The sequence below is a fragment of the Oncorhynchus clarkii genome, chromosome 13 (assembly GCF_045791955.1).
Source record: "Oncorhynchus clarkii lewisi isolate Uvic-CL-2024 chromosome 13, UVic_Ocla_1.0, whole genome shotgun sequence".
In the NCBI taxonomy this organism is placed as follows: Eukaryota; Metazoa; Chordata; class Actinopteri; order Salmoniformes; family Salmonidae; genus Oncorhynchus; species Oncorhynchus clarkii.
In genome coordinates this window covers 9,244,806-9,316,894 of record NC_092159.1, presented here as the reverse complement: position 1 = coordinate 9,316,894, position 72,089 = coordinate 9,244,806, and the positions used below count along the sequence as shown (strand labels likewise).

The 72,089-nt window shown below is 41.1% G+C and overlaps 2 protein-coding genes, 1 long non-coding RNA gene and 1 pseudogene across 4 annotated transcripts; 3 read left to right on the top strand and 1 right to left on the bottom strand.

The window, feature by feature from the left end:
- Positions 1-7,649, top strand: part of LOC139424223 (sialoadhesin-like) — a 13,197-nt pseudogene extending 5,548 nt beyond the window's left edge.
- A 15,895-nt stretch (positions 7,650-23,544) lies between these two features.
- LOC139424359 (Fc receptor-like protein 5) lies at positions 23,545-32,340 on the top strand. Of its 2 annotated transcripts, XM_071176103.1 has the most exons (16): positions 23,545-23,809; positions 24,400-24,477; positions 24,762-25,106; positions 26,568-26,792; positions 26,970-27,302; positions 27,417-27,647; positions 27,878-28,093; positions 28,221-28,565; positions 28,676-28,891; positions 29,043-29,312; positions 29,550-29,813; positions 29,921-30,184; positions 30,351-30,441; positions 30,556-30,610; positions 30,692-30,927; positions 31,999-32,340. In XM_071176103.1, exons 2-16 carry the CDS (start codon positions 24,423-24,425, stop codon positions 32,057-32,059), a joined length of 3,207 nt encoding a protein of 1,068 aa, XP_071032204.1. In that variant the 5' UTR covers positions 23,545-23,809; positions 24,400-24,422; the 3' UTR covers positions 32,060-32,340. The 2 variants fall into 2 exon arrangements, with proteins under 2 accessions (XP_071032204.1, XP_071032205.1); XM_071176104.1 differs by lacking the exon at positions 31,999-32,340 and having other exon boundaries at positions 30,692-30,931.
- Positions 32,341-39,825: 7,485 nt separating this feature from the next.
- LOC139424360 (uncharacterized) lies at positions 39,826-49,048 on the bottom strand. The gene is made up of 3 exons (XR_011635931.1): positions 48,974-49,048; positions 42,665-42,727; positions 39,826-41,692 (listed from the first exon to the last, which is right to left on the bottom strand). It is a non-coding gene; the product is annotated as an uncharacterized lncRNA (long non-coding RNA).
- On the top strand, positions 46,135-59,970 carry LOC139424358 (uncharacterized). Its single transcript, XM_071176102.1, has 16 exons — positions 46,135-46,284; positions 47,469-47,546; positions 47,829-48,173; positions 48,569-48,787; positions 48,939-49,271; positions 49,387-49,617; positions 49,852-50,076; positions 50,217-50,561; positions 50,673-50,885; positions 51,037-51,306; positions 51,542-51,805; positions 51,912-52,175; positions 52,342-52,432; positions 52,542-52,596; positions 57,887-58,122; positions 59,142-59,970. The coding sequence occupies exons 2-16, from the start codon at positions 47,492-47,494 to the stop codon at positions 59,344-59,346; spliced, it is 3,351 nt and encodes a 1,116-aa protein (XP_071032203.1). The 5' UTR covers positions 46,135-46,284; positions 47,469-47,491; the 3' UTR covers positions 59,347-59,970.
- The last annotated feature ends 12,119 nt before the right edge of the window (positions 59,971-72,089 follow it).

Genomic DNA, 72,089 nt, shown 5'->3' with positions numbered 1-72,089 from the left:
GATTGCCTCGCCTGGTTCACCAACGACTTCTCTGATAGAGTTCAGTGTGTCAAATCGGAGGGTCTGCTGTCCGGACCTCTGGCAGTCTCTATGGGGGTGCCACAGGGTTCAATTCTTGGACCGACTCTCTTCTCTGTATACATCAATGAGGTCGCTCTTGCTGCTGGTGAGTCTCTGATCCACCTCTACGCAGACGACACCATTCTGTATACTTCTGGCCCTTCTTTGGACACTGTGTTAACAACCCTCCAGTAAAGCTTCAATGCCATACAACTCTCCTTCCGTGGCCTCCAATTGCTCTTAAATACAAGTAAAACTAAATGCATGCTCTTCAACCGATCAATACCTGCACATGTCCGCCTGTCCAACATCACTACTCTGGATGGCTCTGACTTAAAATACGTGGACAACAACAAATACTTAGGTGTCTGGTTAGACTGTAAACTCTCCTTCCAGACCCATATCAAACATCTCCAATCCAAAGTTAAATCTAGAATTGGCTTCCTATTTCGCAACAAAGCATCCTTCACTCATGCTGTCAAACATACCCTTGTAAAACTGACCATCCTACCAATCCTTGACTTTGGCGATGTCATTTACAAAATAGCCTCCAATACCCTACTCAACAAATTGGATGCAGTCTATCACAGTGCAATCCGTTTTGTCACCAAAGCCCCATATACTACCCACCATTGCGACCTGTACGCTCTCGTTGGCTGGCCCTCGCTTCATACTCGTCGCCAAACCCACTGACTCCATGTCATCTACAAGACCCTGCTAGGTAAAGTCCCCCCTTATCTCAGCTCGCTGGTCACCATAGCATCTCCCACCTGTAGCACACGCTCCAGCAGGTATATCTCTCTAGTCACCCCCAAAACCAATTCTTTCTTTGGCCGCCTCTCCTTCCAGTTCTCTGCTGCCAATGACTGGAACGAACTACAAAAATCTCTGAAACTGGAAATACTTATCTCCCTCACTAGCTTTAAGCACCAACTGTCAGAGCAGCTCACAGATTACTGCACCTGTACATAGCCCACCTATAATTTAGCCCAAACAACTACCTCTTTCCCTACTATATTTAATTTATTTATTTATTTTGCTCCTTTGCACCCCATTATTTTTATTTCTACTTTGCACATTCTTCCATTGCAAATCTACCATTCCAGTGTTTTACTTGCTATATTGTATCTACTTTGCCACCATGGCCTTTTTGCCTTTACCTCCCTCATCTCACCTCATTTGCTCACATCGTATATAGACTTGTTTATACTGTACTATTGACTGTATGTTTGTACTCCATGTGTAACTCTGTGTCGTTGTATGTGTCGAACTGCTTTGCTTTATATTGGCCAGGTCGCAATTGTAAATGAGAACTTGTTCTCAACTTGCCTACCTGGTTAAATGAAGGTGAAATATATATATTTTTTAAAAGGGTTAAGGTTAGGGTTAAGGATTGGTTTTGGGGTTAGGGTTAGGGTTAAGGATTGGTTTTGGGGTTAGCGTTAAAGTTAAGGTAAGGGAAAATAGGATTTTGAATGGGAATGAAATCTGTGTCCCCACAAGGTTAGTTGTACAATACTGTGTTAGTGCGTGTGCTTGTGTGTATATGTGTGTGTGTGTGTGTGTGTGAGTCACTTGCTGTTTAGCCTCACAGCTTGGGGATAGCAGCTATCATTCAACCTGGTGGTCAGTCTTTAGGCTGCTGTACAGCTTGACGGACCGTAGAGGATTGAACATTTATCCTCCTATATTTGGGGTTCTGAGAATAAAACAGCATCAGAATAATCAATGTAGAAATATGTGTTTACAGTTCTACAGATCTGTTCAATAAGTGATTGTTGTTGTTGTTGTTTATAATGTTGATGACTACTGTATATATTAGGAATTTATTTTTGCACCATGTCAGTTTAAGTAGACAAACGTAGACATAGTGCAATAGACTTACAGACAGACAGTATTCACATAGACAACCATTTAGCACAATACAACACAACACAATATGAGCCTGGTTCATTTTCAGTAATGAGGCCCTGTACCCCATTTACAGTTTCTACTTCAATGTATCAGGTGGAGTTATTCACCAGCTATAGAGTGAGTTGTTGTTTATGTTTCTAAGACTGCAGGGTGGGAGATGCAACAATGGCCTTGAGAACAGCAGGAAGTGTGTTGGTGGTCTTTCTCTGGTCTGTAGCAGGTATGGTGTCATTCATAACTTATATGGTTGTCAATCTACAGACATGTGTATTACATTTGCTTGTGTTCTGTTAGGCATCTCCACTTCACTTTAGTTATGTTTCAAACCTCACTGAGTGATGATTATCTGTGGTTTCTAATATGGCAACAAAGTGTGGACAAACCCTACCTTCAGTGTGAGCCATAATACCTTGTCCTAATTCTGATACCATTGTGTTGTGTGACTGTGTTTCAGTTGTACTGGGTCAGGATGGCTGGAGTGTTACATACACCACTCAGAGTATCTGTACCTTGAAGGGGTCATCAGTGGATCTGTTCTGCTCTTACACATATCCCAGTGGTACAGTCAAAACAACCCTCTGGTTCACTGAATGGGGGACTGGTGTAGAACCTGAAGATCTAGGTCAGGACCCAGAGTATGCAGGTCGTCTGGAGTATCATGGAGATAAGAAGAAAGACTGTACCCTGAGAATCACAGACCTGAGAGAGAGAGACTCAGCTACATACAGGTTCAGATTACTAACAGATCAGGAAGGAGGGAAATATTCTGGAAGTCCTGGAGTCACTCTGTCTGTCACAGGTACAGTAACATTCAATATAGTTAAACTGTTGAATTCCATTTAGTTCAGGAAAATTATCTTGGTTTGTATTTATATCTGTATAACATAGGATTTCTTCCATCTTTGTATTAGAGTGATAAGTCAGTGATAAAGGGATTTACAGTGATATTGTTTTTTCTCCAGGTCTTCAGTTGAAGGTGACTGGTGGACATCAGGATAAGACACTGACCTGTATCACCACCTGTATTCTGACTGACAACCCCACCTACATCTGGTACAAGAACGGACAACATCTAGATGAGAGCACCTCCCCCCAGTACAAATACTCAGTCTCCAGTAACTATGAAGACAGCTACTCCTGTGCTGTAAAAGGCCATGAGGATCTCCACTCTCCTGCAGTGTGTGAGTGTGAATCTAATATGGAATCTAATACAGCAAGTATACAGAATGATTGTACTACGTCCTTTTGGTCTCACTGTATAATTTGATGGGGCTTTTATGAAAATAACTGAACATACTGTATAATGTACTTATGTGATTCCATTATGTTTTAGGTGTCCAGGGTCAGGACTGCAACACAGTGACTTACACCAAGAGGACAATCTGTGTCTTGAAGGGGTCAACAGTGGACATATCCTGTACTAATTTCAGTCTTTATAATATCACATCATCACTCTGGTTTAGTCCTAAACAGAGATCTAGGTGGAGGGATGAGTTGATGCCTGAGGACCTAACCACAGACCCAGGGTATGGAGGTCGTGTGGAGTATGTTGGAGAGAAGGAGAGAGGTCAATCCACCCTGAGAATCACAGATCTGAGAGAGGAGGACTCTGCTGAGTACAAGTTCATATTCAACACACAGACATCAAGATGGGGACACAGCTTCCTTGGAACAACTCTGACTGTCACAGGTAACACTGGATCATGTTTATACATACATTTCTATTAGATGTTTAATTAATTATACATGTTTTTATCCATAATACACTATTGGTTTAATGATGTTATTGTCATTTACTCTGTATTCAGACCTGCAGGTGAAGGTGACTCCTGCCACAGGGGCAGGGAAGAGGACACTGACCTGTAGCACCACCTGTACTCTGACTGACAACCCCACCTACATCTGGTACATGAACGGACAACATCTAGATGAGAGCACATCCCCCCCAGTACAAAGACCCAGTCTCCAGTAACTATGAAGACAGTTACTCCTGTGCTGTAAAAGGCCATGAGGATCTCCTCTCTCCTGCAGTGTGTGAGTGTGAATCTAATATGTAATCTAATACAGCAAGTATACAGAATGATTGTACTACGTCCTGTTGGTCTCACTGTATAATTTGATGGGGCTTTTATGAAAATAACTGAAAATACTGTATAATGTACTTATGTGATTCCATTATGTTTTAGGTGTCCAGGGTCAGGACTGCAACACAGTGACTTACACCAAGAGGACAATCTGTGTCTTGAAGGGGTCATCAGTGGACATATCCTGTACTTATGGCAGTGGTTATGATACTGTCACATCATCACTCTGGTTTAGTCCTAAACAGAGTATCAGCTGGAGGGATGAGTTGATCCCTGAGGACCTAACCACAGACCCAGGGTATGCAGGTCGTGTGGTGTATGTTGGAGAGAAGGAGAGAGGTCACTCCACCCTGAGAATCACAGATCTGAGAGAGGAGGACTCTGCTGAGTACAAGTTCATATTCAACACACAAACCTCAGGATGGGGGTACAGTTTCCCTGGAACAACTCTGACTGTCACAGGTAACACTGGATCATGTTTATACATACATTTCTATTAGATGTTTAATTATACATGTTTTTATCCATAATACACTATTGGTTTAATGATGTTATTGTCATTTACTCTGTATTCAGACCTGCAGGTGAAGGTGACTCCTGCCACAGGGGCATGGAAGAGGACACTGACCTGTAGCACCACCTGTACTCTGACTGACAACCCCACCTACATCTGGTACAAGAACGGACACAAAGTGAAGGAGGACACCTCCAGCCTGTACTCAGACTCCTTTAGTGATGCAGACAGTTACTCCTGTGCTGTAAAAGGCCATGAGGATCTCCACTCTCCTGCAGTGTGTAAGTGTGGACTTTTACATACAACATTTGTTTCAGGTTGTCAGACGATCATTATTGAATTTTCTGTGAATGTGACGTCCACTTCTGCTTTAGTTCCGTATGCTTTGCCACACAGTGTTGAATGGGCTTCAAGATATATAATCACATTCATGAAAATGCAGTCAATGGATGAATTTACTTCTACCAGATACCTTTCAATATGTTGTTGTGCCTGTACACCATTGCACTACTTTCTTTGAGCACTGAAGACCCATGAAAAAAAAAATACAAAAGTTAAAAAACTACAAAGCTGAATGATAGTCACTTCTTGGTTACTTTTACAGCATATGATTTAAACATTGTTGTTTTGTTTTCTTCATTGATACTTGGAGGTGAGGTGCCCTGATTGGTGTCACTCGTTAGTCAGAATGTGTTACAACTGTGGGGTTTTATTTTGTTTGCCTCTTCTTGGGTAAATGTTGTGGCCTCTCATGTCTTTTTGTTCCAGTTGTTGTTGATAGTCCATTTTCAATGGACTCCCCCATGAGTGTCTTTCAGAACCCACTGGTCTCATTTTTTGTCTTTGTCAGTGACTCTTTTATTACTTCCCATTTCTGTTTTGTTTAAATTTGAGGTTTTCTTGCTGGGGAACATAACAGCATAAGTGTATACAGTAGATATTGTAATTAAGAATTTTATAAAGGTGTTATATTGTCTTGTATTTTAGGTCAGAAGTGTTGGAGTGTGACTTACACCCATCAGAAGATCTGTGCCTTGAAGGGGTCAACAGTGGACATATCCTGCTCTTACACATATCCCAGTTATCATGAGATCAAACAAGCTTTCTGGTTTACTAAATGGTCTGGTATGGAGGCTGAAGATCTGAGCTCAGTGCCAGGGTATGAGGGTCATATAGAGTACCTTTGGGATAAGGAGAGTGACTGTACCCTGAGAATCACAGACCTGAGATTGAGTGACTCTGCTGGGTTCAGGTTCAGATTCATAACATCTGGAGGAAAGTTTTCTGGCTCACCTGTCTCCCTGACTGTCACAGGTAATCTGTCACACATCTCACATCTATGACACATGTCTAGATAGCTGTAATGTGAGTGTTGTTTTGTATGTATGCTAATGAGAATGTTGTGTTTTAATCTGTTTTATTGATTCTATGGAACCAAGGACTTCCTGGAAAACAGTGGAAATTATTTGTTGACTGTCCTGTCTAAATATATCAAATGAATGACCGTAATTACCTTATTTAAGGGCAGTCATGCAGACACTGCAGTGTTATGTAACAGGGAAAAAAACAAATATAATATTTCACATAATAGGACATATATAAGAGGAGAATAATGATTTGGTTCCTTTTACTCTAGATGTTGTGTTGGAGATGGATCCTACATCTGTGTCAGAGGGGGAGAGAGTCACACTGAGATGTAGAACCAACTGTACACTGGACCCCATCACAGCCTACAGTTGGTATAAGAATGGACAGCCTATACCAAACAGCAACACCTACTCTCCTGTCTATATCATATTCTCAGTCAGCAGTGAGGATGCAGGCAGATACTCCTGTTCTGTAGAAGGCCATGAGGATCTCCCCTCTGCTGAAGAGACTCTCACTGTCACATGTAAGTACATTTGGGATTTTAATGTCCAGTTTGATTTACTGACAATGTTGATACTTGAATATAGAATAGATTGTTTTACACATAAATATATCTATCAATACATATTTTAGTGTGTAACATCCTGTCACTCCCTGACCATAGAGAGTCCTCGGTTCTCTATGTTGTTTAGGTCAGAGCGTGACTAAGGGGGGTGTTCTAGTCATTTATTTTCTATGTGGCTGGTTTGTGTGGCTCCCAATTAGAGGCAGCTGGTAATTGTTGCCTCTAATTGGGGATCATTTTTAGGAAGCCCTTTCTCCCATCTGCTTTGTGGGATATTGTTTTTGAGTGAGTTCATGTTGCACCTCAGTACTGTCGGGCGTTGTTAGTTTCTTGGTTTATTTTAAATTTCACTAAAAATAAAGATGTAGAACTCCAATCATGCTGTGCCTTGGTCCGTCTCTCCACACGATCGTGACTCATCCATTTCCCTGAATGTGCATTACCACAATGTCATCATTATTTTTAGTGATTCTGTATCACATTTTCTTTTGCTCTGAATTAATAATTTATAAATTATTTCAACTAAACACAAATGTTGCTATAAATAAATACAATGTATTTTACACCAGATGGTCCAAGGAACACCTCAGTGTCAGTCAGTCCCTCTGGTGAAATAGTGGAGGGCAGTTCAGTGACTCTGACCTGCAGCAGTGATGCCAACCCTCCTGTGGACAAATACACCTGGTACAAGAAGAACGTAACCTCACCAAAAGCATCAGGACAGAGTTACAGCATCACTAACATCAGCTCTGAGGACAGAGGAGAATATTACTGTGAGGCCCAGAATGGAAGAGGATCTATGAACTCTACAGCTCTGATGATCATTGTAGCAGGTAAAGTTACATCTTCAATACTTCAATACAAAATGATGTTCAATAAGAAATGATGTTTCAAGGTGATCTTCTTCTAGTTTGCCTCATTACACTTTGGTTTATAACCATACATAGGCTTCTATATACAAGTATTACATTAATGTCCTGTATTGCTGTATATTCATTTTCACTTCATAATAACATGTTCTCATATGATCTGTATTATATTACAGGGAAACAAACATCAGTTATGACTGCAGCTGTAGGAATCATAGTGGTTGTTCTGATTCTCATCCTCTGTTTCTCTGGATTCATGTGCTTCAGGTGAGTGAAAATTGTCACGATCGTCGTAGTAAGGAGACCAAAGCGCAACGTGCTGTGAATGCATACTTTAATGAAAGGACGAAAAAACACGAAGTACACTAAACAAAACAAACAAACTAACAAGACGACCGTGACCCCTATAGAAACACTGTGCTAACATGAAACATCACATAGACAATAACCCACAAACCACAATACAACACAGGCTACCTAAATATGGTTCCCAATCAGAGACAACGACAAACACCTGCCTCTGACTGAGAACCATATCAGGCCAAAACACATAGAAATAGACCAACTAGACATACAACATAGAATGCCCACTCCTATCACACCCTGACCAAACAAAACATAGAAACAAACAGCGCAAATCATGGTCAGAGTGTGACAGAAAATAGATATTTGTATTATTCTTTCACCTTAGCACACTGATTTGTTGTTAACTCATTAAGGTATAGGCCCAATGCCCTTAACCACTAGGCCACCTGGCGCGGCAGGTAACTTAGTGGTTAGAGTGTTGAACTTGTAACCAAGATTGAATCTTTGAGATGAAAATATAAAAATCTGTCGTTCTTCCTCTGAACAAGGCAGTTAACCCACTGTTCCTAGGCCGTCATTGTAAATAAGAGTTTGTTCTTAACTGACTTGCCTAGTTAAATAAAGGTAAAAAAAGACCTGTTAAAATGTATTTGTAATATAGCAACTTACTTACTTACAGAGCAGAACTCACTCTGTCCATCTTTACAGGAGATCCACAGGAGGAAGTGAAGCCACAGCAGACACACAGGTAATTATATTAGTTGCAACAGGGTTTCAGCTGTGTCGTGCTGGGCAAAAAACTAAATGTTCACCCAGGGGGTTACAACTCCATTTTCATTCATTTACGGTGACATGACAGTCTCTTTCATACTATTTTCATTGTTACCCCTCTCTCTCTGTCTCTGTCTCTGTCTCTGTCTCTGTCTCTCTCTCTCTCTCTACAGAGTGTCCGTCCTGACTGTAACAGTGACACGTACACAGCTCTGAACATGAGGACCATGTCCCCTGACTACGACACTCTGATAGTAAGTCTCTTTTAATGAATTTGGTTTGCTTATGAGTGTGTGTTTTATGCAGTACTTGAATGTGTTTAGAGTAAATTATGGAAAGACTGGTGTTTCAAAGGACTCATGCATTTCCTCTCTCCCTCCTTCTCCTTCTCTCCCTCCCTCTCCTTCTCTCCCTCCCTCTCCTTCTCTCCTTCTCTCTCTTTCTCGCTCTCTCTCTTTCTGTCCACAGAGTGTCCATCCTGACCCTAACAGTGATACGTACACACCTCTGAACATGAAGACCACGTCACCAGAGTATGAAACCCTGGCAGTAAGTGTGTGAGTGTGTGTGTGTGTGTGTGTGTGTGTGTGTGTCTGTGTCTGTGTCTGTGTCTGTCTGTGTGTGTGTGTATAAAATGTTTAGTGGGAGTGCTACTTCAGTATGTCTTTTTTCAGAATGTGAGGGGAATCTCCCACTGAAGAGAACAATCACAGATCCTGGACTGAAGAGAAGCACCACAGATCCCAGACTGAAGAGAACAACCAACATTGAACCTGGACTGAAAATGATCACCACACAACCTGGACTGAAGAGAACAACCACAGATCCTGGACTGAAGAGAGGCACAATAGATCCTGGACTGAAGAGAAGCACCATAGATCCTGGACTGAAGAGAACCACCAACATTGAACCTGGACTGAAGAGAACCACCAACATTGAACCTGGACTGAAGAGAAGCACCACAGATCCTGGACTGAAGAGAACCACCAACATTGAACCTGGACTGAAGAGAACCACCACAGTACCTGGACTGAAGAGAACCACCAACATTGAACCTGGACTGAAGAGAACCACCAACATTGAACCTGGACTGAAGAGAACCACCAACATTGAACCTGGACTGAAGAGAACCACCAACATTGAACCTGGACTGAAGAGAACCACCAACATTGAACCTGGACTGAAGAGAACCACCAACATTGAACCTGGACTGAAAATGATCACCACACAACCTGGACTGAAGGTTCCAATACAAAATGAGGCCTTACACCTCTATTCTATTGCTGCCATATCTAGAAGTTTTTACACAGCATGAACTTTAACTTTTCAGTAAATACTGGAATATATATTTTGGAATGGAATATATTGATGATAAATGAGATGGGTTATATTTTGGAATGGAATATATTGATGATAAATGAGATGGGTTATATTTTGATGTAAATCTGTTAACTATCTTTAGTTTTATTTCTGATCTTTTTCTATGGGATTTTGCCATATACAGATGTTTTATAACATCAACAGTCCTACTTTCCTCAGCAACTAATGTGGATCATATTGAAAACAGCTTTTTAATATTTTTAGCTCTTGGACCAGGTTTCTCCAGATGTTTTTCATGATGATTAACTTTGTATTGCTGTCAGATATTATTACTAATTTTATATTACGTAATACAATATTGTTCCGTCATGATATAATTTTTATTTTAAAATAAATGTAATCAGTCCGTTATTATCATTTCCAACATTTTGGTAGGCTATTTGTTAGTCAACTTGTCTATCATTTCTAAATACATGCAGTGGCGACACGTCATTCAAGGCAGCTGAGGCAGAGCTAAATCTGTTTTCAGCCCCATGGTTAGCTTTTTCTGTTGCTTGTTTTGCATATTTTGAAATTAATACATGACACATCAGTTTGCAAATCAAGTTAATAAATAAAGAAAGCATTTAGTTAATAAAGTCGCATACAAACATGGTCTCTTTTTTCCTTTCTTGAGTTAAGGCAGCTCCAAAATGCAGGTGTTGCAGCCTAGCTTAGTGCTTTCTGTGGTGGTGGGGCAGCCAGCATAAAATAGGGGTTGGTAATGTTCTCTAGTTGTGCTGTGATTGGCTAAGTGTTCTGTCACTCATGGGGACACTACATAACCACAAAATCTACGGGTAGAGCTCGAAATGTTAAACCCCTTGGGTGCTGCCATAGAATTACATTAGAAATGCCCATCCAACAAGGCTCAAGGTCATTTGCTTAGACAAAATTACGTCAAATCGCGTTAAATCTACCGTAGCTTTGATTGGACTGATTAGACAAACTTTCAAAATCTTAGCTGGCAAGCTAGACAAGCAGTCATCATCATGCATCAAGTCGACAATCTACTGACAAATCCTTATCAATACTTGTCATATGAAATTATAGATAAAACGTATCAGTGCTCATTGGCCATTGGACATAAACATTACAAAACAAGTTGGAACAAATCACAAATTCAACAATTAGTGCTAAGGCAGCACTGCAGGCCCGGGTTTGATCCCGGACTGTTACAACCGGCTGTGACCGGGAGACCTATGAGGCGGAGCACAATTGTCCCAGGGTCATCTGGGTTAGGGGAGGGTTTAGCCGGCCAGGATGTCCTTGTCTCATCATGCTCTAGTAACTCCTTGTGGCCTGGCGCCTGCAAGCTGACGTAGGTCGTCAGTTAAACAGTGTTTCCTGCGACACATTGGTGCCTGCTGTTTGTCCTCCTGTCCAAGGGGTGGAGCTGGAGAGCACCAGGCTGGTGATCAGGTACCCAGACCGCTGGATGCAGACAACCCCTCACTCTCCTCAGAAGACCAACCCTATAGGCCTCAACAACTCCTCAGCCTCCCAGTACGCCTCCACATGGTAAGGACATCTGTCGTTGAGGAGAATACTACTACGAGGCTGAGAATACAATTGCATCTATGAACTCTGCAGCTCTGATGATCATTGTAGCAAGTAAAGTTTCATCCTTAAAATATATAATAATATAATAATATAATATAATTTCAAGATAAATCTTAATAATTATACTTTGGATTAGTACACTTTTGTTAATAATTACAGGTTTGTTTATAAAATCCCCAAGTATTAACAAGTATTACATTGATATTCTATTTTCTTATCATAATAATATTCAGTTCATTAGAACATAATGTGTTCTCATATCATTCATATTTTATTTTAGGGAAACAGACCTCAGTTCTGACTGCAGCTGTAGGAACCATAGTGGTTCTGGTTCTCATCCTCTGTCACTCTGGCTTCAGGTGCGTTTTGAGGATGAGGATGTCCACTACGCTGCTGTGAAATTCAACCTCCCCAGTGCTGCCACCCAGTGAGCATATTCTGCATTAAGGTCATTGATATGCTGCTGTTTATTGTAGGAAATGTCATCAATAAGCAAAACAGTTGACCCTTTGAGACCACTATGAACCCAAACTATGAACCCAACAATGGACATCTCAGGACAGTTACTATGACATGTCTAAAATGGGGGAGTGACGTGATGACGGTTTTGAGGAACTGTTTTCTGTTCCAAATGGCACCCTATTCCCAATTTAGTGCACTACTTTAGACAGAGCCCTATAGGGTGCCACCATTTGGGACAATGTCTTTGATTCATTATTGCTTCTCTCTCTTCAGCAGCACAAGCAGCTGAGGAGGACTCCTCTGTTCTCTACAGTACAGTCAACAAACCCTGAACCAAGAGGACCCCAACACAACAAACCCAGAACCAAGAAGACCCCAACACAACAAACCCAGAACCAAGAAGACCTGAACACAACAAACACAGAAATAAGAAGACCTGAACAGAACACGTTTAATTCGTTTATATGGGCTATAAGTAAAGGAGTGTTAATTGCTTTTGCAGTATTTTTTCCCCCCGAAAAATTATGGATATTTTTTTTCAAAAAAGGGGAAGTGAAATTTAAAATCAAATAGCTAAATGATCCACGGTATGACCACCTTAAAACAATTCCATATGTCAGCTAGTAGAACCCCTCCAAACCCCCCCAGACTTTTAGAGGTTCAGAATCCCAGTGTCAGAGGGAACAATGACCAGCACCTAGACACATACATCAAATCAAATCGAATTGTATTTGTCAAGTTTGAAATGGTTAAGGACACGCTCTTAAGCAACAATGCAGTTGTTTTTATATGTAAGAAAATATTAGATTTCTTTAAATAAAAAATGCTAAAAAATAACTATATAAATCACACAATAACATTTGAATAACGAAGCAGCAATAAACATTTACATGAAAGATTATTCATTGTCATTTTCAAAAAACACTCATCATGCAGACTGAATGGGACAATAATCACAGACAGACAGACAGACAGACAGACAGACAGACAGACAGACAGACAGACAGACAGACAGACAGACAGACAGACAGACAGACAGACAGACAGACAGACAGACAGACAGACACACAGACAGACACACAGACAGACAGACAGACAGACAGACAGACACACAGACAGACAGACAGACAGACAGACAGACAGACAGACAGACAGACAGACAGACAGACAGACAGACAGACAGACAGACAGACAGACAGACAGACAGACAGACAGACAGACAGACACACAGACAGACAGACACACAGACAGACAGACAGACAGACAGACAGACAGACAGACAGACAGACAGACAGACAGACAGACAGACAGACAGACAGACAGACAGACAGACAGACAGACAGACAGACAGACAGACAGACAGACAGACAGACAGACAGACAGACAGACAGACACACAGACAGACACACAGACAGACAGACAGACAGACAGACAGACAGACAGACAGACAGACAGACAGACAGACAGACAGACAGACACAGACAGACAGACAGACAGACAGACAGACAGACAGACAGACAGACACACAGACAGACACACAGACAGACAGACAGACAGACAGACAGACAGACAGACAGACAGACAGACAGACAGACAGACAGACAGACAGACAGACAGACAGACACACAGACAGACAGACAGACAGACAGACAGACAGACTTAGCTATATGCATGTCAGGGTTCACTTTGGATCCGTTGTTCTGAAGATCAGTGAGCTGAAGACATCTCTTTCACACAAGAACACACTGGAAGCTCAGAGCAGCTTGCCTTGGCCTTGGCATAATGACAGCTCACTGTTGTCTGTTGTTTCTAGCTAGCTAATGTTGATAGCTAAATCTTAGCTAGCTAGCTAGCTCACAAGCTAACTATGGGGTCTTGCTGTAATTCAGAGGCAGCGCATCATATTGTTCACAATCCAGTACATTCAGAGTAGCTGTGTGATGCACAAAAATACTTGTTTATCGCTGAATAACAGCAGCTTCATGTAGCTAACAAGGTAGTTGAGATCACTAGTTCACTCAATACAACCGCCAGTTCAACATAAGTCCCAAAAACAGTATTTTTACGTGCGTGACTGTTTTATTCTATATATATTTTTGACATTTTCTACCTTCTATTTTAGATATTTTCATCAGACTAGTAGGGACATATGAAGCCTGGAGTCTGCAGTAATGATGAGATGTCAGTAGGGAGAGCTCTAGTCTAGAACACTGGAACCAAAGATACTCCCCTTTCATCTGTTCTGGAACCTTCAGTACCAGCTGATGAGGAGTGATGGGAATAGGTCACATTTTGTCTCTTGTAAAACATGTAGGTCCACTCCTCAAATAAAGAAATGTAACTACAGTATTCTGACTTTAGACCATTTTCTATTTAGATACGGTAACATCCCTTATGTGACATGTTGTTGCTGCATGTTAATGCCCTGACTAGGCTTCTTTAAAATGTGTCAACCACAGAACTCACACATAGGCTCAGCCTGCTTCTACTAACACTTACAGTAGACTACTTCTTGTTTCCACGCAGTGACAGTAAGTTGACTCACTGTTCAAGACCTCTCCTCTTCACTTCACTCTGTAAGTACACTTGACAATATCTTGAAATATAGTTTTAGTTTTAATGTTTTTAGCCAAACATCACATGACTTCCTGTATCTTTGTACTGTTGGTTTATATTGAACTGTGTTTTGGTTGTTACATCAGGGCCTGTATTCATAAAGTGTCTCAGATGGTCCATATAATTATGATCTAAAAGGCTAAACTGATCCCAGATCAGCTCTCCTACTCTGATACACTTTGTGAATACTGACCCTGGACTGTGGTTTCATGTGTTTAGTTTAGATCAGTTTATTCATTTACATGTTTAAAACATGATCAGTAGAGTATACCAGTAATACCCAGATCTCCATTCAATACGGTCATGTTCACTGTCATAGTATAACAGGGTCAATGATAACTGTGTGCGTGTGTGTGTGTGTGTGTGTGTGTGTGTGTGTGTGTGTGACATTTTGAAAGTGGCCTAAAGTAAGAGTTATGAGTGATTGAATGCATGAAAGCTTCCTAAGAGCTTTAGGAGTAGTATAAACCGAGTATTAACATGAGACACAGTGATGGTGGGTTGTGTTTAGGAGTAGTATTAACATGAGACACAGTGATGGTGGGTTGTGTTTAGGAGTAGTATTAGCATGAGACACAGTAATGGTGGGTTGTGTTTAGGAGTAGTATTAACATGAGACACAGTAATGGTGGGTTGTGTTTAGGAGTAGTATTAACATGAGACACAGTGATGGTGGGTTGTGTTTAGGAGTAGTATTAACATGAGACACAGTGATGGTGGGTTGTGTTTAGGAGTAGTATTAACATGAGACACAGTGATGGTGGGTTGTGTTTAGGAGTAGTATTAACATGAGACACAGTGATGGTGGGTTGTGTTTAGGAGTAGTATTAACATGAGACACAGTGATGGTGGGTTGTGTTTAGGAGTAGTACTAACTTGAGACACAGTGATGGTGGGTTGTGTTTAGGAGTAGTATTAACATGAGACACAGTGATGGTGGGTTGTGTTTAGGAGTAGTACTAACATGAGACACAGTGATGGTGGGTTGTGTTTAGGAGTAGTACTAACATGAGACACAGTGATGGTGGGTTGTGAGCTAGTTAGAGTAGTTGGTAGAGCACCTGCAGTGTAATGAGTTTGGTTCCCAGGACCACCCATACCTAAAATATTCTAAAAACAGGACATGTCAAAGTAAAATAGACCATATGTGATGGACAACCAGGCTAGTCACTGCTGTCCAGGAGATTCACCCTGTTGGCTAAATTGTCATGATCAGTGGTTTCAAGTTTGTATCCTTCAATTCTTTTACAAGGCTGATAATAGCGAAAAAATAAAATATTTCTGGATTTGTTGCTGTGTAAACACATTGGAAATAGGCTCAGGATAACTCCTCCTGATAAAGTTGGGTGGTTGATATTCAGAGCTTAATAATTAGCCAAATTGATTAGTCACAGGAATCAGGACTAATTAAGTTGATGAAACGGCCTGTTTTACAAACGGTGGACCTACCAAATGGATGGGCATTCATAAAATTCCATTGTGGTCCGTCGTGGTAGAAAATACCCCCGTAAGAACAGGTCTACGTGGTAGAAAACACCCCCATAAGAACAGGCTGACATGGTAGAAAACACCCCCATAAGAACAGGCTGACATGGTAGAAAACACCCCCGTAAGAACAGGTCGACATGGTAGAATACACCCCCATAAGAACAGGTCTACATGGTAGAAAACACCCCCATAAGAACAGGTCTACATGGTAGAAAATAACCCCCCGTAAGAACAGGTCGACATGGTAGAATACACCCCCATAAGAACAGGTCTACATGGTAGAAAACACCCCCATAAGAACAGGTCGACATGGTAGAAAACCCCCCCGTAAGAACAGGTCTACATGGTAGAATACACCCCCATAAGAACAGGTCGACATGGTAGAAAACACCCCCATAAGAGCAGGCGACATGGTAGAATACACCCCCATAAGAACAGGTCTACATGGTAGAAAACACCCCCGTAAGAACAGGTCGACATGGTAGAAAACACCCCCATAAGAACAGGCGACATGGTAGAATACACCCCCATAAGAACAGGTCGACATGGTAGAATACACCCCCATAAGAACAGGTCTACATGGTAGAATACACCCCCATAAGAACAGGTCTACATGGTAGAAAACACCCCCGTAAGAACAGGTCTACATGGTAGAAAACACCCCCATAAGAACAGGTCTACATGGTAGAATACACCCCCATAAGAACAGGTCTACATGGTAGAATACACCCCCATAAGAACAGGTCTACATGGTAGAATAAACCCCCGTAAGAACAGGTCTACATGGTAGAAAACACCCCCATAAGAACAGGTCTACATGGTAGAATACATCCCCATAAGAACTGGTCTACATGGTAGAATACACCCCCATAAGAACAGGTCGACATGGTAGAATACATCCCCATAAGAACTGGTCTACATGGTAGAATACACCCCCATAAGAACAGGTCGACATGGTAGAATACATCCCCATAAGAACAGGTCTACATGGTAGAAAACACCCCCATAAGAACAGGTCGACATGGTAGAATACATCCCCATAAGAACTGGTCTACATGGTAGAATACACCCCCATAAGAACAGGTCGACATGGTAGAATACATCCCCATAAGAACTGGTCTACATGGTAGAATACACCCCCATAAGAACAGGTCGACATGGTAGAAAACACCCCCGTAAGAACAGGTCGACATGGTAGAAAACACCCCCGTAAGAACAGGCTGACATGGTAGAAAACACCCCCGTAAGAACAGGTCGACATGGCAGAATACACCCCCATAAGAACAGGCTGACATGGTAGAAAACACCCCCATAAGAACAGGTCGACATGGTAGAAAACACCCCCATAAGAACAGGTCTACATGGTAGAATACACCCCCATAAGAACAGGTCTACATGGTAGAAAACACCCCCATAAGAACAGGCTGACATGGTAGAAAACACACCCATAAGAACAGGTCGACATGGTAGAAAACACCCCCATAAGAACAGGTCTACATGGTAGAATACACCCCCGTAAGAACAGGCCGACATGGTAGAATACACCCCCGTAAGAACAGGCTGACATGGTAGAAAACAGCCCCGTAAGAACAGGTCTACATGGTAGAATACACCCCCGTAAGAACAGGCTGACATGGTAGAATACACCCCCGTAAGAACAGGCTGACATGGTAGAAAACACCCCCGTAAGAACAGGTCTACATGGTAGAATACACCCCCATAAGAACAGGTCTACATGGTAGAATACACCCCCATAAGAACAGGTCTACATGGTAGAATACACCCCCATAAGAACAGGTCTACATGGTAGAATACACCCCCATAAGAACAGGTCTACATGGTAGAATACACCCCCATAAGAACAGGTCTACATGGTAGAATACACCCCCATAAGAACAGGTCTACATGGTAGAATACACCCCCATAAGAACAGGTCTACACGGTAGAATACACCCCCATAAGAACAGGTCTACATGGTAGAATACACCCCCATAAGAACAGGTCTACATGGTAGAAAACACCCCCATAAGAACAGGTCTACATGGTAGAATACACCCCCATAAGAACAAGTCTACATGGTAGAATACACCCCCATAAGAACAGGCTGACATGGTAGAATACACCCCCGTAAGAACAAGTCTACATGGTAGAAAACACCCCCATAAGAACAAGTCTACATGGTAGAAAACACCCCCATAAGAACAGGTCTACATGGTAGAATACACCCCCATAAGAACAAGTCTACATGGTAGAATACACCCCCATAAGAACAGGCTGACATGGTAGAATACACCCCCATAAGAACAGGTCTACATGGTAGAATACACCCCCATAAGAACAGGTCTACATGGTAGAATACACCCCCATAAGAACAGGTCTACATGGTAGAATACACCCCCATAAGAACAGGTCTACATGGTAGAATACACCCCCATAAGAACAGGTCTACATGGTAGAAAACACCCCTGTAAGAACAGGTCGACATGGTAGAATACACCCCTGTAAGAACAGGTCGACATGGTAGAAAACACCCCTGTAAGAACAGGTCGACATGGTAGAAAACACCCCTGTAAGAACAGGTCTACATGGTAGAAAACACCCCCATAAGAACAGGTCGACATGGTAGAAAACACACCCATAAGAACAGGCTGACATGGTAGAATACACCCCCATAAGAACAGGCTGACATGGTAGAAAACACCCCCATAAGAACAGGTCGACATGGTAGAATACACCCCCATAAGAACAGGTCTACATGGTAGAAAACACCCCCATAAGAACAGGTCGACATGGTAGAATACACCCCCATAAGAACAGGCTGACATGGTAGAATACACCCCCATAAGAACAGGTCGACATGGTAGAATACACCCCCATAAGAACAGGTCTACATGGTAGAAAACACCCCCATAAGAACAGGTCGACATGGTAGAATACACCCCCATAAGAACAGGCTGACATGGTAGAATACACCCCCATAAGAACAGGTCGACATGGTAGAAAACACCCCCGTAAGAACAGGCTGACATGGTAGAATACACCCCCATAAGAACAGGTCTACATGGTAGAATACACCCCCATAAGAACAGGACTACATGGTAGAATACACCCCCATAAGAACAGGTCTACATGGTAGAATACACCCCCATAAGAACAGGTCTACATGGTAGAATACACCCCCATAAGAACAGGTCTACATGGTAGAATACACCCCCGTAAGAACAGGTCTACATGGTAGAAAACACCCCTGTAAGAACAGGTCGACATGGTAGAATACACCCCTGTAAGAACAGGTCGACATGGTAGAAAACACCCCTGTAAGAACAGGTCGACATGGTAGAAAACACCCCTGTAAGAACAGGTCTACATGGTAGAAAACACCCCCATAAGAACAGGTCGACATGGTAGAATACACCCCTGTAAGAACAGGTCTACATGGTAGAATACACCCCCGTAAGAACAGGTCTACATGGTAGAATACACCCCCGTAAGAACAGGTCTACATGGTAGAATACACCCCCATAAGAACAGGTCTACATGGTAGAAAACACCCCCATAAGAACAGGTCGACATGGTAGAAAACACACCCATAAGAACAGGCTGACATGGTAGAATACACCCCCATAAGAACAGGCTGACATGGTAGAAAACACCCCCATAAGAACAGGTCGACATGGTAGAATACACCCCCATAAGAACAGGCTGACATGGTAGAATACACCCCCATAAGAACAGGTCGACATGGTAGAATACACCCCCATAAGAACAGGTCTACATGGTAGAAAACACCCCCATAAGAACAGGTCGACATGGTAGAATACACCCCCATAAGAACAGGCTGACATGGTAGAATACACCCCCATAAGAACAGGTCGACATGGTAGAAAACACCCCCGTAAGAACAGGCTGACATGGTAGAATACACCCCCATAAGAACAGGTCTACATGGTAGAATACACCCCCATAAGAACAGGTCTACATGGTAGAATACACCCCCGTAAGAACAGGTCTACATGGTAGAATACACCCCCATAAGAACAGGTCTACATGGTAGAATACACCCCCATAAGAACAGGTCTACATGGTAGAATACACCCCCATAAGAACAGGTCTACATGGTAGAATACACCCCCATAAGAACAGGTCTACATGGTAGAATACACCCCCATAAGAACAGGTCTACATGGTAGAAAACACCCCCATAAGAACAGGTCTACATGGTAGAATACACCCCCATAAGAACAGGTCGACATGGTAGAATACACCCCCGTAAGAACAGGTCTACATGGTAGAATACACCCCATAAGAACAGGTCTACATGGTAGAAAACACCCCCATAAGAACAGGTCTACATGGTAGAAAACACCCCCATAAGAACAGGCCGACATCTTTTGGACATATATTTTGGTCATGTCTGGACTGGCTTTACCTCAGTAAGCACCGTCCAACACGGACTCCTTTTGGATGGTGTTTTTGTGCATTCCAGACCGGCCCTGATTTCCACGTTCACGGACGTTGGTTTTTGGTCTGGCCCGGACCAAATCTGAACCAATCATAGACGTCGGTGTTTGGCCAGCTTTCATTCGGCCCAAACACAGACATCCATAAATCACATATTTTCATCTCTCTTTAAGAACCTAAGGTGAACCTAACTTCAACGTCATGAAAAACAAGCATTTTAAAACCACGACCTAGAGAGGTAACACCGGCCATCAACTTAACACTTTACAACTAAGCACGCTGAAAATAAACAGGACTTCTGCAGAGTTTCACACACTGTGGTCCAACCAACAGCTCCACACAGAGAGCCAGAAGAGCTTTATTTCCTCCTTCCTGACTGCTGATGTGCTCTTAAAGTGGCAGTGCACGGTGAAGGCTCTGTGCAGGATTTCACCACAACATTAAACTATATATGGATATCAGGCTACATTAGACTATATATATGGATAACAGGCTACATTAGACTATATATGGATATCAGGCTACATTAGACTATATATGAATAACAGGCTACATTAGACTATATATGGATAACATGCTACATTAGACTATATATGGATATCAGGCTACATTACACTATATATGGATAACAGGCTACATTAGACTATATATGGATAACAGGCTACATTACACTATATATGGATAACAGGCTACATTAGACTATATATGGATAACAGGCTACATTAGACTATATATGGATAGCAGGCTACATTAGACTATATATGGATAACAGGCTGCATTAGACTATATATAGATGACAGGCTACATTAGACTATATATTGATAACAGGCTACATTAGACTATATATGGATAACAGGCTACAATAGACTATATATGGATGACAGGCTACGTTAGACTATATATGGATAGCAGGCTACATTAGACTATATATGGATAACAGGCTACATTAGACTATATATGGATAGCAGGCTACATTAGACTATATATGGATAACAGGCTACATTAGACTATATATGGATAACAGGCTACATTAGACTATATATGGATAACAGGCTACATTAGACTATATATGGATAACAGGCTACATTAGACTATATATGGATAACAGGCTACATTAGACTATATATGGATAACATGCTACATTAGACTATATATGGATAACAGGCTACATTAGACTATATATGGATAACAGGCTACATTAGACTATGTATGGATAACAGGCTACATTAGACTATATATGGATAACAGGCTACATTAGACTATATATGGATAACAGGCTACATTAGACTATATATGGGTAACAGGCTGCATTAGACTATATATGGATAACAGGCTACATTATACTATATATGGATAACAGGCTACATTAGACTATATATGGATAACAGGCTACATTAGACTATATATGGATATCAGGCTACATTAGACTATATATGGATAACAGGCTACATTAGACTATATATGTATAACAGGCTACATTAGACTATATATGGATAACAGGCTACATTAGACTATATATGGATAACAGGCTACATTAGACTATATATGGATAACAGGCTATATTAGACTATTTATGTATAACAGGCTACATTAGACTATATATGGATAACAGGCTACATTAGACTATATATGTATAACAGGCTACATTAGACTATATATGGATAACAGGCTACATTAGACTATATATGGATAACAGGCTATATTAGACTATTTATGTATAACAGGCTACATTAGACTATATATGGATAACAGGCTACATCAGACTATATATTGATAACAGGCTACATTAGACTATATATGGATAACAGGCTACATTAGACTATATATGGATAACAGGCTACATCAGACTATATATTGATAACAGGCTACATTAGACTATATATGGATAACAGGCTACATCAGACTATATATTGATAACAGGCTACATTAGACTATATATGGATAACAGGCTACATTAGACTATATATGGATAACAGGCTACATTAGACCATATATGGATAGCAGGCTACATTATACTATATATAGATAACAGGCTACATTAGACTATATATGGATAACAGGCTACATTAGACTATATATGGATAGCAGGCTACATTATACTATATATAGATAACAGGCTACATTAGACTATATATGGATAACAGGCTACATTATACTATATATGGATAGCAGGCTACATTAGACTATATATGGATAACAGGCTACATTATACTATATATAGATAACAGGCTACATTAGACTATATATGGATAACAGGCTACATTAGACTATATATGGATATCAGGCTACATTAGACTATATATGGATAACAGGCTACATTAGACTATATATAGATAACAGGCTACATTAGACTATATATGGATAACAGGCTATATTAGACTATATATGGATAACAGGCTACATTAGACTATACAGTATATGGACAGCAGCAGTCAATACAGCAGACTATGGTGATGATGATACTGATTCCTCTGCTAACTAATGCTACTACCAGTACTGTTCACAAGGTGAACAGTGTAACATAATATGATAGTGGTATGTTGGAGTACTACAGACATCAGTGTTTGTGTGATTAAATGTGATTTTGTCAAGTAGTCAGTGTTGTGTTTCACCATTCTACCTGATGTATTGTCAGTTTGGAATGTTGTTATTAGCCCAACATTATTGAGGGCATTATTATTAGGATGGTGCAGTAATGTTGAGATGCCAGTAGGAGGAGCTCTAGTCTAGAACACTGGAACCTTCAGTACCACTTTGATGCAGCTGATGAGGAGAGTAAATTGAATGTGTTTGTAGAATAGAATGAATGACATCATGGAACTGACCAAATGTAAATGGAACTTTGACCTGTTCCATGTAGAACTCAGAGGGACAAGACAACACATTCTAAGATATTATAAACATTCCATATAGAATAGTCAACATATTGTTAACATGGTTCTGTATTTATATAAAAGTGGAAATGGGGGACATTTTGTCCATTATAGAAATGTAGGACCCATTTTAATACAGTAACCTCCCTTTTCTGACATGCTGTTCTGATTATCATGCATGTTCATGTCTTAAAAGAGGAAGGAAAGGACTGTTCTGCATCAGCTACTTGTGTTCTGACTACTTTAAATATGTTTCAACCACAGAACTGACACTTACTAGCAGTTCCCACTCAATACCAGTCAGTTGACTCACTGTACAAGACCTCTCCCCTTCAGTCTGTAAGTACTCTTGAGATCTTGAAAAATAGTTTTTTGTTTTTAGCCGTAAGTCATGTACTCAAGGGTCGCAGACATGGAGTGCTGATCTAGGATCAGGTCCTCCTGGTCCATATAATGATGATCTAAATGGGAAAACTAGATCCTACTCTGGGACACTTGGTGAATACGAACACTATCATATAAGGATGATATAAAAGGTATGTGTGACATGTTGTTTATCCTCACAGCTTGGGGATAGGAGTTATCATTCAAGCTGGTGGTAACTGCCGTGCTTCTACACCTGCATTGCTTGCTGTTTGGGGTTTTAGGCTGGGTTTCTGTACAGCACTTTGAGATATCAGCTGATGTACGAAGGGCTATGTAAATAAATTTGATTTGATTTGATTTGATTTGCTCAAAATGGCAGATTTTTCCACCTTGTCAGGTCCGGGATTTGAACCAGTAATGTTTCAGTTACTGGCCCAACGTTCATAACCGCTATGCTACCTGCCGATACCGCTGACACACCATATTACCAAACTATTATGATGGATGTGATTTACACACCATCCTCTCAAGGCTGTGATGATGATGTGTTGTTATTCTGCATCCCAAATGACACCATATTCCCTATAGAGTGCACTACTTTTGACTAGAGTCCTACCTGCTGCCCCCCTGAGGGTATGTATGTAGTTAGTCACCAGCTATTGAGTGCACTACTTTTGACTAGAGCACTACCGGCTGCCCCTGATGGTATGTGTGTAGTTATTCACCAGCTATAGAGTGAGTTGTTGTTTATGTTTCTAAGACTGCAGGGTGGGAGATGCAACAATGGCCTTGAGAACAGCAGGAAGTGTGTTGGTGGTCTTTCTCTGGTCTGTAGCAGGTATGGTCTCATTCTTATTTTTTAGTTGCCCGTTTTATCAATCTACAGATATTTATAAAAGGATAAGAATCATAATGAAATTCTGGTGTGTTCTGTTAGGAGTTTCCACTTCACTTTAAATAGTTATCTTTCACACCTCACTGAGTGATGCTTCTCTGTGGTTTCCATTCACACTCAAATCAGGAACTATGGCAACAAAGTTTTGGCAAACCCTACTGTCAGTGTGAGCCAATATACCTTGTCTTCTTTCTGATACCACTGTGTTGTGTGACTGTGTGTTTCAGTGGTACTGGGTCAGAATGGATGGAGTGTGAAATACACCACTCAGAGAATCTGTGTCTTGAAGGGGTCAACAGTGGATCTGTTCTGCTCTTACACATATCCCAGAGGTACAGTCACAACAACACTCTGGTTCACTAAAATGGAGGCTGGTGTAGAACCTAAAGATCTAGGTCAGGACCCAGAGTATGCAGGTCGTCTGGAGTATCATGGAGATAAGAAGAAAGACTGTACCCTGAGAATCACAGACCTGAGAGAGAGAGACTCAGCTACGTACAAGTTCAGATTCATAACAGATCAGACCAGAGGGAAATATTATGGAGATCCTGGAGTCACTCTGTCTGTTACAGGTACAGTTACATTCTATATACTGGTGACCCTGGAGTCACTCTGTCTGTTACAGGTACAGTAACATTCTATATACTGGTGATCCTGGAGTCACTCTGTCTGTTACAGGTACAGTTACATTCTATATACTGGTGACCCTGGAGTCACTCTGTCTGTTACAGGTACAGTAACATTCTATATACTGGTGACCCTGGAGTCACTCTGTCTGTTACAGGTACAGTAACATTCTATATACTGGTGACCCTGGAGTCACTCTGTCTGTTACAGGTACAGTAACATTCTATATACTGGTGATCCTGGAGTCACTCTGTCTGTTACAGGTACAGTAACATTCTATATACTGGCGATCCTGGAGTCACTCTGTCTGTTACAGGTACAGTAACATTCTATATACTGGTGATCCTGGAGTCACTCTGTCTGTTACAGGTACAGTAACATTCTATATACTGGTGACCCTGGAGTCACTCTGTCTGTTACAGGTACAGTAACATTCTATATAGTGGTGATCCTGGAGTCACTCTGTCTGTTACAGGTACAGTAACATTCTATATACTGGTGACCCTGGAGTCACTCTGTCTGTTACAGGTACAGTAACATTCTATATAGTGGTGATCCTGGAGTCACTCTGTCTGTTACAGGTACAGTAACATTCTATATACTGGTGACCCTGGAGTCACTCTGTCTGTTACAGGTACAGTTACATTCTATATACTGGTGATCCTGGAGTCACTCTGTCTGTTACAGGTACAGTAACATTCTATATACTGGTGACCCTGGAGTCACTCTGTCTGTTACAGGTACAGTTACATTCTATATACTGGTGATCCTGGAGTCACTCTGTCTGTTACAGGTACAGTAACATTCTATATACTGGTGACCCTGGAGTCACTCTGTCTGTTACAGGTACAGTTACATTCTATATACTGGTGATCCTGGAGTCACTCTGTCTGTTACAGGTACAGTTACATTCTATATACTGGTGATCCTGGAGTCACTCTGTCTGTTACAGGTACAGTAACATTCTATATACTGGTGATCCTGGAGTCACTCTGTCTGTTACAGGTACAGTTACATTCTATATACTGGTGATCCTGGAGTCACTCTGTCTGTTACAGGTACAGTTACATTCTATATACTGGTGATCCTGGAGTCACTCTGTTTGTTACAGGTACAGTAACATTCTATATACTGGTGATCTGATCCTGGAGTCACTCTGTCTGTAACAGGTACAGTAACATTCTATATACTGGTGATCCTGGAGTCACTCTGTCTGTTACAGGTACAGTAACATGCTTTATGCTGCTAGTCTGTTGAATTAATATCTACTGTCCATTTAGGTCTAGAAATTGGATTTGCATATATGAAACAGATTTGAGAATTAAATGAGTTTGAGAATGTCTTGCATCATGTGATTAAACTATAGAACAGGTGATTCTGGGTTTTAATGTTGTGATCAACTCCAGCTCTGCAGGTGAAGGTGACTCCTGCTGCAAAGGGACAGAAGACACTGACCTGCAGCACCACCTGTACTCTGAGTAACCCCAAACCCACCTACATCTGGTACAAGAATGGACAACATCTACATGAGAGCACCTCCCCCCAGTACAAATACTCAGTCTACAGTAACAGTAAAGACAGCTACTCCTGTGCTGTAAAAGGACATGAGGATCTCCACTCTCCTGCAGTGTGTGAGTATGAATTTAACTCAGTATTCTAGTATACCTTTTCAAGTATAACTCTTCTGTCTGCTGAACAGGCCTCACAGTTGTGACTGCAACACTTTGACAAGACAGGATGGCTTAACTACTTTAGATTAGTGACGCTCACGATTCCACTGTGTAAATAATGCCCTCTTTATGTTTCAGGTGTTCAGGGTCAGAGCTGCAACAGAGTGACTTACACCAAGAGGAGAATCTGTGCCCTGAAGGGGTCAACAGTGGACATATCCTGTACTTATGTTGGTTATTATTCCACCACATCATCATTCTGGTTTAGAAGTGATAAGTCGACCCCTGAAGACCTAACCACAGAACCAGGGTATGCAGGTCGTGTGGAGTACCCTGGAACATACAGAGGTCCCTCCTCCCTGAGAATCACAGATCTGAGAGAGGAGGACTCAGCTGAGTATCGCTTCACTTTTAAAACATACAACTTTAAATGGGGTCAGAGTTTCCCAGGAACAACTCTGTCTGTCACAGGTAATAAATACTACACTGTATGATACAACTGTAAATCATAATGAATTACATGATAAATAAATTAACCCTCCTGTTAACACAGAGGTGTATGTGGTTTTATACATATTGTTTCAGGTCTGCAGGTGAAGGTGACTCCTGCTGCAGAGGGACAGAAGACACTGACCTGTAGCACCACCTGTACTCTGACTGACAACCCCACCTACATCTGGTACAAGAACGGACAACGTCTAGATGAGCCCACTTCCCAACAACCCTCTAGTAATATGCTGATGGTCTGGGATTCTACTGTGGACATTTACTCCTGTGCTGTTGAAGGTCACGAGGCTCTACGCTCTCCTGTAGTTTGTGAGTCTGAATGAAATTAGGATTCTACTTAAGAAGTATCAGTCATTTAAGGTCAATGAGAAGGGTAATACTTCCATATTCATCATTACATAGAAATTACAGACAACGTCATAGATGTATGTACTCTGTCACAGGTAACACTGCATAGCACATTATACAGTTTTGAAGAGTCAGGAAATGAATCATTAATTGTAAACGATGTAATCTGTTTTTGCACTCCTTTAATTCAGGTTTTCAGGTGAAGGTGACTCCTGAACAGTTTTCAGAGTATAATACACTGACCTGTATCACCACCTGTGTTCTGACTGGTAGCCCCACCTACATCTGGTACAAGAACGGACAGATAGTAACTGACAACACTTCTCCCTACTCAGTCTACCCTAATGCTGTGGACAGCTACTCCTGTGCTGTAAAAGGTCATGAGGACCTTCACTCTCCTGCAGTGTGTGAGTGTTAATTTAATACATTATACTGTGTGTTGGTTTCACTATGAGAACTTGAGAACTTTGAGCATCTCTAGAAAGAACTGAGAACACAATCCAATTGACCTCTTGTTATGTCACTGTGTTTCAGGTTTTCAGGGTCAGAGCTGCAACAGAGTGACTTACACCAAGAGGAGAATCTGTGTCTTGAAGGGGTCAACAGTGGACATATCCTGTACTTATGTTGGTTATTATTACACCACATCATCATTCTGGTTTAGAAGTGATAAGTCGACCCCTGAAGACCTCACCACAGACCCAGGGTATGCAGGTCGTGTGAAGTACCCTGACAAAGAGACAAGGAGAAACGAAGGTCCCTTCACCCTGAGAATCACAGATCTGAGAGAGGAGGACTCAGCTGAGTTTCGCTTCACTTTTAAAACATACAACTTTGAATGGGGTCAGAGTTTCCCAGGAACAACTCTGTCTGTCACAGGTAATACTACCCTGTATGATACAACTGTAAATCATAATGAATTACAGGATAACTATATTAACCATCCTGTTAACACAGAGGTGTATGTGGTTTTATACATATTGTTTCAGGTCTGCAGGTGAAGGTGACTCCTGCTGCAGAGGGACAGAAGACACTGACCTGTATCACCACCTGTACTCTGACTGACAACCCCACCTACATCTGGTACAGGAACAGACAACCTATAAAAGAGGACTCCTCCCCCATGTACTCCATCAGCAGTGAGGATGCAGACAGTTACTCCTGTACTGTAAAAGGCCATGAGGATCTCAGCTCTCCTGCAGTGTGTGAGTACAGTACAATAGTACAGTATTCTACTTAGCAAGTATCATGTAAATTCAGGTAAATGAGACTTTATCAATAATTTTAGAACACAAATTTAAAAAAAATACTAATTGCTAATATTGCTTTGATAAAATGTTTGGTCTTTTAAATCAGATAAACCGAAGAACACCTCAGTGTCAGTCAGTCCCTCTGGTGAAATAGTGGAGGGCAGTTCAGTGACTCTGACCTGCAGCAGTGATGCCAACCCACCTGTGCAGAGTTACACCTGGTGGTACAAGAAGAATGGAGGTGACTATCAGAGTATGACAGGACCACAACATGTCTTCAATCAAATCCAGTCATCTGACACTGGAGAGTACTACTGTGTGTCCCAGAATGAGATGGGGACAGACAGGTCTAGGACCATAAACATGGATGTGAAGTGTGAGTAAAGTACAGCTCAGTGTTTGAATGAGAAGGTAGCAAAACAATTATAACTAAATGAAATAGTCCTAAAGCATCTCCAAATGAGTATTTGTTAACATTTTGTGTAAGTTAGAGTTTTAGATAGTTCTCTAACTAAACAGATAATTTATTTTTGACATGACATTTAATTTGTAAATATACTACTGTGGTAAATATACTAGTCATATCCCTCTGACAAATTCTCCTTTACATCAGATAAACCAAAGAGCACCTCAGTGTCAGTCAGTCCCTCTGGTGAAATAGTGGAGGGCAGTTCAGTGACTCTGACCTGCAGCAGTGATGCCAACCCACCTGTGGACAAATACACCTGGTACAAGAAGAACGTAACCTCACCAAAAGCATCAGGACAGAGTTACAGCATCACTAACATCATCTCTGAGGACAGAGGAGAATACTACTGTGAGGCTGAGAATAAATATGGACGTCTCAACTCTTCTTCTGTGTCTGTGGACGTTCAGTGTAAGTTCACCTAACCTCATCTTTAATCAGAGGATCACATTTAAATTCATATTTCAATAACAAGTAAAACACTATTTAATACACTGTTGTTACATATTGTCCACCAGACGGCCCAAAGATCACCTCAGTGTCAGTCAGTCCCTCTGGTGAAATAGTGGAGGGCAGTTCAGTGACTCTGACCTGCAGCAGTGATGCCAACCCACCTGTGGACAAATACACCTGGTACTTTCAAAATGAGACTTTTCTAAATGGATGTGGACAGATGTACAACATCAGTAACTTCAAGTCTAAGGACAATGGACATTACCACTGTGAGGCCTGGAATAGAAGAGGATCTAGGAACTCTACAGCTCTGATGATCATTTTACCAGGTGAAGTTTCATCTTATATATTTCAATACAAAATGATGTTTCAAACTAATATTAATAATTATACTTTAGATTATAAAACGTTGTTTTATAATTATATATACATTCAGATTAGATCAGTTAACAAATATTGTACTGTTGTTCCCATATCATCCATATTATATTATAGGGGAACAAACATCAGTTCTGACTGCAGCTGTAGGAATCATAGTTGTTGTTCTGGTTCTCATCCTCTGTCTCTCTGGACTCATGTGGTTCAGGTGAGAGATTATTTTAAAGATTATTTCACTCCAACTCTTTTTTTATTAACTTACTTTGTTCATTGATTCGTTCATTCATTCAATAATTAATTAATCCATTAATGTGTAAACCAGGAAGAAGGCCTCCATATCCACCTCTGACACAAGAGACACATCAGAGAATGTACAGGTGAGTCTGTTGGAATCAGATTATGTGTATTGCTTGGTGGAACATTTCTACGTATCATGTTGTCTGTCCTCTTCCCATCAGGGAGACTCTAGTCCAGTGTATGAAAACGTCTCAAACATGGCCGTGACCCCTACTGCAGCACAGACAGCAGCCACCGTCGACCAGGACGATGTCCACTATGCCAGCGTCCACTTCTCTCGCTCCAAAAACCAGGAAGTGCCTCTGTACTCCACCGTCCAGCTGTGTAAACCCCAGAAACAGGAAGAGGATGTCCAGTACGATGCTGTGAAATTCAACTGCCCCAGTAATGCCAACCGGTGAGCATAGTCTGCAATTAAAATAACATAGAGACATTTCTAGAGCATTGTGAATACACCACATTAAAGGAGAAGTATGCTTTTTTACAACCAAATTAAAAATGTTGATGTAACTGCTATGTTGTATTAGGGTCCAGACAACTTTTTTAGAGAAACTTTCCCCAACCAGCAATTCACTTCCTCATCCTCGTTGTGCAGTACAGAGGCTCTGAAAAAACATGACCAAATGCTCCAATAACACCCTAATACGTCCTTTTAGAAACATAAATATCTCAGTATAGTGATGCAGGTCTTTAGATGTTGCAGTTGTACACATGACATTGTGTCATTCTGAACTTTACAATGTTATATTCCGTTTTGTGTGACTCCTGCTGTTTCTCCGTCCAACTGTTCTATTCTCCGAGTATCAGGCTGCTAGAACGGACGAGAAGCAACGTTCATGTCTCAACAACATGGAACATGACATTACGGAGTTCAGAATGACACCATTTCATGTGTACAACATCTAAAGACATGCATCACTACAGACTTCTTAGAGTTTCTTAGTCTCTAAAATGATGTTTTGGGGTGTTTTTGGAGCCCACTGACTGAACAACGAGGATGAAGATGTGAATAGATGGTTGGGGATAGTTTCTCAAAAATGAGTGAAATCGCAAAAAGAATCTGCCCCTTCTATAACATACTATTTACATATCATTTTTTTTTAGATTTGGTTGTAAACAAGCTTTATTCTTGATTACAGCTCATTCATATGCTGCTACTTCTTGGAACGAGAAGACCATGATGTCATCAATAAGCAAAAGAGTTGACCCTCAGTGGCCACTAGTGATGTCATTTCATTAAACTACAAACCTAACAATGGAAATCTCAAGACAATTCCCATGTCGATAATGAGAGAGTGGTGGTTTTGAGGAACTATGCTGTGTTCCAAATGGAACCCTATTCCTTATTTAGTGCACTACATTTCACCAGAACCTGAGAGGCCTTGCTCAAAGTAATGCACTATAAAGAGTATATGAAGGTTTTTGGGGGGATGCAGATTCTGTTTCATTTCTGATTCTCTCTCCTCAGACCCACAGCAGCACAAGCAGCTGAGGAGGACTCCTCTGTTCTCTACAGTACAGTCAACTAACCCAGAACCAAGAAGACCTGAACATTACAAACCCTGAACCGAGAAGACCCGAACACAACAAACCCAGAACCAAGAAGACCTGAACACAACAAACCCAGAACCAAGAAGACCTGAACACAACAAACCCAGAACCAAGAAGACCTGAACACAACAAACCTGAACCAAGAAGACCTGAACACAACAAACCCAGAACCAAGAAGACCTGAACACAACAAACCTGAACCAAGAAGACCTGAACACAACAAACCCAGAACCAAGAAGACCTGAACACAACAAACCCAGAACCAAGAAGACCTGAACACAACACACCCAGAACCAAGAAGACAACATACCCAGAACCAAGACCTGAACACGACAAACCCAGAACCAAGAAGACCTGAACACAACAAACCCAGAACCAAGAAGACCTGAACACAACAAACCCAGAACCAAGAAGACAACATACCCAGAACCAAGACCTGAACACGACAAACCCAGAACCAAGACCTGAACACAACATACCCAGAACCAAGAAGACCTGAACACAACAAACCCAGAACCAAGAAGACCTGAACACAACATACCCAGAACCTAGACCTGAACACAACAAACCCAGAACCAAGAAAATCTGAACACAAGTTTGACAGAAACCCTGTATAGCTGGACCTGTATAGTCCAACTAAGTGTTATAATAATGTATCATAAGATTTGCCATTTAGAAAATGCTTTTATCCAAAGAGACTTATAATTATGTGTGAATACATTCTACATGCCGGTGGCCCCATTGGGAATGGAAACCATGCACCATGCTCTACCACCTGAGACACAGGACTACTGTATTCACACTTAGTTGGAGTGCTGATCTATGGTCAGTTTTGTCTTATAAACAATGCTGTACTTGTCCTCTTGCTCAGTTGTGCACCGGGGCCTCCCACTCCTCTTTCTATTCTGGTTAGAGCCCGTTTGCGCTGTTCTGTGAAGGGAGTAGTACGTTGTACGAGATCTTCAGTTTCTTGGCAATTTCTCGCATGGAATAGCCTTAATTTCTCAGAACAAGAATAGAATGATGAGTTTCAGAAGAAAGTTATTTGTTTCTGGCCATTTTGAGCCTGTAATCGAACCCACAAATGCTGATACTCCAGATACTCAACGAGTCTAAGGACAGTTTTATTGCTTCTTTAATCAGTTTTCAGCTGTGCTAATATAATTGCAAAAGGGTTTTCTAATGCTCAATTAGCCTTTTAAAATTATAAACTTGGATTAGCTAACACAATGTGCCATTGGAACACAGAAGTGATGGTTGCTGATAATGGGCCTCTGTACGCCTATGTAGATATTCCATAAAAAATCTGCCGTTTCCAGCTACAATAGTCATTTACAACATTAACCATGTCTACATTGTATTACTGATCGATTTGATGTTATTTTAATGGACAAAAAATGTGTTTTTCTTTAAAAAACAAAGACATTTGTGACCCCAAACTTTTGACCAGTAGTGTGTGTGTGTATATATATAAATTATTCTTATTTACATTTTTAATTAAAAAATATATACACTTATAATCAAATTTATGAGATTATATATGAACATTCAATATTTTTTTTCTAATTTGTTTCTATTCCATTATATTATACAGTACTGTGCTGTTCTGTTACATTATACAGTACTGTACTATTCTATTACATTATACAGTCCTGTACTATTCTATTACAGTATACAGTCCTGTACTATTCTATTACATTATACAGTCCTGCACTATTCTATTACATTATACAGTCCTGCACTATTCTATTACATTATACAGTCCTGTACTATTCTATTACAGTATTGTACTATTCTATTACATTATATAGTACTGTACTATTCTATTACAGTATACAGTCCTGTACTATTCTATTACAGTATACAGTCCTGTACTATTCTATTACAGTATACATTCCTGTACTATTCTATTACAGTATACAGTCCTGTACTATTCTATTACAGTATACAGTCCTGTACTATTCTATTACAGTATACAGTCCTGTACTATTCTATTACATTATACAGTCCTGCACTATTCTATTACATTATACAGTACTGTACTATTCTATTACAGTATACAGTCCTGTACTATTCTATTACATTATACAGTCCTGCACTATTCTATTACATTATACAGTCCTGCACTATTCTATTACATTATACAATACTGCACTATTCTATTACATTATATAGTACTGTACTATTCTATTACATTATACAGTAGTACTATTCTATTACAGTATTGTACTATTCTATTACATTATACAGTCCTGTACTATTCTATTACAGTATACAGTCCTGTACTATTCTATTACATTATACAGTCCTGCACTATTCTATTACATTATACAGTCCTGCACTATTCTATTACATTATACAATACTGCACTATTCTATTACATTATATAGTACTCTACTATTCTATTACATTATACAGTACTGTACTATTCTATTACATTATACAGTACTGTACTATTACAGTATACAGTACTATTCTATTACAGTATTGTACTATTCTATTACATTATACAGTCCTGCACTATTCTATTACAGTATACAGTCCTGTACTATTCTATTACATTATACAGTAGTACTATTCTATTACATTATACAGTCCTGCACTATTCTATTACATTATACAGTACTGTACTATTCTATTACATTATACAGTCCTGCACTATTCTATTACATTATACAGTACTGTACTATTCTATTACATTATACAGTATTGTACTATTCTATTACAGTATACAGTACTGTACTATTCTATTACATTATACAGTAGTACTATTCTATTACATTATACAGTCCTGCACTATTCTATTACATTATACAGTACTGTACTATTCTATTACATTATACAGTCCTGCACTATTCTATTACATTATACAGTACTGTACTATTCTATTACATTATACAGTATTGTACTATTCTATTACAGTATACAGTCCTGCACTATTCTATTACATTATACAGTACTGTACTATTCTATTACATTATACAGTCCTGCACTATTCTATTACATTATACAGTACTGTACTATTCTATTACATTATACAGTATTGTACTATTCTATTACAGTATACAGTACTGTACTATTCTATTACATTATACAGTAGTACTATTCTATTACATTATACAGTCCTGCACTATTCTATTACATTATACAGTACTGTACTATTCTATTACATTATACAGTCCTGCACTATTCTATTACATTATACAGTACTGTACTATTCTATTACATTATACAGTATTGTACTATTCTATTACAGTATACAGTCCTGTACTATTCTATTACATTATACAGTATTGTACTATTCTATTACAGTATACAGTCCTGTACTATTCTATTACATTATACAGTCCTGCACTATTCTATTACAGTATACAGTCCTGTACTATTCTATTACAGTATACAGTCCTGTACTATTCTATTACATTATACAGTCCTGCACTATTCTATTACAGTATACAGTCCTGTACTATTCTATTACATTATACAGTCCTGCACTATTCTATTACATTATACAGTCCTGTACTATTCTATTACAGTATACAGTCCTGTACTATTCTATTACATTATACAGTCCTGCACTATTCTATTACAGTATACAGTCCTGTACTATTCTATTACAGTATACAGTCCTGTACTATTCTATTACAGTATACAGTCCTGCACTATTCTATTACATTATACAGTCCTGTACTATTCTATTACATTATACAGTCCTGTACTATTCTATTACATTATACAGTCCTGCACTATTCTATTACAGTATACAGTCCTGTACTATTCTATTACATTATACAGTACTGTACTATTCTATTACATTATACAGTCCTGTACTATTCTATTACATTATACAGTCCTGTACTATTCTATTACAGTATACAATACTGTACTATTCTATTACATTATACAGTCCTGTACTATTCTATTACAGTATACAATACTGTACTATTCTATTACATTATACAGTCCTGCACTATTCTATTACAGTATACAATACTGTACTATTCTATTACATTATACAGTACTGTACTATTCTATTACAATATACAGTCCTGTACTATTCTATTACATTATACAGTACTGTACTATTCTATTACAGTATACAGTCCTGTACTATTCTATTACATTATACAGTCCTGTACTATTCTATTACATTATACAGTCCTGTACTATTCTATTACAGTATACAATACTGTACTATTCTATTACATTATACAGTACTGTACTATTCTATTACAGTATACAGTCCTGTACTATTCTATTACAGTATACAGTCCTGTACTATTCTATTACATTATACAGTACTGTACTATTCTATTACAGTATACAGTCCTGTACTATTCTATTACATTATACAGTCCTGTACTATTCTATTACATTATACAGTCCTGTACTATTCTATTACATTATACAGTACTGTACTATTCTATTACATTATACAGTACTGTACTATTCTATTACATTATACAGTCCTGTACTATTCTATTACAGTATACAGTCCTGCACTATTCTATTACATTATACAGTACTGTACTATTCTATTACATTATACAGTCCTGTACTATTCTATTACATTATACAATCCTGTACTATTCTATTACATTATACAGTCCTGTACTATTCTATTACAGTATACAGTCCTGTACTATTCTATTACAGTATACAGTCCTGTACTATTCTATTACAGTATACAGTACTGTACTATTCTATTACATTATACAGTCCTGTACTATTCTATTACAGTATACAGTACTGTACTATTCTATTACATTATACAGTACTGTACTATTCTATTACAGTATACAATACTGTACTATTCTATTACAGTATACAGTACTGTACTATTCTATTACATTATACAGTACTGTACTATTCTATTACAGTATACAGTACTGTACTATTCTATTACATTATATAGTACTGTACTATTCTATTACAGTATTGTACTATTCTATTACAGTATACAGTACTGTACTATTCTATTACATTATACAGTCCTGTACTATTCTATTACAGTATACAGTACTGTACTATTCTATTACAGTATACAATACTGTACTATTCTATTACATTATACAGTACTGTACTATTCTATTACATTATACAGTACTGTACTATTCTATTACAGTATACAGTACTGTACTATTCTATTACATTATATAGTACTGTACTATTCTATTACAGTATTGTACTATTCTATTACAGTATACAGTACTGTACTATTCTATTACATTATACAGTCCTGTACTATTCTATTACAGTATACAGTCCTGTACTATTCTATTACAGTATACAGTCCTGCACTATTCTATTACAGTATACAGTACTGTACTATTCTATTACATTATACAGTCCTGTACTATTCTATTACAGTATACAGTCCTGTACTATTCTATTACATTATACAGTCCTGTACTATTCTATTACAGTATACAGTCCTGTACTATTCTATTACATTATACAGTCCTGTACTATTCTATTACAGTATACAGTCCTGTACTATTCTATTACAGTATACAGTCCTGTACTATTCTATTACAGTATACAGTCCTGTACTATTCTATTACAGTATACAGTCCTGCACTATTCTATTACAGTATACAGTCCTGTACTATTCTATTACAGTATACAGTCCTGTACTATTCTATTACAGTATACAGTCCTGTACTATTCTATTACAGTATACAGTCCTGTACTATTCTATTACAGTATACAGTCCTGTACTATTCTATTACAGTATACAGTCCTGTACTATTCTATTACAGTATACAGTCCTGCACTATTCTATTACAGTATACAGTCCTGTACTATTCTATTACAGTATACAGTCCTGTACTATTCTATTACAGTATACAGTCCTGTACTATTCTATTACAGTATACAGTCCTGTACTATTCTATTACAGTATACAGTCCTGCACTATTCTATTACAGTATACAGTCCTGTACTATTCTATTACAGTATACAGTCCTGTACTATTCTATTACAGTATACAGTACTGTACTATTCTATTACAGTATACAGTCCTGTACTATTCTATTACAGTATACAGTCCTGTACTATTCTATTACAGTATACAATACTGTTAGATGATACATAATATATGTTTACTTGGTTTGTTCATATACATTTATTGGTTTTATGACAAATTTATGGTAATATTTTGCCTCAGTGTCCTGATGCAACGTCTCTTATCGCTTTTATAAATATACAAAATATTGGAAACTGTTAAGTGTGGATTGTGTTTAATAAACTGTTCAGATTCAACTTCATTGTCATTGTTTTCACCTTGTTATAACAGTATCTTCAAAGTAGCTTTTAAAATCACAGCTCTTGTACTGTACATACAGTAACTACTGTTAGGTTCTTATTTTTCAGAGTAAATGACTCACGGACACTAGAGAAGCTTTAACCATTTTTAATTCTTCCCAAAGGTTCTGTACAGCTGTATTCAGACAGCAAAACATTTCTAACCATCACAGTTATATACATCCCACTTAAGACACTCCTCCTTCTCTCCAATCCTTACATCTTATGGTTCTAAAGGAAGAAGGTAACCAGATACTAAATCCTGATTACTCCCTTATTAAGGGGAACTGACCTCACCTCCTGACCTCAACCCCTCCTTCCCCTAGTCCACAGATGTCCGTCTGTCTCCCCTATCTCAACCCCTCCTTCCCCTAGTCCACAGATGTCCGTCTGTCTCCCCTATCTCAACCCCTCCTTCCCCTAGTCCAGACGTCCGTCTGTCTCCCCTATCACAACCCCTCCTTCCTCTAGTCCACAGATGTCCGTCTGTCTCCCCTATCTCAACCCCTCCTTCCCCTAGTCCACAGATGTCCGTCTGTCTCCCCTATCTCAACCCCTCCTTCCCCTAGTCCACAGACGTCCATCTGTCTCCCCTATCACAACCCCTCCTTCCCCTAGTCCACAGATCTCAACCCCTCCTTCCCCTAGTCCACATACGTCCATCTGTCTCCCCTATCTCAACCGTTGCTCTTCTCCCTTCCACCCAACACATTCCACAGCCATCTGTCTCCCCTATCTCAACCGTTGCTCTTCTCCCTTCCACCCAACACATTCCACAGCCATCTGTCTCCCCTATCTCAACCGTTGCTCTTCTCCCTTCCACCCAACACATTCCACAGCCATCTGTCTCCCCTATCTCAACCGTTGCTCTTCTCCCTTCCACCCAACACATTCCACAGCCACCTGTCTCCCCTATCTCAACCGTTGCTCTTCTCCCTTCCACCCAACACATTCCACAGCCGTCTGTCTTCCCTATCTCAACCGTTGCTCTTCTCCCTTCCACCCAACACATTCCACAGCCATCTGTCTCCCCTATCTCAACCGTTGCTCTTCTCCCTTCCACCCAACACATTCCACAGCCGTCTGTCTCCCCTATCTCAACCGTTGCTCTTCTCCCTTCCACCCAACACATTCCACAGCCACCTGTCTCCCCTAGCTCAACCGTTGCTCTTCTCCCTTCCACCCAACACATTCCACAGCCACCTGTCTCCCCTAGCTCAACCGTTGCTCTTCTCCCTTCCACCCAACACATTCCAAAGCCATCTGTCTTCCCACAGAGAACCCTTAACTTCTACCACACAACCCAGAGTCTCTTTCACTTTTCCTATCCAAGGCTTCTTCTCTAGCATTTATTTCATATCTCAATGTTGGAAGTTTAGCCGATTCCAACACTACAAATAAAACATGTACATTTGTTTGCATAGCAACAGTGGTTTATTCACTTATATTTGGGTTTGTACAGACATCATCAACATCATGTCTGTACACAAATATACACAGACACTTTCAGAAGGAGTCATCTCCAGCACATACAGTACACACACAACCACATGAAATATGACTTATTGTCCTTTTTAAAACACACAGCATGCAGACACTACAGATGCTGTAAAGAGGTCAATGGAACGCAGACCGTGGGGGACATAAGAGGGACGCCGGATTGGTGCACATTCAACATATTTGATATAACAAAGTGTATATTCATCAATCCGTCATGATTGATGCATTCTAAACAGGCCCACAATGTGGTTACTAAAGTCTGATTTGAATTTATTTGGCTGTTTTTGCTGCATCATTTAGGAGTTGTACCTTTTCAGGTTTAGAAGGAGTGACTGATAAAGACTAACTCACCTTCATAAAAGCTGGTAGCATAGCTAGCATACAGAAATCAGTGGTGTAGTCAAAGTCGTTTTTTAACTAATGTCGGTGGTTGGTGACGATGACCTGAACATTGGGGTTGACATCACAGGAGGCTGCTGAGGGGAGGACGGCTCATGATAAAGGCTGGAACGGAGCGAATGGAAGGGCTTCAGTCGCATGTGTTTGATGCATTTGATACCATTCCAACGATTTCGCTTCAGCCATTACTATGAGCCCGTCCTCCCCAATTAAGGTGCCACCAACCTCCTGTGGTTGACATCCATACAAGCATTACATTTCTGATTTTCACCACAACATAGTACACATACTCTATACTGTAAATAATAACACGCCTAAATGGAGGTTCATTTTGCTGGGGGGCAATGAGGAGATTTGGGATCTTTCCCCCATGGCATCTTTCCCCCACACGTTTCCATGGCAATTCGATTGTTTTGATTGAGTTCCATTGACTTCTTCACAGCATCTTTTCAATGCTTTGAGCCAAAGCCAAAGAGACTCCTCGTCTTTAGGAGGTGGGTGCAAATCAAAAGGAGCCTCACAACTGCACTCGCTCCTCAAAAAAGTTTGGTGGTCAAAACACTCCTGCTCCATGAACAGTTTCTGTTTCTGACAGTTGCCGTGGCAACCCCTTACAGAACATAAAATTACCATTTATGTGAATCCAAGTTTGGAAAGTTGTGAGAAGCGATACTGAGTTAGTTAGCTAGCTAGCTCCCAACTATTGGCCGGAAGCGCTTAACCAGAAGTCACGCACAAAAAAAACTAAACAGACCCGGACCATATTTCTGTTGAGGTAAATAGGACACAATATGGATGATTGGAGGGTTGTGGGTAATTCCGTCAGCCAGGGGATTCCCTTCCAGAACATTGAGAAATGGAAGAATGTCGATGATTGATAATAATACATCTCACAGTTAACAAGTTCATACCAAGCAGTGAGATTATTGTTTCATTTAAAGCCTTTTGTCCTTAGAATAATAACAGTCCACCATTTTGTCAAACTAGTAATTAGAGAATCAATTGCATAGTGAGAATGTGATGTCATATAGAATGAGTGATATGGTCTCCAACATGGCGTGGCTTTGAGCCCCTAACTGTTGTCTGACCTTCCCAGGTAGGGGAGTCTCTTTTGGGGGGCAGAGATGGGCTAGAGGTGGATGAGAGAGTGGAGACCCATGGAGGTGTACCTATTGCACACCTAACTGTTGTCTGACCTTCCCAGGTAGGAGGAGAGTGGAGATCCATGGAGGGGTACCGTTTACCCACCTGACATCCCTAATGAGTCTGTGTTTGGGGATAGAGGGGAGCTAGGGGTGGAGGCTGTGAGGCTAAATATGGGCACCCTGTCCTTTAGGCCACACCCACAGGAAGTATCACTAAATGACGTTGTCAAACAGATGCATGGACTGCATGATGTTCTCATCCTGGACAGGAGGCAGGAAGGGACAAAAAGCACAACGGGTAAGAAGCAGTTGGAGAGAAGGTTTAAACAGTACAGAAGCAGTAACAGGTTCTTAAATAAATAAAAAGTTGAAGATCCAATGTTAGTAAATTAGTTAGTTAGTTAGTAAATTAGCTTTACTAATAAGTTTCAATAACTTATGCAAGAGATTGGTGTGATTTTCCACATCTCATCATGTCATGGGGTTGTTCAATGACAGTCATGTATTTGTTTAATCTATCACTAGATTATTTGATTTCAGAGAGGCTAAAAGATATACAGTTGAAGTCGGAAGTGTAAATACACTTATGTTGGAGTCATTGAAACTCGTTTTTCATCCACTCCACAAATCTCTTGTTAACAAACTATAGTTTTGGCAAGTCGGTTAGGACATCTACTTTGTGGATGACACAAGTAATTTTTCCAACAATTGTTTACAGACAGATTATTTCACTTATAATTCACTGTATCACAATTCCAGTGGGTCAGAAGTTTACATACACTAAATGACTGAGCCTTTAAACAGCTTGGAAAATTCCAGAAAATGATGTCATGGCTTTAGAAGCTTCTGATAGGCCAATTTACATAATTTGAGTCAATTGGAGGTGTACCTGTGGATGAAAAAACACACATTTGTGGAAATAAACTTCACATTGTGACGTTTTAAATATGATTAAATCACGTCATAAATAACCATATCCTATAGAATCATGCTGCAATTGAACACATGCACACACACACAAACAGGTACTCACACAGACACACGCAGACAGACAGACACACGCAGACAGACAGACAGACAGACACACGCAGACAGACACAGACAGACACAGACAGACACACAGACACACAGACAGACAGACAGACAGACAGACAGACAGACAGACAGACACACAGACAGACACACACACACACACACACAGACACACACACACCAACACACAGACACACAAACCTTTTGACAAGACTCCAGAAACTCCTCAATGGTGACCACGCCATCTTTGTTCTTGTCCATTTTCTGACAGAGTGAAACAGAGAAACAGTTGAATATTGTTAGGGAAGATTCAGAATTTGTTGGTAACATATGTAAGATGTTTTATATTTATCAAATGGGTGTAAGTTAATTCTCATCAGAATGGTATTTTTGTATAATACTGTGGCAGGGTTGCAGTATCTGTTCTATGTCAAGACTAAGTTGCATGGCCGCTGAGAGGGGAGAGGTCAAAGTGTCATCATGTGTAAGCATATATTTTGCTCCACTGTGTGTGTGCCAGTTCACTCCCTAGTTTTCCCATCAGAGATGGCAGTGTCTGGAATCATTCTCCTCTCTGTGAGTTTGTCCAGGAGGTTGTATTTTGAGTTGGTTGTATCTAAATGACAATTTGATATATGCCTGTTGATATGGAGGGTTGGTTTATGGTTCTGGGGTTTGAGTAAGGAGACAAAGCTGAACGATTTATTATGTCTATGCTGTCTTATCCTGTGTGTGTGTCTTTACTATAAAGGACCTCATTTGAAATGTGGAAGGGGCTCTCAGAGAATTCATGGTTAGACACTGAATCGATCTGAGAGTCACAGGGTTGTGATAGAGCTCATATAATTAAAGATGGACTTTGATAACTAACTCTGACTTGTGTGTGTGGTTTGCTCCCATGATTTGGTAAATAGAGGAAATTTCCACGACAATATGCTACTCTGATCCCTGGCCGTGACTCCGACGGGTGTCTCCGTGGGATATGCAACAAACACATTTCCATTTCACACCACACACTGTACAGGTTACACACCTGCATCTGAAACAGGACAAATATAAGCAACCTCTAATTGACCTTTTGGTTGTTCACAAAGTCAGAATGCAACAATAAGGAGGTTATGTCTAGAGGGTCCTTTTAAAACCCTTTGTGAAAAACACTGGATGTAGAATTATCTAACCCTGGGGCCTGGATTCAATTAGGAAACACTGGAGGTAGAATTAACTAACCATGGGGCCTGGATTCAATTAGAAAACACTGGAGGTAGAATTAACTAACCATGGGGCCTGGATTCAATTAGAAAACACTGGAGGTAGACTTATCCAACCCTGGGGCCTGGATTCAATTCGAAAACACTGGAGGTAGAATTATCTAACCCTGGGGCCTGGATTCAATTAGAAAACACTGGAGGTAGACTTATCCAACCCTACCAACCAAGCCCTCCCTAACCCGGGCGACGCTAGGCCAATTGTGCGTCGCCCCACGGACCTCCCGGTCGCGGCTGGTTACGACAGAGCCTGGACGCGAACCCAGGACTCTGATGGCACAGCTGGCGCTGCCCTTAACCACTGCGCCACTTTTGGACATATATTTTGGTCATGTCTGAACTGGCTTTACCTCAGTAAGCACCGTCCAACACGGACACCTTTTGGATGGTGTTTTTGTGCATTCCAGACCGGCCCTGATTTCCACGTTCACGGACATTGGTTTTTGGTCTGGTCCGGACCAAATCTGAACCAATCATAGACGTCTGTGTTTCGCCAGCTTTCATTCGGCCCAAACACAGACATCCATAAATCACATCTTTTCATCTCTCTTTAAGAACCTAAGGTGAACCTAACTTCAACGTCATGAAAAACAAGCATTTTAAAACCACGACCTAGAGAGGTAACACCGGCCATCAACTTAACACTTTACAACTAAACACACTGAAAATAAACAGGACTTCTGCAGAGTTGCACACACTGTGGTCCAACCAACAGCTCCACACAGAGAGCCAGAAGAGCTTTATTTCCTCCTTCCTGACTGCTGATGTGCTCTTAAAGTGGCAGCGCACGGTGAAGGCTCTGTGCAGGATTTCACCACAACATTAAACTATATATGGATATCAGGCTACATTAGACTATATATGGATATCAGGCTACATTAGACTATATATGGATAACAGGCTACATTAGACTATATATGGATAACAGGCTACATTAGACTATATATGGGTAACATGCTACATTAGACTATATATGGATAACAGGCTACATTAAACTATATATGGATAACAGGCTACATTAGACTATATATGGATAACAGGCTACATTAGACTATATATGGATAACAGGCTACATTAGACTATATATGGATAACAGGCTACATTAGACTATATATGGATAACAGGCTACATTAGACTATATATGGATAACAGGCTACATTAGACTATATATGGATAACAGGCTACATTAGACTATATATGGATAACAGGCTACATTAGACTATATATGGATAACAGGCTACATTAGACTATATATGGACAACAGGCTACATTAGACTATATATGGATAACAGGCTACATTAGACTATATATGTATAACAGGCTCCATTAGACTATATATGGATAACAGGCTACATTAGACTATATATGGATAACAGGCTACATTAGACTATATATGGATAACAGGCTACATTAGACTATATATGGATAACAGGCTACATTAGACTATATATGGATAACAGGCTACATTAGACTATATATGGATAACAGGCTACATTAGACTATATATGGATAACAGGCTACATTAGACTATATATGGATAACAGGCTACATTAGACTATTGATGGATAACAGGCTACATTAGACTATATATGGATAACAGGCTACATTAGACTATTGATGGATAACAGGCTACATTAGACTATTGATGGATAACAGGCTACATTAGACTATATATGGATAACAGGCTACATTAGACTATTGATGGATAACAGGCTACATTAGACTATATATGGATAACAGGCTACATTAGACTATACAGTATATGGACAGCAGCAGTCAATACAGCAGACTATGGTGATGATGATACTGATTCCTCTGCTAACTAATGCTACTACCAGTACTGTACACAAGGGTCAACAGTGTAACATAATATGAAAGTGGCATGGTGTACTACTACAGACATCAGTGTTTGTGTGATTAAATGTGACTTTGTCAAGTAGTCAGTGTTGTGTTTCACCATTCTACCTGATGTATTGTCAGTTTGGAATGTTGTTATTAGCCCAACATTATTGAGGGCATTATTATTAGGATGGTGCAGTAATGTTGAGATGCCAGTAGGAGGAGCTCTAGTCTAGAACACTGGAACCTTCAGTACCACATTGATACAGCTGATGAGGAGTGTAAATTGAATGTGTTTGTAGAATAGAATGAATGACATCATGGAACTGACCAAATGTAAATGGAACTTTGACCTGTTCCATGTAGAACTCAGAGGGACAAGACAACACATTCTAAGATATTATAAACATTCCATATAGAATAGTCAACATATTGTTAACATGGTTCTGTATTTATTGAAAGTGGAAATGGGGGACATTTTGTCTATTATAGAAATGTAGGACCCATTTTAATACAGTAACCTCCCTTCTCTGACATGCTGTTCTGATTATCATGCATGTTAATGTCTTAAAAGAGGAAGGAAAGGACTGTTCTGCATCAGCTACTTGTGTTCTGACTACTTTAAATATGTTTCAACCACAGAACTGACACTTACTAGCAGTTCCCACTCAATACCAGTCAGTTGACTCACTGTACAAGACCTCTCCCCTTCAGTCTGTAAGTACTCTTGAGATCTTGAAATATAGTTTTTTGTTTTTAGCCGTAAGTCATCTCCTCAAGGGTCTCAGACATGGAGTGCTGATCTAGGATCAGGTCCTCCTGGTCAATATAATTATGATCTAAATGGAAAACTAATCCTAGATCCTACTCTGGGACACTTGGTGAATACGAACACTATCATATAATGATGATATAAAAGATATGTGTGACTTGTTGTTTATCCTCACAGCTTGGGGATAGGAGTTATCATTCAAGCTGGTGGTAACTGCCTTGCTCAAATTGGCAGATTTTTCCACCTTGTCAGGTCTGGGATTTGAACCAGTAATGTTTCAGTTACTGGCCCAACGTTCATAACCGCTATGCTACCTGCCGATACCGCTGACACACCATATTACCAAACTATTATGATGAATGTGATTTACACACCATCCTCTCAAGGCTGTGATGATGATGTGTTGTTATTCTGCATCCCAAATGACACCATATTCCCTATAGAGTGCACTACTTTTGACTAGAGCCCTACCTGCTGCCCCTGATGGTATGTGTGTAGTTATTCACCAGCTATAGAGTGCACTACTTTTGACTAGAGCCCTACCTGCTGCCTCCCTGATGGTATGTATGTAGTTATTCACCAGCTATAGAGTGCACTACTTTTGACTAGAGCCCTACCTGCTGCCCCCCTGATGGTATGTATGTAGTTATTCACCAGCTATAGAGTGCACTACTTTTGACTAGAGCCCTACCTGCTGCCCCCCTGAGGGTATGTATGTAGTTATTCACCAGCTATAGAGTGCACTACTTTTGACTAGAGCCCTACCTGCTGCCCCTGATGGTATGTGTGTAGTTATTCACCAGCTATAGAGTGCACTACTTTTGACTAGAGCCCTACCTGCTGCCCCCCTGAGGGTATGTATGTAGTTATTCACCAGCTATAGAGTGCACTACTTTTGACTAGAGCCCTACCTGCTGCCTCCCTGATGGTATGTGTGTAGTTATTCACCAGCTATAGAGTGCACTACTTTTGACTAGAGCCCTACCGGCTGCCCCCCTGAGGGTATGTATGTAGTTATTCACCAGCTATAGAGTGCACTACTTTTGACTAGAGCCCTACCTGCTGCCCCTGATGGTTTGTATGTAGTTATTCACCAGCTATAGAGTGAGTTGTTGTTTATGTTTCTAAGACTGCAGGGTGGGAGATGCAACAATGGTCTTGAGAACAGCAGGAAGTGTGTTGGTGGTCTTTCTCTGGTCTGTAGCAGGTATGGTCTCATTCTTATCTTTTAGTTGCTCTGTTTGTCAATCTACAGACATTTCTAAAAGGATAAGAATCATAATGTTATTCTGGTGTGTTCTGTTAGGTGTCTCCACTTCACTTTAAATAGTTATCTTTCACACCTCACTGAGTGATGCTTATCTGTGGTTTCCATTCACACTCAACTCAGGAACTACGGCAACAAAATGTGAACAAACCCTACAGTCAGTGTGAGCCAATATACCTTGTCCTCATTCTGATACCATTGTGATGTCTAACTGTGTTTCAGTGGTACTGGGTCAGGATGGCTGGAGTGTTACATACACCACTCAGAGTATCTGTACCTTGAAGGGGTCAACAGTGGATCTGTTCTGCTCTTACACATATCCCAGAGGTAAAGTCACAACAACCTTCTGGTTCACTAAAATGGAGGCTGGTAAAGAACCTAAAGATCTAGGTCAGGACCCAGATTATGCAGGTCGTCTGGAGTATCATGGGGATAAGAAGAAAGACTGTACCCTGAGAATATCAGACCTGAGAGAGAGTGACTCAGTTACGTACAAGTTCAGATTCATAACAGATCAGACCAGAGGGAAATATTATGGAGATCCTGGAGTCACTCTGTCTGTTACAGGTACAGTTACATTCTATATACTGGTGATCCTGGAGTCACTCTGTCTGTTACAGGTACAGTAACATTCTATATACTGGTGATCCTGGAGTCACTCTGTCTGTAACAGGTACAGTAACATTCTATATACTGGTGACCCTGGAGTCACTCTGTCTGTTACAGGTACAGTAACATTCTATATACTGGTGACCCTGGAGTCACTCTGTCTGTAACAGGTACAGTAACATGCTTTATACTGCTAGTCTGTTGAATTAATATCTACTGTCCATTTAGGTCTAGAAATTGGATTTGTATATATGAAACAGATTTGAGAATTAAATGAGTTTGAGAATGTCTTGCATCATGTGATTAAACAAGACAATAAGTGATTCAGGGTTTAATGCTGTGATCTATTCCAGCTCTGCAGGTGAAGATAACTTCTAAAACTTGGCCAAATTGGGTGACACTGACCTGTAGCACCACCTGTACTCTGACTGACAACCCCACCTACATCTGGTATAGGAACGGACACAAAGTAAAGGAAGACACTTCCAGCCAGTACTCAGACTACCTTAGAAATGCAGACAGTTACTCCTGTGCTTTAAAAGGCCATGAGGATCTCCACTCTCCTGCAGTGTGTGAGTATGGATTTAACTCAGTTTTTAGTCCTCACAGTTATCTAACCAAACTGCAACACAATACCAGATGGCATAACTATTCTGGATTACTGCAGTTCATGATTCTACTGTGTAAATGTATAAGTAATGCCCTCTTGTCATTATGTTTCAGGTGTTCAGGGTCAGAGCTGCAACAGAGTGACTTACACCAAGAGGAGAATCTGTGTCTTGAAGGGGTCAACAGTGGACATATCCTGTACTTATGTTGGTTATTATTCCACCACATCATCATTCTGGTTTAGAAGTGATAAGTCGACCCCTGAAGACCTAACCAGAGACCCAGGGTATGCAGGTCGTGTGAAGTACACTGGAACATACAGAGGTCCCTTCACCCTGAGAATCACAGATCTGAGAGAGGAGGACTCAGCTGAGTATCGCTTCACTTTTAAAACAAACAACATTGAATGGGGTCATAGTTTCCCAGGAACAACTCTGTCTGTCACAGGTAATAAATACTACACTGTATGATACAACTGTAAATCATAATGAATTACAGGAGAAAATAAATTAACCATCCTGTTAACACAGAGGTGTATGTGGTTTTATACATATTGTTTCAGGTCTGCAGGTGAAGGTGACTCCTGCTGCAGAGGGACAGAAGAGACTGACCTGTATCACCACCTGTACTCTGACTGACAACCCCACCTACATCTGGTACAAGAACGGACAACGTCTAGATGAGCCCACTTCCCAACAACACTCTAGTAATATGCTGGTGGTCTGGGATTCTACTGTGGACATTTACTCCTGTGCTGTTGAAGGTCACGAGGCTCTCCACTCTCCTGTAGTTTGTGAGTCTGAATTAAACTAGGATTCTACTTAGGAAGTATCAGTCATTTAAGGTCAATGAGAAGGGTAATACTTTACCTATCAATATTCTTCATTACATAGAAATTACAGACGTCATAGATGTATGCACTCTGTCACAGGTAACACTGCATAGCACATTATACAGTTTTGAAGAGTCAGGAAATGAATAATTAATTCTAAATTATGTAATCTGTTTTTACTCCCCTTTCATTTAGGTTTTCAGGTGAAGGTGACTCCTAAACAGTATTCAATGTATAAGACACTGACCTGTAGCACCACCTGTATTCTGACTGGTAACCCCACATACACCTGGTACAAGAACGGACAACATCTAGATGAGAGCACCTCCCCCCAGTACAAAGACCCAGTCTCCAGTAACTATGAAGACAGCTACTCCTGTGCTGTAAAAGGCCATGAGGATCTCCTCTCTCCTGCAGTGTGTGAGTGTTTCTTTAATTGAACAATACTGTACAACCTGTGTGTGTGTTGGTTTCACTTTGTAATTTGAGAACGTTTAGCATTTCTAGAAAGAACTGAGAATATAATCCAATTGACCTCTTGTTATGTCACTGTGTTTCAGGTGTTCAGGGTCAGAGATGCAACAGAGTGACTTACACCAAGAGGAGAATCTGTGTCTTGAAGGAGTCAACAGTGGACATATCCTGTACTTATGTTGGTTATTATTCCACCACATCATCATTCTGGTTTAGAAGTGATAGGTTGACACCAGAGGACCTAACCACAGACCCAGGGTATGCAGGTCGTGTGAAGTACCCTGACAAAGAGAGATGGAGATACACTGGTCACTCCAGTCTGAGAATCACAGATCTGAGAGAGGAGGACTCAGCTGAGTATCGCTTCACTTTTAAAACATACTACTTTGTCTGGGGTCATAGTTTCCCAGGAACAACTCTGTCTGTCACAGGTAACACTACACTGTATGATACAACTGTATATCATAATGAATTACAGGAGAAAATAAATTAACCATCCTGTTAACACAGAGGTGTATGTGGTTTTATACATATTGTTTCAGGTCTGCAGGTGAAGGTGACTCCTGCTGCAGAGGGACAGAAGACACTGACCTGTATCACCACCTGTACTCTGACTGACAACCCCACCTACATCTGGTACAGGAACAGACAACCTATAAAAGAGGACTCCTCCCCCATGTACTCCATCAGCAGTGAGGATGCAGACAGCTACTCCTGTGCTGTAAAAGACAGTGATCTCAGCTCTCCTGCAGTGTGTGAGTACAGTACAATAGTACAGTATTCTACTTAGCAAGTATCATGTAAATTCAGGTAAACAAGACTTTATCAATAATTTTAGAACAAAATTTTTTTAAAAATACAAATTGCTAATATTGCTTTGATAAAATGTTTGGTCTTTTAAATCAGATAAACCGAAGAACACCTCAGTGTCAGTCAGTCCCTCTGGTGAAATAGTGGAGGGCAGTTCAGTGACTCTGACCTGCAGCAGTGATGCCAACCCACCTGTGCAGAGTTACACCTGGTGGTACAAGAAGAATGGAGGTGACTATCAGAGTATGACAGGACCACAGCTTGTCTTCAATCAAATCCAGTCATCTGTCACTGAAGAGTACTACTGTGTGTCCCAGAATGAGATGGGGACAGACAGGTCTAGGACCATTAACATGGATGTGAAGTGTGAGTAAAGTACAGCTCAGTGTTTGAATGAGAAGGTAGCAAAACAATTATAACTAAATGAAAGTCCTAAAGCATCTCCAAATGAGTATTTGTTAACGTTTTGTGTAAGTTAGAGTTTTAGATAGTTCTCTAACTAAACAGATAATTTATTTTTGACATGACATTTAATTTGTAAATATACTACTGTGGTAAATATACTAGTCATATCCCTCTGACAAATTCTCCTTTACATCAGATAAACCAAAGAGCACCTCAGTGTCAGTCAGTCCCTCTGGTGAAATAGTGGAGGGCAGTTCAGTGACTCTGACCTGCAGCAGTGATGCCAACCCACCTGTGGACAAATACACCTGGTACAAGAAGAACGTAACCTCACCAAAAGCATCAGGACAGAGTTACAGCATCACTAACATCATCTCTGAGGACAGTGGAGAATATTACTGTGAGACTGAGAATAAATATGGACGTCTCAACTCTTCTTCTGTGTCTGTGGACGTTCAGTGTAAGTTCACCTAACCTCATCTTTTAATCAGAATCACATTTAAATTCATATTTCAATCACAAGAAAAACACTATTTAATACACTGTTGTTACATATTGTCCACCAGACGGCCCAAAGAACACCTCAGTGTCAGTCAGTCCCTCTGGTGAAATAGTGGAGGGCAGTTCAGTGACTCTGACCTGCAGCAGTGATGCCAACCCACCTGTGGACAAATACACCTGGTACAAGAAGAACGTAACCTCACCAAAAGCATCAGGACAGAGTTACAACATCACTAACATCATCTCTGAGGACAGAGGAGAATACTACTGTGAGGCCCAGAATAGAAGAGGATCTAGGAACTCTACAACTCTGATGATCATTTTACCAGGTGAAAATCCATCTTATATATTTCAACACAAAATGATGTTTCAAACTAATATTAATAATTATACTTTATCTTATCATACTTTGTTTAATAATTATATATACTTTGAGATTAGATCAGTTAACAAATATTGTACTGTTGTTCCCATATCATCCATATTATATTATAGGGAAACAAACCTCAGTTGTGACTGCAGCTGTAGGAATCATAGTGGTGGTTCTGGTTCTCATCCTCTGTCTCTCTGGACTCATGTGGTTCAGGTGAGAGATTATTTTAAAGATTATTTCACTCCAACTCTTTTTTATTAACTTACTTTGTTCATTGATTCGTCCATTCATTCAATAATTAATCCATTAATGTGTAAACCAGGAAGAAGGCCTCCATATCCACCTCTGACACAAGAGACATATCAGAGAATGTACAGGTGAGTCTGTTGGAATCAGAGAATGTACAGGTGATGTCATGTATTGTCATGTTGTGTCTTTCTGTCCTTTCCTTTCACCCTGTCTCCCTCTGCTGGTCGTATTAGGTTACCTTTTCTCCCCCGCTTTCCCCCAGCTGTTCCTTGTCTCCTCTGACTACCTCGTCACCCCTTCTCCCACCTGTTCCCCTTTTCCCTCTGATTAGGTCCCTATATCTCTCTCTGTTTCTGCTCCTGTCTTTGTCGGATTCTTGTTTGTTGTGTTTCATGCCTGAACCAGACTATCGTCATGTTTGCTGTAACCTTGTCCTGTCCTGTCGGAATCTGCCGGTCTATCTGAGCCTACCTATGTTTGGTTATTAAAGAAGCTCTGTTTAAGTTAATTCGCTTTTGGGTCCTCATTCACTCACCGTAACAGAAGAATCCGACCAAGAATGGACCCAGCGACTTCGGATCCTCTCCACTCAGCCGTCGGGATCCAGGGAGCGATGCTAGGCAGACACGAGCAGGAATTGTCTGCTGCTCGACATGCCGTTGAGACCCTGGCCACCCAAGTCTCCAACCTCACAGAACAGGTTCACCATCTCCGCCTCGATCCACCGGCCACTTCCAGGGCTTTCGAATCTCCGGAGCCCAGAATCAATAACCCGCCGTGTTACTCTGGGGAGCCCACTGAATGCCGCTCGTTCCTCACCCAGTGTGATATTGTGTTTTCTCTCCAGCCCAACACTTACGCCAGGAGCACTGCTCGTGTCGCCTACGTCATATCTCTCCTTACTGGACGGGCTCGTGAGTGGGGCACGGCAATCTGGGAGGCAAGGGCTGAGTGTACTAACCAGTATCAGGACTTTAAGGAGGAGATGATACGGGTTTTTGATCGATCTGTTTTTGGGGAGGAGGCTTCCAGGGCCCTGTCTTCCCTATGTCAAGGCAATCGATCCATAACAGACTACTCTATTGAGTTTCGCACTCTTGCTGCCTCCAGTGGCTGGAACGAGCCGGCCTTGCTCGCTCGTCTTCTGGAGGGTCTCCGCGCAGAGGTAAAGGATGAGATTCTCTCCCGGGAGGTTCCTTCCAGCGTGGATTCCTTGATTGAACTCGCTATTCGCATTGAGCGACGGGTTGATCTTCGTCACCGAGCTCGTGGAAAGGAGCTCGCGCTCTCCGTTGCCCCCCTCTCCGCATCACTACCATCTTCCTCTGCCGGCTCGGGAGCTGAGCCTATGCAGCTGGGAGGTATCCGCATCTCGACTAAGGAGAGGGAACGGAGAATCACCAACCGCCTCTGTCTCTATTGCGGTTCTGCTGGTCATTTTGTCACTTCATGTCCAGTAAAAGCCAGAGCTCATCAGTAAGCGGAGGGCTACTGGTGAGCGCTACTACTCCTGTCTCTCCTTCAAGATCCTGCACTACCTTGTCGGTCCATCTACGCTGGACCGGTTCGTCAGCTTCCTGCAGTGCCTTAATAGACTCTGGGGCGGAGGGCTGTTTTATGGACGAGACCTGGGCTCGGGAACATGACATTCCTCTCAGACAGTTAAGGGAGTCCACGGCCTTGTTCGCCCTGGATGGTAGTCCTCTCCCCAGGATTCAGCGTGAGACGCTACCTTTAACCCTCACTGTTTCTGGTAATCATAGCGAAACCATTTCTTTTTTAATTTTTCGTTCACCTTTTACACCTGTTGTTTTGGGCCATCCCTGGCTAGTTTGTCATAATCCTTCCATTAATTGGTCTAGTAATTCTATCCTCTCCTGGAACGTCTCTTGTCATGTGAAATGTTTAATGTCTGCTATCCCTCCTGTTTCCTCTGTCTCTTCTTCACAGGAGGAGCCTGGTGATTTGACAGGGGTGCCGGAGGAATATCACGATCTGCGCACGGTGTTCAGTCGGTCCAGGGCCACCTCTCTTCCTCCACACCGGTCGTATGATTGTAGTATTGATCTCCTTCCGGGAACCACTCCCCCCCGGGGTAGACTATACTCTCTGTCGGCTCCCGAACGTAAGGCTCTCGAAGATTATTTGTCTGTAGCTCTTGCCGCCGGTACCATAGTCCCCTCCTCCTCTCCCGCCAGAGCGGGGTTTTTTTTGTTAAGAAGAAGGACGGGTCCCTGCGCCCCTGCATAGATTATCGAGGGCTGAATGACATAACAGTGAAGAATCGTTATCCGCTTCCTCTTATGTCTTCTGCCTTCGAGATCCTGCAGGGAGCCAGGTTTTTCACTAAGTTGGACCTTCGTAACGCTTACCATCTCGTGCGCATCAGGGAGGGGGACGAGTGGAAGACGGCGTTTAACACTCCGTTAGGGCACTTTGAATACCGGGTTCTTCCTTTCGGCCTCGCTAACGCTCCAGCTGTCTTTCAGGCATTAGTCAATGATGTCCTGAGAGACATGCTGAACATCTTTGTTTTCGTTTACCTTGACGATATCCTGATTTTTTCACCGTCACTCCAGATTCATGTTCAGCACGTTCGACGTGTCCTCCAGCGCCTTTTAGAGAATTGTCTTTTTGTGAAGGCTGAGAAGTGCACTTTTCATGCCTCCTCCGTCACATTTCTCGGTTCTGTTATTTCCGCTGAAGGCATTAAGATGGATCCCGCTAAGGTCCAAGCTGTCATTGATTGGCCCGCCCCTAAGTCACGCATCGAGCTGCAGCGCTTTCTCGGCTTCGCGAACTTCTATCGTCGTTTCATCCGTAATTTCGGTCAGGTGGCAGCTCCTCTCACAGCCCTTACTTCTGTCAAGACGTGCTTTAAGTGGTCCGTTTCAGGGAGCTTTTGATCTCCTCAAGAATCGTTTTACATCCGCTCCTATCCTTGTTACACCTGACGTCTCTAGACAGTTCGTTGTCGAGGTTGACGCGTCAGAGGTGGGCGTGGGAGCCATTCTTTCTCAGCGCTCCCTCTCTGACGACAAGGTCCACCCATGCGCGTATTTTTCTCATCGCCTGTCGCCGTCGGAACGTAACTATGATGTGGGAAACCGCGAACTGCTCGCCATCCGGTTAGCCCTAGGCGAATGGCGACAGTGGTTGGAGGGGGCGACCGTTCCTTTTGTCGTTTGGACTGACCATAGGAACCTTGAGTACATCCGTTCTGCCAAACGACTTAATGCGCGTCAGGCGCGTTGGGCGCTGTTTTTCGCTCGTTTCGAGTTCGTGATTTCTTATCGTCCGGGCTCTAAGAACACCAAGCCTGATGCTTTATCTCGTCTCTTCAGTTCTTCAGTAGCCTCCACTGACCCCGAGGGGATTCTCCCTGAGGGGCGTGTTGTCGGGTTGACTGTCTGGGGAATTGAGAGGCAGGTAAAGCAAGCGCTCACTCACACTCCGTCGCCGCGCGCTTGTCCTAGGAACCTTCTTTTCGTTCCCGTTCCTACTCGTCTGGCCGTTCTTCAGTGGGCTCACTCTGCCAAGTTAGCCGGCCACCCTGGCGTTCGGGGTACGCTTGCTTCCATTCGCCAGCGTTTTTGGTGGCCCACCCGGGAGCATGACACGCGTCGTTTCGTGGCTGCTTGTTCGGTCTGCGCGCAGACTAAGTCCGGTAACTCCCCTCCTGCCGGCCGTCTCAGGCCGCTTCCCATTCCCTCTCGACCGTGGTCTCACATCGCCTTAGATTTTGTCACCGGACTGCCTTCGTCAGCGGGGAAGACTGTTATTCTTACGGTTGTCGATAGGTTCTCTAAGGCGGCTCATTTCATTCCCCTTGCTAAGCTTCCTTCTGCTAAAGAGACGGCACAAATCATCATCGAGAATGTTTTCAGAATTCATGGCCTTCCGTCAGACGTCGTTTCGGACAGAGGTCCGCAATTCACGTCTCAATTTTGGAGGGAGTTTTGCCGTTTGATTGGGGCTTCCGTCAGTCTCTCTTCCGGCTTTCACCCCCAGTCTAACGGTCAAGCAGAACGGGCCAATCAGACTATTGGTCGCATCTTACGCAGTCTTTCTTTTCGCAACCCTGCGTCTTGGTCAGAACAGCTCCCCTGGGCAGAATACGCCCACAACTCGCTTCCTTCGTCTGCGACCGGGCTATCTCCTTTTCAGAGTAGCCTCGGGTACCAGCCTCCGCTGTTCTCATCTCAGTTCGCCGAGTCCAGCGTCCCCTCCGCTCAGGCTTTTGTCCAACGTTGCGAGCGCACCTGGAAGAGGGTCAGGTCTGCACTTTGCCGTTATAGGACGCAGACTGTGAGGGCTGCTAATAAGCGTAGAACTAAGAGTCCTAGATATTGTCGCGGTCAGAGAGTTTGGCTCTCCACTCAGAACCTTCCCCTTAAGACGGCTTCTCGCAAGTTGACCCCGCGGTTCATTGGTCCGTTCCGTATTTCTCGGGTCATTAATCCTGTCGCAGTTCGACTTCTTCTTCCGCGATACCTTCGTCGCGTCCACCCGGTCTTCCATGTCTCCTGTATCAAGCCCGTTCTTCGCGCCCCCGCTCGTCTTCCCCCCCCCCCCCCCATCCTTGTCGAGGGCGCACCCATCTACAGGGTCCGCAGGATTTTGGACATGCGTCCTCGGGGCCGTGGTCACCAGTACCTCGTAGATTGGGAGGGGTACGGTCCTGAGGAGAGGAGTTGGGTTCCCTCTCGGGACGTGCTGGACCGTGCGCTGATCGAGGATTTCCTCCGTTGCCGCCAGGTTTCCTCCTCGAGTGCGCCAGGAGGCGCTCGGTGAGTGGGGGGGTACTGTCATGTATTGTCATGTTGTGTCTTTCTGTCCTTTCCTTTCACCCTGTCTCCCTCTGCTGGTCGTATTAGGTTACCTTTTCTCCCCCGCTTTCCCCCAGCTGTTCCTTGTCTCCTCTGACTACCTCGTCACCCCTTCTCCCACCTGTTCCCCTTTTCCCTCTGATTAGGTCCCTATATCTCTCTCTGTTTCTGCTCCTGTCTTTGTCGGATTCTTGTTTGTTGTGTTTCATGCCTGAACCAGACTATCGTCATGTTTGCTGTAACCTTGTCCTGTCCTGTCGGAATCTGCCGGTCTATCTGAGCCTACCTATGTTTGGTTATTAAAGAAGCTCTGTTTAAGTTAATTCGCTTTTGGGTCCTCATTCACTCACCGTAACAGGTGAGTCTGTTGGAAACAGAGAATGTACAGGTGAGTCTGTTGGAAACAGAGAATGTACAGGTGAGTCTGTTGGAAACAGAGAATGTACAGGTGAGTCTGTTGGAAACAGAGAATGTACAGGTGAGTCTGTTGGAAACAGAGAATGTACAGGTGAGTCTGTTGGAATCAGATTATGTGTATTGCTTGGTGGAGCATTTCTACTTATCATGTTGTCTGTCCTCTTCCCATCAGGGAGACTCTAGTCCAGTGTATGAAAACGTCTCAAGCATGTCCACAGCCCATACTGCAGCACAGACAGAGTCCACCGTCGACCAGGACGATGTCCACTACGCCAGCGTCCACTTCTCTAGCTCCAAAAACCAGGAAGTGCCTCTGTACTCCACCGTCCAGCTGTGTAAACCCCAGAAACAGGAAGAGGATGTCCAGTACGATGCTGTGAAATTCAACTGCCCCAGTAATGCCAACCGGTGAGCATAGTCTGCCATTAAAATAACATAGAGACATTTCTAGAGCATTGTGAATACACCACATTAAAGGAGAAGTTGGCTTTTTTACAACCAAATTTCTATTTTTTTTATCTAAATGCCATGTTCCAGAAGGGTCCAGACACCTTTTTTTTGCAATTTCACTTGTTTTAGGGAAACCACCAATTCACTTCCTCATCCTCGTTGTGCAGTACAGAGGCTCTAAAAAAACATGAACAAATGCTCCAAATATCTCAGTATAGTGATGCAGGTCTTTAGACGTAACAGTTGTACACATGACATTGTGTCATTCTGAACTTTATCCACAACGTTATATTCCGTTTTGTGTGACTCCTGCTGTTTCTCCGTCCAACTGTTCTATTCTCCGAGTATCAGGCTGCTAGAACGGACGAGAAGCAACGTTCATGTCTCAACAACATGGAACATGACGTTACGGAGTTCAGAATGACACCATTTCATGTGTACAACATCTAAAGACATGCATCACTACAGACTACTTAGAGTTTCTTAGTCTCTAAAAGGATGTTTTGGGGGGTTTCTGGAGCCCACTGACTGAACAACGAGGATGAGGAAGTGAATAGATGATTGGGGATAGTTTCTCAAAAACGAGTGAATTCGCCAAAAGAAAATCTGACCCTCCTATAACATTCCAGTTACATATGTTTCTAGATTTGGTTGTAAACAAGCTTTATTCTTGATTACAGCTCATTCATATGCTGCTACTTATTGGAACGAGAAGACCATGACGTCATTAATAAGCAAAAGAGTTGACCCCTAGTGGCCACTAGTAATGGAATTTCCTTACAAACCCAACAATATAATGAGAGAGTGGTGGTTTTGAGGAACTGTGATGTGTTCCAAATGGAACCCTATTCCTTATTTAGTGCACTACATTTCACCAGAACCTGAGAGGCCTTGCTCAAAGTAATGCACTATAAAGAGTATATGAAGGTTTTTTGGGGGATGCAGATTCTGTTTCATTTCTGTTTCTCTCTTCTCAGACCCACAGCAGCACAAGCAGCTGAGGAGGACTCCTCTGTTCTCTACAGTACAGTCAACAAACCTGAACCAAGAAGACCTGAACATTACAAACCCAGAACCGAGAAGACCCGAACACAACAAACCCAGAACCTGGAAGACCTGAACACAACAAACCCAGAACCAAGAAGACCCGAACACAACAAACCCAGAACCAAGAAGACCTGAACACAATAAACCCAGAACCAAGAAGACCTGAACACAACAAACCCTGAACCAGGAAGACCTGAACATTACAAACCCAGAACCAAGAAGACCTGAACACAACAAACCCTGAACCAGGAAGACCTGAACATTACAAACCCAGAACCGAGAAGACCTGAACATTACAAACCCAGAACCAAGAAGACCTGAACACAACAAACCCTGAACCAGGAAGACCTGAACATTACAAACCCAGAACCGAGAAGACCTGAACATTACAAACCCAGAACCGAGAAGACCTGAACATTACAAACCCAGAACCTGGAAGACCTGAACACAACAAACCCAGAACCAAGAAGACCTGAACACAACAAACCTGAACCAAGAAGACCTGAACACAACAAACCCAGAACCAAGAAGACCTGAACACAACAAACCCAGAACCAAGAAGACCTGAACACAACAAACCCAGAACCAAGAAGACCTGAACACAACAAACCCAGAACCAAGAAGACCCGAACACAACAAACCCAGAACCAAGAAGACCTGAACACAACAAACCCAGAACCAAGAAGACCTGAACACAACATACCCAGAACCAAGACCTGAACACAACAAACCCAGAACCAAGACCTGAACACAACATACCAAGAAGACCTGAACACAACAAACCCAGAACCAAGAAGACCTGAACACAACATACCCAGAACCAAGACCTGAACACAACAAACCCAGAACCAAGACCTGAACACAACAAACCCAGAACCAAGAGGACCTGAACACAACAAACCCAGAACCAAGAAAACCTGAACACAAGTTTGACAGAAACCCTGTATAGCTGGATCTGTATAGTCCAACTAAGTGTTATAATAATGTATCATAAGATTTGCCATTTAGAAAATGCTTTTATCCAAAGAGACTTATAATTATGTGTGAATACATTCTACATGCCGGTGGCCCCACTGGGAATGGAAACCATGCACCATGCTCTACCACCTGAGACACAGGACTACTGTATTCACACTTAGTCGGAGTGCTGATCTATGGTCAGTTTTGTCTTATAAACAATGCTGTACTTGTCCTCTTGCTCAGTTGTGCACCGGGGCCTCCCACTCCTCTTTCTATTCTGGTTAGAGCCAGTTTGTGCTGTTCTGTGAAGGGAGTAGTACGTTGTACGAGATCTTCAGTTTCTTGGCAATTTCTCGCATGGAATAGCCTTAATTTCTCAGAACAAGAATAGAATGATGAGTTTCAGAAGAAAGTTATTTGTTTCTTGCCATTTTGAGCCTGTAATCGAACCCACAAATGCTGATACTCCAGATACTCAACGAGTCTAAGGCCAGTTTTATTGCTTCTTTAATCAGGACAACAGTTTTTAGCTGTGCTAACATAATTGCAAAAGGGTTTTCTTTTAAAATTATAAACTTGGATTAGCTAACACAATGTGCCATTGGAACACAAGAGTGATGGTTGCTGATAATGGGCCTCTGTACGCCTATGTAGATATTCCATAAAACATCTGCCGTTTCCAGCTACAATAGTCATTTACAACATTAACCATGTCTACACTGTATTACTGATCGATTTGATGTTATTTTAATGGACAAAAAATGTGTTTTCTTTAAAAAACAAAGACATTTCTATGTGACCCCAAACTTTTGACCAGTAGTGTGTGTGTGTATATATATAAATTATTCTTATTTACATTTTTCATAAAAAAATATATACACTTATAATCAAATTTATGAGATTATATATGAACATTCAATATTTTTATTCTATTTTGTTTCTATTCCATTATATTATACAGTACTGTGCTGTTCTGTTACATTATACAGTACTGTACTATTCTATTACAGTATACAGTACTGTACTATTCTATTACAGTATACAGTACTGTACTATTCTATTATATTATACAGTACTGTACTATTATATTATATTATACAGTACTGTACTATTACAGTATACAGTACTATTCTATTATATTATACAGTACTGTACTATTCTATTACGTTATACAGTACTGTACTATTACAGTATACAGTACTATTCTATTACAGTATACATTACTATTTTATTACAGTATACAGTACTATTCTATTACAGTATACAGTACTGAACTATTCTCTTACATTATACAGTACTGTACTATTCTGTTACATTATACAGTACTGTACTATTCTATTACATTATACATTATACAGTCCTGTACTATTCTATTACAGTATACAGTACTGTACTATTCTATTACAGTATACAGTACTGTACTATTCTATTACAGTATACAGTACTGTACTATTTTATTACATTTTTTATTACATTATACAGTACTGTACTATTCTATTACATTATACAGTACTGTACTATTCTATTACAGTATACAGTACTGTACTATTCTATTATATTATACAGTACTGTACTATTCTATTACAGTATACAGTATTGTACTATTCTATTAACTATTAACTATTACAGTATACAGTACTATTCTATTACAGTATACAGTACTGAACTATTCTCTTACATTATACAGTACTGTACTATTCTGTTACATTATACAGTACTGTACTATTCTATTACATTATACAGTCCTGTACTATTCTATTACAGTATACAGTACTGTACTATTTTATTACAGTATACAGTACTATTCTATTACATTATACAGTAGTACTATTCTATTACAGTATTGTACTATTCTATTACATTATATAGTACTGTACTATTCTATTACAGTATTGTACTATTCTATTACAGTATACAGTCCTGTACTATTCTATTACAGTATACAGTCCTGTACTATTCTATTACATTATACAGTACTGTACTATTCTATTACATTATACAGTACTGTGCTGTTCTGTTACATTATACAGTCCTGTACTATTCTATTACAGTATACAGTCCTGTACTATTCTATTACAGTATACAGTCCTGTACTATTCTATTACAGTATACAGTCCTGTACTATTCTATTACATTATACAGTACTGTACTATTCTATTACAGTATACAGTCCTGTACTATTCTATTACAGTATACAGTCCTGTACTATTCTATTACAGTATACAGTCCTGTACTATTCTATTACATTATACAGTACTGTACTATTCTATTACATTATACAGTACTGTGCTGTTCTGTTACATTATACAGTCCTGTACTATTCTATTACAGTATACAGTCCTGTACTATTCTATTACAGTATACAGTCCTGTACTATTCTATTACATTATACAGTCCTGTACTATTCTATTACATTATACAGTCCTGTACTATTCTATTACAGTATACAGTACTGTACTATTCTATTACAGTATACAGTCCTGTACTATTCTATTACATTATACAGTCCTGTACTATTCTATTACAGTATACAGTCCTGTACTATTCTATTACAGTATACAGTACTGTACTATTCTATTACAGTATACAGTCCTGCACTATTCTATTACAGTATACAGTACTGTACTATTTTATTACAGTATACAGTACTATTCTATTACATTATACAGTAGTACTATTCTATTACAGTATTGTACTATTCTATTACATTATATAGTACTGTACTATTCTATTACAGTATTGTACTATTCTATTACAGTATACAGTCCTGTACTATTCTATTACAGTATACAGTCCTGTACTATTCTATTACATTATACAGTACTGTACTATTCTATTACATTATACAGTACTGTGCTGTTCTGTTACATTATACAGTCCTGTACTATTCTATTACAGTATACAGTCCTGTACTATTCTATTACAGTATACAGTCCTGTACTATTCTATTACAGTATACAGTCCTGTACTATTCTATTACATTATACAGTACTGTACTATTCTATTACAGTATACAGTCCTGTACTATTCTATTACAGTATACAGTCCTGTACTATTCTATTACATTATACAGTACTGTGCTGTTCTGTTACATTATACAGTCCTGTACTATTCTATTACAGTATACAGTCCTGTACTATTCTATTACAGTATACAGTCCTGTACTATTCTATTACAGTATACAGTCCTGTACTATTCTATTACAGTATACAGTCCTGTACTATTCTATTATATTATACAGTACTGTACTATTCTATTACAGTATACAGTCCTGTACTATTCTATTATATTATACAGTACTGTACTATTCTATTACAGTATACAGTCCTGTACTATTCTATTACAGTATACAGTCCTGTACTATTCTATTACAGTATACAGTCCTGTACTATTCTATTACAGTATACAGTCCTGTACTATTCTATTACAGTATACAGTCCTGTACTATTCTATTACATTATACAGTCCTGTACTATTCTATTACATTATACAGTCCTGTACTATTCTATTACAGTATACAGTACTGTACTATTCTATTACAGTATACAGTCCTGTACTATTCTATTACATTATACAGTCCTGTACTATTCTATTACAGTATACAGTCCTGTACTATTCTATTACAGTATACAGTACTGTACTATTCTATTACAGTATACAGTCCTGCACTATTCTATTACAGTATACAGTACTGTACTATTCTATTACAGTATACAGTCCTGTACTATTCTATTACAGTATACAGTCCTGTACTATTCTATTACAGTATACAGTCCTGCACTATTCTATTACAGTATACAGTCCTGCACTATTCTATTACAGTATACAGTACTGTACTATTCTATTACAGTATACAGTCCTGTACTATTCTATTACAGTATACAGTCCTGTACTATTCTATTACATTATACAGTCCTGTACTATTCTATTACAGTATACAGTCCTGTACTATTCTATTACAGTATACAGTACTGTACTATTCTATTACAGTATACAGTCCTGCACTATTCTATTACAGTATACAGTACTGTACTATTCTATTACAGTATACAGTCCTGTACTATTCTATTACAGTATACAGTCCTGTACTATTCTATTACAGTATACAGTCCTGTACTATTCTATTATATTATACAGTCCTGCACTATTCTATTACATTATACAGTCCTGTACTATTCTATTACAGTATACAGTCCTGTACTATTCTATTACAGTATACAGTCCTGTACTATTCTATTACATTATACAGTCCTGTACTATTCTATTACATTATACAGTCCTGTACTATTCTATTACAGTATACAGTCCTGTACTATTCTATTACAGTATACAGTCCTGTACTATTCTATTACAGTATACAGTCCTGTACTATTCTATTACAGTATACAGTCCTGTACTATTCTATTACAGTATACAGTCCTGTACTATTCTATTACAGTATACAGTCCTGTACTATTCTATTACAGTATACAGTCCTGTACTATTCTATTACAGTATACAGTCCTGTACTATTCTATTACAGTATACAGTCCTGTACTATTCTATTATATTATACAGTACTGTACTATTCTATTACAGTATACAGTCCTGTACTATTCTATTACAGTATACAGTCCTGTACTATTCTATTACAGTATACAGTCCTGTACTATTCTATTACAGTATACAGTCCTGTACTATTCTATTACAGTATACAGTCCTGTACTATTCTATTACAGTATACAGTCCTGTACTATTCTATTACAGTATACAGTCCTGTACTATTCTATTACAGTATACAGTCCTGTACTATTCTATTACAGTATACAGTCCTGTACTATTCTATTACATTATACGGTCCTGTACTATTCTATTACAGTATACAGTACTGTACTATTCTATTACAGTATACAGTCCTGTACTATTCTATTACAGTATACAGTCCTGTACTATTCTATTACATTATACAGTCCTGTACTATTCTATTACAGTATACAGTCCTGTACTATTCTATTACAGTATACAGTCCTGTACTATTCTATTACAGTATACAGTCCTGTACTATTCTATTACAGTATACAGTCCTGTACTATTCTATTACAGTATACAGTCCTGTACTATTCTATTACATTATACAATACTGTACTATTCTATTACAGTATTGTACTATTCTATTACAGTATACAGTACTGTACTATTCTATTACAGTATACAGTCCTGTACTATTCTATTACAGTATACAGTCCTGTACTATTCTATTACAGTATACAGTCCTGTACTATTCTATTACATTATACAGTCCTGTACTATTCTATTACATTATACAGTACTGTACTATTCTATTACATTATACAGTCCTGTACTATTCTATTACAGTATACAGTCCTGTACTATTCTATTACAGTATACAGTCCTGTACTATTCTATTACAGTATACAGTCCTGTACTATTCTATTACAGTATACAGTCCTGTACTATTCTATTACATTATACAATACTGTACTATTCTATTACAGTATACAGTCCTGTACTATTCTATTACAGTATACAGTCCTGTACTATTCTATTACATTATACAGTCCTGTACTATTCTATTACAGTATACAGTACTGTACTATTCTATTACAGTATACAGTCCTGTACTATTCTATTACAGTATACAGTCCTGTACTATTCTATTACATTATACAGTCCTGTACTATTCTATTACAGTATACAGTCCTGTACTATTCTATTACAGTATACAGTCCTGTACTATTCTATTACAGTATACAGTCCTGTACTATTCTATTACAGTATACAGTCCTGTACTATTCTATTACAGTATACAGTCCTGTACTATTCTATTACATTATACAATACTGTACTATTCTATTACAGTATTGTACTATTCTATTACAGTATACAGTACTGTACTATTCTATTACAGTATACAGTCCTGTACTATTCTATTACAGTATACAGTCCTGTACTATTCTATTACAGTATACAGTCCTGTACTATTCTATTACATTATACAGTCCTGTACTATTCTATTACATTATACAGTACTGTACTATTCTATTACATTATACAGTCCTGTACTATTCTATTACAGTATACAGTCCTGTACTATTCTATTACAGTATACAGTCCTGTACTATTCTATTACAGTATACAGTCCTGTACTATTCTATTACAGTATACAGTCCTGTACTATTCTATTACATTATACAATACTGTACTATTCTATTACAGTATACAGTCCTGTACTATTCTATTACAGTATACAGTCCTGTACTATTCTATTACATTATACAGTCCTGTACTATTCTATTACATTATACAGTCCTGTACTATTCTATTACAGTATACAGTCCTGTACTATTCTATTACAGTATACAGTCCTGTACTATTCTATTACAGTATACAGTCCTGTACTATTCTATTACAGTATACAGTCCTGTACTATTCTATTACATTATACAATACTGTACTATTCTATTACAGTATTGTACTATTCTATTACAGTATACAGTACTGTACTATTCTATTACAGTATACAGTCCTGTACTATTCTATTACAGTATACAGTCCTGTACTATTCTATTACAGTATACAGTCCTGTACTATTCTATTACATTATACAGTCCTGTACTATTCTATTACATTATACAGTACTGTACTATTCTATTACATTATACAGTCCTGTACTATTCTATTACAGTATACAGTCCTGTACTATTCTATTACAGTATACAGTCCTGTACTATTCTATTACAGTATACAGTCCTGTACTATTCTATTACAGTATACAGTCCTGTACTATTCTATTACATTATACAATACTGTACTATTCTATTACAGTATACAGTCCTGTACTATTCTATTACAGTATACAGTCCTGTACTATTCTATTACAGTATACAGTCCTGTACTATTCTATTACAGTATACAGTCCTGTACTATTCTATTACATTATACAATACTGTTAGATGATACATATGTTTACTTGGTTTGTTCATATACATTTATTATTGGTTTTATGACAAATTTATGGTAATATTTTGCCTCAGTGTCCTGATGCAACGTCTCTTATCGCTTTTATAAATATACAAAATACTGGAAACTGTTAAGTGTGGATTGTGTTTAATAAACTGTTCAGATTCAACTTCATTGTCATTGTTTTCACCTTGTTATAACAGTATCTTCAAAGTAGCTTTTAAAATCACAGCTCTTGTACTGTACATACAGTAACTACTGTTAGGTTCTTATTTTTCAGAGTAAATGACTCACGGACACTAGAGAAGCTTTAACCATTTTTAATTCTTCCCAAAGGTTCTGTACAGCTGTATTCAGACAGCAAAACATTTCTCACCATCACAGTTATATACATCCCAATTAAGACACTCCTCCTTCTCTCCAATCCTTACATCTTATGGTTCTAAAGGAAGAAGGTAACCAGATACTAAACCCTGATTACTCCCTTATTAAGGGGAACTGACCTCACCTCCTGACCTCAACCCCTCCTTCCCCTAGTCCACAGATGTCCGTCTGTCTCCCCTATCTCAACCCCTCCTTCCCCTAGTCCACAGATGTCCGTCTGTCTCCCCTATCTCAACCCCTCCTTCCCCTAGTCCACAGACGTCCATCTGTCTCCCCTATCTCAACCCCTCCTTCCCCTAGTCCAGACGTCCGTCTGTCTCCCCTATCACAACCCCTCCTTCCCCTAGTCCACATACGTCCATCTGTCTCCCCTATCTCAACCGTTGCTCTTCTCCCTTCCACCCAACACATTCCACAGCCATCTGTCTTCCCACAGAGAACCCTTAACTTCTGACACACAACCCAGAGTCTCTTTCACTCTTCCTGTCCAAGGCTTCTTCTCTATCATTTATTTCATGTCTAAATGTTCGAAGTTTAGCCAATTCCAACACTACAAATAAAACATGTACATTTGTTTGCATAGCAACAGTGGTTTATTCACTTATATTTGGGTTTGTACAGACATCATCAACATCATGTCTGTACACAAATATACACAGACACTTTCAGAAGGAGTCATCTCCAGCACATACAGTACACACACAACCACATGAAATATGACTTATTGTCCTTTTTAAAACACACAGCATGCAGACACTACAGATGCTGTAAAGGAGGTCAATGGAACGCAGACCGTGGGGGACATAAGAGGGACGCCGGATTGGTGCACATTCAACATATCTGATGTAACAAAGTGTATATTCATCAATCCGTCATGATTGATGCATTCTAAACAGGCCCACAATGTGGTTACTAAAGTCTGATTAGAATTTATTTGGCTGTTTTTGCTGCATCATTTAGGAGTTGTACCTTTTCAGGTTTAGAAGGAGTGACTGATAAAGGCTAACTCACCTTCATAAAAGCTGGTAGCATAGCTAGCATACAGAAATCAGTGGTGTAGTCAAAGTCGTTTTTTAACTAATGTCGGTGGTTGGTGACGATGACCTGAACATTGGGGTTGACATCACAGGAGGCTGCTGAGGGGAGGACGGCTCATGATAAAGGCTGGAACGGAGCGAATGGAATGGCATCAGTCGCATGTGTTTGATGCATTTGATACCATTCCAACGATTTCGCTTCAGCCATTACTATGAGCCCGTCCTCCCCAATTAAGGTGCCACCAACCTCCTGTGGTTGACATCCATACAAGCATTACATTTCTGATTTTTACCACAACATAGTACACATAGTCTATACTGTAAATAATAACACGCCTAAATGGAGGTTCATTTTGCTGGGGGGCAATGAGGAGATTTGGGATCTTTCCCCCATGACATCTTTCCCCCACGCGTTTCCATGGCAATTCGATTGTTTTGATTGAGTTCCATTGACTTCTTCACAGCATCTTTTCAATGCTTTGAGCCAAAGCCAAAGAGACTCCTCGTCTTTAGGAGGTGGGTGCAAATCAAAAGGAGCCTCACAACTGCACTCGCTCCTCAAAAAAGTTTGGTGGTCAAAACACTCCTGCTCCATGAACAGTTTCTGTTTCTGACAGTTGCCGTGGCAACCCCTTACAGAACATAAAATTACCATTTATGTGAATCCAAGTTTGGAAAGTTGTGAGAAGCGATACTGAGTTAGTTAGCTAGCTAGATCCCAACTATTGGCCGGAAGCGCTTAAAACCAGAAGTCACGCACAAAAAAACCTAAACAGACACGGACCATATTTCTGTTGAGGTAAATAGGACACAATATGGATGAGTGGGTTAACTGCCTGTTCAGGGGCAGAACGACAGATTTGTACCTTGTCAGCTCGGGGGTTTGAACTCGCAACCTTCCGGTTACTAGTCCAACACTCTAACCACTAGGCTACCCTGCCGCCCCACACCTAACTGTTGTCTGACCTTCCCAGGTAGGAGGAGAGTGGAGATCCATGGAGGGGTACTGTTTACCCACCTGACATCCCTAATGAGTCTGTGTTTGGGGATAGAGGGGAGCTAGGGGTGGAGGCTGTGAGGCTAAATATGGGCACCCTGTCCTTTAGACCACACCCACAGGAAGTATCACTAAATGACGTTGTCAAACAAGATGCATGGACTGCATGATGTTCTCATCCTGGACCGGAGGCAGGAAGGGACAAAAAGCACAGCAGGTAAGAAGCAGTTGGAGAGAAGGTTGAAACAGTACAGAAGCAGTAACAGGTTCTTAAATAAATAAAAAGTTGAAGATCCAATGTTAGTAAATTAGTTAATTAGTTAGTAAATTAGCTTTACTAATAAGTTTCAATAACTTATGAAAGAGATTGGTGTGATTTTCCACATCTCATCATGTCATGGGGTTGTTCAATGACAGTCATGTATTTGTTTAATCTATCACTAGATTATTTGATTTCAGAGAGGCTAAAAGATATACAGTTGAAGTCGGAAGTGTAAATACACTTATGTTGGAGTCATTGAAACTCGTTTTTCATCCACTCCACAAATCTCTTGTTAACAAACTATAGTTTTGGCAAGTCGGTTAGGACATCTACTTTGTGTATGACACAAGTCATTTTTCCAACAATTGTTTACAGACAGATTATTTCACTTATAATTCACTGTATCACAATTCCAGTGGGTCAGAAGTTTACATACACTAAATGACTGAGCCTTTAAACAGCTTGGAAAATTCCAGAAAATGATGTCATGGTGTAACGGTTCTCTTCTTGTGAAGTAGAGGCGGACCAAAGCGCAGCGTGGTGGTTGTTCATTGTATTTATTGACGACACTATACATGAACAAACTAACGAAAACAAAACAAGAAACGTGAGAACTCAAAACAGCCCTGTCTGGTGCAAACACAAAAACAGGAACAATCACCCACAAACAAACAGTGAAACCCAGGCTACCTAAGTATGATTCTCAATCAGAGACAACTAATGACACCTGCCTCTGATTGAGAACCATACTAGGCCGAAAACATAGAACTGACCCAAAACATAGAAAAACAAACATAGACTGCCCACCCAACTCACGCCCTGACCATACTAAATAAATGCAAAACAAAGGAAATAGAGGTCAGAACGTGACAGTACCCCCCCCCCAAAGGTGCGGACTCCGGCCGCAAAACCTTGACCTATAGGGGAGGGTCTGGGTGGGCGTCTGTCCGCGGTGGCGGCTCTGGCGCGGGACGCGGACCCCACTTCGCCATTGTCTTAGTCCGCCGTATTGTCCGCCTCCGTGGCTTACTCCCCATGCCCACCCCTCTCAATGACCCCACTGGACAGAGGGGCTGCTTGGGACAGAGGGGCAGCTCGGGACAGAGGTGAAGCAGCTGCTCGGGACAGAGGGGCGGCAGCTGCTCGGGACAGAGGGGCGGCAGCAGCTCGGGACAGAGGGGCGGCAGCTGCTCGGGACCGAGGGGCGGCAGCCGCTCGGGACAGAGGGGCGGCAGCAGCTCGGGACAGAGGGGCGGCAGCAGTTCGGGACAGAGGGGCAGCTGCTCGGGACGGAGGGGCAGCTGCTCCGGGCGGAGGGGCTCTAGCGGCCCCTGGCTGACTGGCGGCACTGGCGGCCCCTGGCTGACGGGCGGCACTGGCGGCCCCTGGCTGACGGGCGGCACTGGCGGCCCCTGGCTGACGGGCGGCACTGGCGGCCCCTGGCTGACGGGCGGCACTGGCGGCCCCTGGCTGACGGGCGGCACTGGCGGCTCCTGGCTGACGGGCGGCATTGGCGGCTCCTGGCAGACGGGCGGCACTGGCGGCGCTGGGCAGACGGGCGGCACTGGCGGCGCTGGGCAGACGGGCGGCACTGGCGGCGCTGGGCAGACGGGCGGCGCTGGCGGCGCTGGGCAGACGGGCGGCGCTGGCGGCGTTGGGCAGACGGGCGGCGCTGGGCAGACGGGAGGCTCCGGCAGAGGCGCCGGACAGGCGGGAGGCTCCGGCAGCGGCGCCGGACAGGCGGGAGGCTCCGGCAGAGGCGCCGGACAGGCGGGAGGCTCCGGCAGCGGCGCCGGACAGGCGGGAGGCTCCGGCAGCGGCGCCGGACAGGCGGGAGGCTCCGGCAGAGGCGCCGGACAGGCGGGAGGCTCCGGCAGAGGCGCCGGACAGGCGGGAGGCTCCGGCAGAGGCGCCGGACAGGCGGGAGGCTCCGGCAGCGGCGCCGGACAGGCGGGAGGCTCCGGCAGCGGCGCCGGACAGGCGGGAGGCTCCGGCAGAGGCGCAGGACAGGCGGGAGACTCCGGCAGCGCTGGAGAGGAGGAAGGCTCTGGACGGATGGGCCGGAGAGACAGCCTGGTACGGGGAGCTGCCACCGGAGGGCTGGGGTGTGGAGGTGGTGACGGATAGACCGGGCCGTGCAGGCGCACTGGAGCTCTTGAGCACCGAGCCTGCCCAACCTTATCCGGTTGAATGGTCCCGGTCGCCCTGCCAGTGCGGCGAGGTGGAATAGCCCGCACTGGGCTATGCAGGCGAACCGGGGACACCGTGCGCAAGGCTG

Excerpts from the sequence above, each read along its gene's own strand:
- LOC139424359 (XM_071176103.1), top strand. The coding sequence starts at position 24,423 with ATGGCCTTGAGAACAGCAGGAAGTGTGTTGGTGGTCTTTCTCTGGTCT. Across the intron at positions 27,648-27,877 it reads TCTACGCTCTCCTGTAGTTT|GTTTTCAGGTGAAGGTGACT; the intron begins GTGAGTCTGAAT and ends CCTTTAATTCAG. Across the intron at positions 29,313-29,549 it reads CATAAACATGGATGTGAAGT|ATAAACCAAAGAGCACCTCA; the intron begins GTGAGTAAAGTA and ends CCTTTACATCAG.
- LOC139424358 (XM_071176102.1), top strand. The coding sequence starts at position 47,492 with ATGGTCTTGAGAACAGCAGGAAGTGTGTTGGTGGTCTTTCTCTGGTCT. Across the intron at positions 47,547-47,828 it reads CTTTCTCTGGTCTGTAGCAG|TGGTACTGGGTCAGGATGGC; the intron begins GTATGGTCTCAT and ends ACTGTGTTTCAG. Across the intron at positions 50,077-50,216 it reads TCTCCTCTCTCCTGCAGTGT|GTGTTCAGGGTCAGAGATGC; the intron begins GTGAGTGTTTCT and ends ACTGTGTTTCAG.